The 72,089-nt window shown below is 45.8% G+C and overlaps 1 long non-coding RNA gene across 1 annotated transcript; it reads left to right on the forward strand.

The window, feature by feature from the left end:
- The first annotated feature begins 14,102 nt into the window (after positions 1-14,102).
- On the forward strand, positions 14,103-32,578 carry LOC113623453 (uncharacterized). The gene is made up of 3 exons (XR_003433937.1): positions 14,103-14,333; positions 20,154-20,291; positions 32,292-32,578. It is a non-coding gene; the product is annotated as an uncharacterized LOC113623453 (long non-coding RNA).
- Positions 32,579-72,089: the final 39,511 nt, after the last annotated feature.

Below are 72,089 nucleotides of genomic sequence, written 5' to 3' on the forward strand. Positions count from 1 at the left end.
GTTAACATTTGAGGCAGCTGAGTAAACGGTCTATGCAAATTCTTTATACTACTTTTGCAACTTTTTAAGTCCAGCATTATTCCAATAAGAATTTAAATTTTTTTTAATTTATGAGTATTATCCTATCATGTAACTTCTCTTACCACTCGTCTCATTTAATTAATTTATTCCTCTAGGCCACTGTGGAAGGTAGGTTCTGTTATTTGCCTCATTTCAAACATGAGAAAAGGGAGGCTTCAGCAAGATTCAGTAACTTGCCCAAGTCTCAGCGCTAGTAAATGGCGGAGTTTTGATTTGAGATTTGGTTATAGGTGGTTTCACTGCAGTGCCTGCCTGCTTAAACACTTCATAACAGGTATTGATTGTGTCCAGTAGGGGCTCAGTACTCTGCATATGATGCTTTATTTAATTCTTGCTGTAACCCTTTACAGCAGGCAGTGCCATTCTGGTTTAACGCATGGGAACTTGTCTGCTCAGGAAGGCTAAAGGATGGGCAAATGTCCTACAGCTAAGAGACAGCAGATACGGGATTCGAACTCAGATCCTTCTGAGGCCAAAGTGTGTCTCTCTACTATGCCATGTGCTTCCAGGCTGGGTCCAGGCTGGGAACAGTCAACAGAGTATCCGTATCCTGGCCCACATCAGGCTAGCAGCTGTGCTGCCCTTCTTCCTTGTGGAACAACTATCTATCAGTTACAAGCATGAGCTCCATCTTGCAAATCTGAGGAGCCAAGTGCTAGTTGCACGCTGGCGTGCACTGTCATTGATGGGGAGACACTGTATCATTGTGGCTGGGAAGACTCCTGGGGAAAAGCCTGCAGACACCACCATTCACACGATGATCTGATCTCCGTGAACCGTGCCTGGCTCTTGACCCAGCCTCAGTGAGAGTGGGCCCAGGGTTGGGGATCCTCTTCTCCCAGGGGCATTTTGCTGTGGCCCATGGGATGTGGATTCAGGGCCTCGTTAAGAGAGTCTGCAGGATTTATCCACAGCCTCCAGGCCTGCCCCCCTCTCCGAGGGGCGACTGTGGACAGCATTTGCTCACAATTTTGGCAAGGAAGCCTGATCATGAGTTAGGTATAAAAATATTCAGGGGAAGACAGTGACTCATGATTGGGGAATTCGAGGGGACACACGCGATGTAATGTGGTTTTAGCACGAAATCCAAGGGGCCGCTAGGGTGTGAAAGAACTCGATCAGCAGAGGAAGAGGCCCAAGGGGGGACTATTAATTCCTTCAAACAGGCTGTAGATGTCACTTTGATATTTTCTTAGATTAAAAATATGTATGATGTTCATAGATGTGGGTGTTGGAATATGCAAATAAATCAACTTCCAAAACAGAATCTTAGCCAGTTAGCGCTGGCTGGAGCTCACAGGTCATGGAGTTCAGGGCCTGTATTTTGGCCTGAGGTGGAAGAAGCCCCATCAGTCCCGACTCCCAGCCCAGTGCTTTTCCTCACCAAGTTCGCTCAGCCTGGCCTCCCTGCTGAGGCCTTCCCCAGCTCACCCTCGGCCTGCATTCCCCAAGCTGTTTTGCATTAGAATTCCCCTAGGTCAGTGGCTCTTACACTTTTTAAAAATTGTAACTCACAGTAAGAAATATATTTTACATTGTGACCCAGTACACACACACACACACACACACACACACACTTGCCCTGGGTCAGCAGTAGTTAGGGTCCCAGTAGGAAATAAAATCTCCCTCCAAATGGTTTGAATAAAGAGACAATAAAGAAGGGATATTGCCAGAGGTGTGGGCGGACTGAAAGAAACAAACAATGGCGGCTGAGGCACGCAGACACTCACAATAGCGGGAAGCTGTTACCACCCCCGAGACAGTGGAATCCTGAAGAAGGCTCCTGGCAGGAGCTGTGGTCCTGGGAGATGCAATCTTCATCAGAGGCGCTGCGCTGAAGCTGGGCTCGCGCTGAAGCCCAGCCTCTCTCTGCTCCAGGCTTGTGACCTCAGGCAGAGCTACCCACTGGCCAAACCCAACTGGCAATAAAGCCAAGGAGCTAGATTTGGAGGAGTCAGCTGCAGAGGCCCAGATCAGAGCAGGGAAGGGAGGAAAATGGACAGTGACCGCGACGGGGCCCAAGGGATAGGGTCCAGCTCATGCACACAGACACTACTGGCCCATGCACCCCCTTTGTGAGCAGGAGAAAAAGGGCGCCCCCCTCTGGGGAGACACAGCTCAGTCGGCACACAGCCTGGCACATGGGAGAGCATCTCTGTGCACATGGCAAGCAGGTGCCCTTTCCTCCTGGAGATGAGGCCCCATATGAGAGCGTGGGTGGTGAGTGAAGGTGGGGCTGGTGCATGAAGGCCAGCCTGCCAACTGTTCCCCGCGGCCCTGCACACACATGTGCAAAAGCAAAATAAAATTTCCTGAAACAGTACTTACCATTGCTTGCTTGCATTGCATCCATCTAGCTTAATCCCATCTCATCCCATTCCATTCTTTCATTAAAAAATGCTGGTCTTGACTTGACAAGTGAGTGGTCTTTGCAGTTTAAAAATATGCTCCTGAATGTGGGTTGGGGAGCTTCCAGAGCCCGATAACCAGGTGTAGCATTGTTTTTAGGGCCCAGGATGGACTTCACCTTGGCACTACTCACCCCGTGGGTCTAGACTTCTCAGGGGGTGCCCAGTCTGCCTGCAGGGGTGGGTAGGGCACAGAGCCTGTGCAACATTATTGTGGCTTTGGTGTTAGAAGGATTTGGGCTCAAATCTGGCCTCCATCATGAGTGACATTGGCTAGGTGACCCAACCTCTTTAACCTTCAGTGTCCTCATCTGTAAAATGGGTATGATAATTACCCAACTCTTAGATTTATGTGAGCATTAAATTAAACTAGATGAGGTCAGTAATACACATGGCACATCTACATGCTCAACAAATATTGCAGCAGTTATTATTATTGTGATTATTGCTCCTAGGATCTCTGATTCTTTGCAAGGAGTCATCTCCCACCCCTGGGAATGGCAGGCAGAGACTGTGTTTCTCAGGCAGATGTTGGTAACTCGGGAGTTGCCTGGTCTGGAGGGAGAGCTGGCTACCAGCTTCTGCTTTTCTAAACTGTGAATGAAATAGGCCAAGGATCAGCTTCTATGTGCCCGGGGGGTACTCAGAGGATGGGAGAGGCCCCATATAGTCACTGGACACATACATACAACATCCTCCTGGTTACTGAGAAGCTGGACTGAAAAGTCTGAATATTCAAAACTTTTTTCTGCACTTTGCTTTTATGAGGGAGAGATACACACAGATAAAGCAGCCAAGAGCCAGGGTTTGTGCAAGAGAGCAATTTCCTGGGCAGGTCTTAGAGGATTACAGACTCAGCCCCGCCGTTCAGCCCTTCTGCCCAGATGATCACAGTAAAGCCCGCTGCCCTCTCCCCCCGGGGCTGGGGTGGAGCAGCCTTGTCACTGCACAGCACTGGTGGAGTCGATGGTCACCAGCCACAGCCTAAAGAGAGGACGCTGTGCCACCCTTTCCCTACACTTGGCTTGGCCCAGTTTGGTTTCTCAAGTCTCACCTTGGAACTCCTTTGCCAGAAAGCCTTTCGTGACCATCCTAGTCTAGCCAGGCCCGCCCAGCCTCTGTGCTCCCTCTGTAACCCCACGCTGATCTCCCTCAGAGATAGCCCCTCCCACACTTGATGGGAACTCTCCTTTTGCTCATGGGACTCCGGGATGGACTGTGGGCTCCTTGAGGGCAGGCCCGTCTTGATTCATCTCTGTGACCCCCGTCCTGAGCAGGAAGCTTTGCATATGGCAAGCACTGATTCCAGGCTTGTGGAATGAATGGTGTGCAAAACACTCAGACGGATAATTTTTGAATTTCATGTCATTTTCCCCGTGTGCTGTGTGCTGACTACACCTGGAGGAGGCTACTTAGTTAAATGAAAACCAAATGCAAACCCAGATCAAATCCCTCCCACCTAAACTTGTCGTTTGTGTAAGCGGAGCGTCAGTCAAAATAACTCGGGGGATGAAAAAGAATCAGGGCGCTCCACGTTTCTTCTTTTCATTCTTAGGAACTTAACTTAGGGTCTGTGGCTTCTTCCTCTCACCCTGACCCCCAGGCCTGGGATTCACTCACTCACTCACCATCCCCCCACACACCAAATAAAAAAGATCTCTGTTCTGATCACCAGTGTAATATAAACTTATCATAAAGAATCAGACAATACATAGAAAAAAAAAACCAAGGAAGAAAGTAAAAATTACCTACAAGCCACTCCCGAGAGATAAGCCCTACTATCAGATTTGAGTATGTTCTTCCCGACTTTCCTGAGTGTATGTAAACACACATACACATTTAAAAATAGATGTCATCATCATCTCCACAGCACTTTGTAACACGCTTTTGTCAATTAACATCACACCGTGACAGGTTTCCACATCAATAAATACAGTTCTGAGTCACGTCATTGTTTTTAGAGCTCCTTTAAGTTTTATTCATTACATGGCTTTACCATACAGTCTCTCACGACGGGACGTGTAGGTTGTTTCCAATCCCTTTGCTGCTGGAAACAACACCTGCTTTGGACACAAGCTTGTACCCAAAAATCTGGGTGGAGAATGCTATTTTGTGTCCTATGAAAGGCTTGACAATACAGCTGTTTATTCCCCCACTAAATCGACTAATCAGTGTGGTGACAGCCTTAGAGTGAGAAGAAGCGTTTTCTCTTCTGCCCAGATAAATAGCCAATATCATCAGAAGGAAGACGAAGCCTTTTGCAGGGAGCCTGGGTGTTTTCTTAAGTTGGTGAGGGAAATGCCCGCATCCCTCTCTAGCCCAGCGAGTTCAGGGAGAACAGTTTTCCCTGCGGCCATCGCGCCCGTCTTAGGGGCTGAAACCTTCCCTCTACCAGTACACAGACGCGTGTTTTACTCTCTGGCATGACAACCTACTAGGGAGATACAGACAGAAAGCCCCAGAGAGCTCAATAAGATGACATAAACATGCCTATGTCTAGAAGGTGAGAATTAAGATCAAGCCCCGAAATCTTCTATCAACTTCCTCCCTTTTCATGAAAAAGGGTTTTCTTCCAACAGCCTGGAATCAAATGCGAAAACGTGCACCAGGATACAAAGGCACTTACATTTGTGAGCTCCAAGAAAAATCCTGGTGATGTAACTTGATTGTGTTGACAAATTAGCCTAACGAGAATAGTTTCCCACTATGAATTCATTAAGCAAAAATGTGCAAAGTAGGTATTTGCAGCCTATTAACCCTTAATTGGCTCAACACTGAAAACACTTAATTGTGACGTGTGTCACCAAAATCCCTAGTGTAGTTAATCACTGGTAGACTTACAAAATTATACATTTTAAGTGATGATCTTTAATTAAAAATTATTTGGGATTATCTTTAGCCCCTGGCTTAAAATGAGCAGCTTGGGTATGCTTGAGAAAATGGTGGCAAAGACAGTAGTTTCAGGAGGGTTGCTGTCGGCTTGTAATAAGAATTCTGCGTATGGGGAATATGGAGATAAGACACAGGCAGTTTTCAGATAAGCTTCAAATGTTTCAAAGTCGTATGGTGGAAAGTGCTGGACCAAAAGAGAGGAGAGACCTTGCTCCTGCATGGCTGTGTGACCTTGGATACATCACTTCTCTGCTTTGGGACTCAGGGTCCTGATCAGTATAATGTGGAGACTGGATTGGTCTGGTGCACGCAGGAGAGAGATGAAAATAAGTATTGTAATGTATCCATTGGCTCAAACAAAAGTCAAGACACAACGGATAAGCTTCTCACTCAATGGGTCAATGAGCAAATGTGCTATAGACTCTAAAATGTGCCGTGGAAACTTAAAAAATGGAAACAACAAAAAGTGGGGCTCAATTCAGTTTTCTTTCTGGCTTCTGACCTCAGAACACTCACTGACACAGATATCTAACTGCCTTTCTCCTTCCTTGGTGGTCCCAGTAGGTGGGGAGGAAACTTTCATCCTAACCAACAAGCCCCAGATTGCAGAGAAAATACTTTTCCTAAGTTGGAAAAAAAAAAACAAGAAATTTTGGAGTTGCACTAATCTTCTTTACACCTTCTGTATCCTGCACGCTCCATTTCAGTGTCAAATACAAATTATAGTAGCATCTTTCGGCTCCCTGGTGACCCTTCATCAAGTACACAATTTTAATGATCTCCATCCTAAGGTGGTTGAACAGTGGTCTCCCCCAAGAGACTTGGAAGTCTCCAAGGTGTCTGTTCAAAAAACACAGCTGGTGGCAGGCCTGGAAACCTCAGTGGGGTTGAACATGGAGCAGGTGGGGGAAGGGAGGAGGCTGACACGATGACCATGTCCGTACAGAGTGTTGCTGTCACTTCAGCAACATGGCAGCCTCTGGCCTGACCCACAATGAAAGGAGGGGTGTTGGGAAGAGGGCGAGTATGGACTGGAGTGGGGCTGAAATGTCAGAAATATCAATCAAAGGGAAGTTGGGTACTCTTTTGTCATTGTGACTGGAGACCAGGAGCAAAGAAGGCCAGGTTCTCTGGGTGAGGCTCAGCTTAGCTCTAGTTTGGCCCCACCGTAGGTCAACTGAACTTCACCCATCAGTTATTCGAGGTCACTTGGGTACAAGGCTCCAAGCTGGGAGGCAATGGAGCGTCCATCCATTTCCTCTCCTCCGCCTTCCACCCTTCTCTCCCAGCCAACCGGCTCGATATAAACAGACCATAGCCGCTCACTGATCAGCTCTGGAGTTTTGCTGGCCTGATCTCACCGGGTCTCTAGGCTCATAAACCTCTATTGTTTGGGCTTGGCTATTCCCTGAATCGCCCTCCTTGTCAATGGCGTGGACTCCATGACCCTTGGGCTCATTATGCTCTGACTGGGCTGTTTTTCTGGACCTCCTCCTGGCCAGGGCAAGTACTATGGCTGTGGGTGAGAGGCACCCACCTCTACCACTATGGCGTTTCCCTGAGGCGGTCCCTCTCCCTTCTCAGTGAGGGGTGAGGTGGGACACCATGAAGCATCAGAGTGGGTTGTGGGGCGAGGTGCCTGATGTCAGAGGCTTCAGGCCGGTGGGGGAGGGCTCATGACATCCAGGACCCAGTGTGGCATGGTTCCTCCTCCCTGGGAGGAGCCATGTGGAGAAAAGCCAGAAGGAAGTCTTTTGTAAAAGTCAGTGTAACCTTTACCTCCCCTGCTACCAAAGGAAACTATATAATCAAGTAAAACTGATAAAGGCAGAGCTTCCCTCATTGAAGTGAGGAATGCGAGTCTCCAGAACACACTTAAAAAGTTATAGTCGGGGCTTCCCTGGTGGCGCAGTGGTTGAGAGTCCGCCTGCTGATGCAGGGGACACGGGTTCCTGCCCCGGTCCAGGAAGATCCCACGTGCCGCGGAGCAGCTGGGCCCGTGAGCCATGGCCGCTGAGCCTGCGCGTCCGGAGCCTGTGCTCCGCAACGGGAGAGGCCACAACAGTGAGAGGCCCACGTACCACACACACACACAAAAGTTATAGTCACTCAGTGAATTCATGCTCCTTTAAAAAAAAAATAGAACATGAAACGATTACACTAAAATCTACTGAGGCCCCATGACCAGGCCCACTTCCCTCCCCAGAGGAAAGCACGTTACAAGTTGGTGGGTATTCTTTTCGACCCGTAATCCACGCTCGTACACACGTCTCTGTCTCCACAGCATTGTCTTGAGTGTGTTTTATATCATTGTTCTCCTACTGTTGACCTGTACACACACACGTGGTTCGTTCCTTTTGACTGCTCTATAGTGTTCCGCTGTGTGTATGCTCCCCATTTTATACAGCATCCGCTGTACGCATACTCCCCATTTTACACAGCGTCCGCTGTGTGCATACTCCCCATGTTATACAGCGTCCGCTGTGTGCGTACTCCCCAGTTTATACAGCGTCCACTGTGTGCGTACTCCCCAGTTTATACAGCAGCCCCTATTGATGAGCATTTAGCTTATTCTATTTTTCCTGGTCACACACAAAGCTTGTGCATGTATTTTTAGGCATAGGTAAGAGAGTTTCTCTACTGAGGAGAATTTTCCTGAGAGCTTGGAAATCACTATGCTGGGGACTTGGGTGCGGGCGTGGTGGGAGCGGCAGAGGGGAGGATGGATGTGAAGGCTTCACGGAGGAGCTGGGCTTGCACCAGGCTATGAAAGGGGAACCTGGGCTTCACATAGATGGAGAAAAGGAAAAGGGGGTCTGGAGCTGGGAGAGGCAGGTGATGTGGTCAAGGTGCCGACCCAGAGGAAACAGGAGGCTGGTGACTGGTGCCGGGGGAGGGGGGTTAGGTTGGCACGGAAGGGCATGCTCTCTGGGGGTTTGGCGTGGGACAAGAAGAGCTCACAAAGGTGTTTGTAGGTGATGTTGGACCCAAGGCTGGCTCTTTATTAGGCACCAAGGTTTACCTCTGCCTTCAAATCCTCGGGGAGGCTGTGACCTTTTGCCAGCACTTGTCGTCTTCCCTCTGGCCCAGTAACCCAGGCCTCTCCTTTCTCTTGCCATCATGCAGCCACTCAGCTCTCACCCCTGCACAGCAGAAGGGAAGAGCCGGCAGCCAGGGTCACCGGCCTCCCCAGGGGTTGAGGGTCAGTGGGCAAGGCCCATCCGGGTGCTCGCAGAACCCTTGGGAGGCTTGCAGGAGGACGGTGCAGGCGAGCCCCCTCTGCGTGATCCAGGGAGGGTCCATCTCTTGGGCCCTGGGTGGAGCCTCATTGTTTCACAATGATGGAAATCATGGCCGTTGTCTGCTCACACGTTTGCTGTGCGCCTGGCAGGGAGCCACGGTCCCTAAAACTACTGTGGGAAAGTGGAGGGATGCCCTTCCAGATTGGTCCTGGGAGTAGTCACAGAAGCAGGACTCCGGGAGGGACATGGAAGCCTGAGGAGGGGGCTGCAGTGAACATCCCTTGTCCTGGGTGGGGACGTCACTCCTAAAGCTCACTTTTGCTCGAGTACAGTCATATCAGGAGAAATCCTCTGACTGTGCCTGTTTCCCCATGTGCCTTAGGACTGGCTCCCCAACCTCTTGACATGTCCCACAGTGGGCTTACGAGTTTTTTGTCTTGCCTCTGGGGTAGGAGGTTCTGAAGACCACTGGGGAGCAGAGACAAGGGGTGACAGCTTGCAGGAGGCCTCAACTGTCCTTCCAGCCTCTGTCACTGTTCCTGCCCAGGGCCTCTCTCTCCAGCCCCCTCTGAGATCAGCACATGTTCCAGGCAAGAAGTCTGACACCCCGCGGGCTTCCAGGAGAGGGAGAGGTCTGAGCAGCGGAACTAAGGTTGGAGGGTGGAGGGCAGCGGGGTCACCAAGGAAGCTGGGGCTGCCTCGTGCAGGTCCCGAATGCCAGGCTAAGGGGTTGAAACCATCTCCTGTGGGCAATAGGGAGCCACTGAAGGTTTCTGAGTAAAAGCAGCAAAGTGATCTGCTAAGGAAACGCAAGATGGATTGGCGGGGGCACGGGGAGTCCAGCTGGGAGAGACCAAAGGAAAAAGAGCTGGTCTATGGGATAGCAGAGCAGGAGGCAGAGAAGGAAAAGCTACAGAAGAAAATCTGGAAAACTCAGTACCTGCACTGGAAAGCAGAGAGGCGGTACACACACAGCCCAGCCCCTAGTGGCTGGCTGCATTTTCTTTGGGAAAGCCTTCCTAATTAAGGTGACTTTTGTCAGGTGGATGAGTAATTAAAAGAGCAGAACTTCTAAACTTTGAGGCCCTTAGCAGTCCTGGGTCAAAAATAATGGTCGGGTCCTTGGAGACAACGAATGCCAAGGTAACAGAGAAAGAGGCCTGCTTCACTGGAAGAATGCGTGGCCACAGCCTCCAGTAGCTACACCCACCTCTGCCCCCAGCTAGCGAGGACGAAACCTGTCGGACTTTTGTTTTCTTATCCGGAGGATGGGCACAGTGCTATCCCCAGTCTTCATGTTGTGGAGCCATTAACTGGGCTGATGAGCGCGGTGGGTGTTGACCACAGAGCCTGGCACAGAAGGACCACTTCGTAAATGGTAGTTTTCATTCATAACAGCCCGGCTGAGGCTTTTCTCAAAGCTTCTTCCTTCTCTCAGTGCTTCTCATGAGTCCCGTCTGATTTCAGATGAGTCTCTGCTCTCAGGATACCCCACGTGTCACTTTGTCCTGTCCCGTCAGCCAGTCCTGAATTCCCGTGAGGATCCCACAAGGGCCATTTGAACTGCAGGCACTCACGGTTCCACGGGACTCTCCCCGGTGCCCTTTCTGAGGTCACCGTTCCCACAAGGGCCTTTGGATTCACAGCTTTGCCTGCCTGTGAATTTCTCTCCCTTTCTCCTGGCCGGTGATAGTGAAGGTGGGTATTTCTCCTGAAACTGGATTGAGGGAGTTGTGTACTTTTGTCTGTAATAAAACCCAGCCATTTTGTTGGTCCAACACAGCCAAGTTTTTAAGACGATGGCTTTGCCAAAAGCCATGATATAAAAGGGACTTATTAACACTCCCTCCAGTTAGCAGACAGCTCTGAATGCAGCGCCCTAAAGTGTCCTACGTGCTCTTCTTATCACGTTGTCTGATTCTTCCCGGCATTAACGAGGTGATGCCAATGTTTAGCTGAGAATGGAGGGGTCTAACCTTGGGTGCCTCTGGGATGGAGGGAGCCCCAAATGAGGAGAGGTTTGGGGGCATCTGGGGTCCAAGGAGGCCAAGGGAATACACTGAAGAAGAGTGCCTCCATGGAAGTGGACCACGGCCCAGGGCTGAGACCTACAAGTTCTTGGAATGTGCCTGATGGAGAAAGTGAGGATGGGTCGGTATTAGGGTTTCTTCTTTTTGCCAAGAATGGAAATGGAACAGAGCATCAAAGTCCACTCAAAGCCTGGTGGCAAATTCCTGGCAGAGAACTGATCCATCCCCATGACTTCAGAAGTCCAGGGGACTTTGCTGTGGGGGAGGAGTCTGCCACCTCAGCCTATGCATTAGGATTTGCATGTGTTCCTGGAGTTACGGAATGTGGATGAAGACAGGTGCACCATTTGCGGCCTCGTTGTTTGCCTGTGCGTCAATGGCTGGAGGACTCTGTCTTAGGAATGCAGAAAGGGTTAGGGAGCATGGTGACACATGGGGGAGGCAAGAAGCCTCGCCAGGGAAGTCACAGAATTTACGGAGGGAGGCGACTGTCGAGGATGCTTCATTCTGTTTTTATCAGCTCAGCATTCATTTCAACCTTCACTGGGAAACACAACTCATTTTTTTTCACCCTGGGAGAAAATTGTCCCTTTCTATTCTTAAACCATTAGGTTTGAGTCAGTTCATATTACTCCCTGATCCAGGGTAAGCACGTGAGTCAGACCTGGCCAATCAGAGCGCTCCACTCCCCCTCGGCCATGGTGAATGGTCCAGGGATGGGACAGATGACCCAAGCCCATCTACTGATGCTGAATTCAGAGATTTTTCTTGATACTATTGTGAATGAGGAACTTTTTTTCCTACTAACACTTAAGTCTGGAATTATTAGCAATCAGCTCTCTTTCAGAAGCACGAGTTCCTGTACAATTCTTCTGGAAGAAATTTGTAAGTCCTGCCAGCTCGTGACTGTCCCTTTTTGTTAATTGTTTCTGCCACACTCAAATTGATTGCTGTTCAAAATGCTCTGACCAGTACCCGGGGATGCTGGATGTGTGAAATTGGTAAGCAGGCCATCTTGGAGAGGCAGGCAGCTGTAGGGGACTCAACATCATCCAATCCCCAAACCGGAGCTGTGAGCTCACGACCAACTAAGTCAGGTGCACAAAGCTCTCTGGCACCATCACGTTACCTGCCTATTAGTTTTGGCATCTTTTTTTCTTGTCCAACAATGAATTGATTTTCTCTAAGATAGAAAAAAAAGATAGAAAAAAATTGATTTTCTCTAAGATGTGGTGACATCCTGCCTACCTTTTTCTTGCCTACTCATTGATATTTTGCATGTGAAGACCCAGGCTCTGGGAGTGCCTGAGAGGTGCTGTTACTGCAGTTGGTGGAGTCCTTGCAGAGGGTCTGCAGGGAGCTATCTGAGCTCTTCCCTACAAAGGACCAATTTGTGAAAAGAGCTTAAAGACGCAAGGATGCAGATGCCTCCACAGAGCAGGGCATGATGAATAGAGCAGCCCCGTCAGTTCCAGTCCCTACTGGCTTCCACGCAGGCATGCTAAGGGAAAGCCAGTTACGTGATTCCGCAACGAAAACCATGGCGTTCATTGACTTCCATCGCATAACAGAACTGCAAAGTTTGTGGGGTAGACCTGGCCTCCTCCGTGACTTAAACGTCTGTCTTTCTCTCCCTTGTCTCTGCTCTGCTTTTCCCAGTGTTGTCTTCGTCCTCAGCGTAAGCCCCACATTCACATCTTTCTCGTGGCCATAGCAGTCCCAGGCCGAGTTATGGCCCTCTTTCACCCTCATCTGGCTTAATCTCTGAAACAAATTCTGATTGCCAACTTGGGTCACAGGCCCTCCCCAATCTGGCCCTAGGGATTGAGCATGGAGTATTCTGACTGTCCAGACACCCTGGAGGAAGTAGGTGTGGCCCCCTGAGTGACAGTCCTATCAAAATCAGGTGGGGTCAGTGCTGTTAATTTACAAAAGGAAGGGAAGCAAGGCATACCCCAAAGTAATTGAGATCTTCCGTATTCGTGGTATAAATTTCTTTTCACAGGCCAGCTCCATCAGATTGATGTTAGCCGCCCACAGTTAGTGGAGTAGAAGGCAGGGTCTGCCATGGGCCCATAGTTAGTGGAGTAGAAGGCTACCGTTGATCAGCAGGGTCTGCCATGGGCGTAGGACGTGGATGCTGTGGACACATGCTCTGTTTTTTGCTGCCTCTGAACTTCTAGGGCATGAGAGGCTGGGAAGTTCACATTGATTTACTTTGGAGGGAAGTTCCTAATCCCACATCAGAGTTGCTGATGCAGAAATCCCAAGGCACATCATTAACTTGCTCCCAGCCTCTCTCCCCTATCCCATTTCCCTGCTTCACAGGAGCGTTTCCTCCCTGTTAAGGGCCTCTGCTTGGGCTGGGGGAGGAAGCCGGATACCCTAGCTGAGGACCCTCCTCTTCCCCTAGTGCCAAACAGAGGTCCTCAAATATTCTCATTCTTGGGAGGAGGGGCTGTCCTGGGGCCAGGCTTTTCCATCCTGGATGGAGAGGAAAAAGACAGGAGAAGAGAAGAGATGAAAGAGAAGAGATGAAAGAGAAGAGAATAGAGTTCTGTAGCAAACTGGACGCTTTACTCTGAGCTGATTCTTCTCTCCTAGTCAACAGCATCCTGGCTGGTGAAGGGAAAAGGGCAGTGACCAGGACACCTGGGGTTGAAAGCCATCCCTGACTCAATGAGTGGAGGCCCTCGGCACCTTCTCTGGGCCCAGTGACCCCATTCCTGAAACAAGGGGTCAGTACTTTACAGCCTTCTCCAGCCCAGACTTTCTGGAGTTTGATGACAGCAGTAGCTCTTTTTTCCTTCTCATAATGGTTTCTCACACAGGGCCGGGGAAGTGGTTCCTTCTAGTCACAGACACAGATGCAATCCCATACAGATTTTTTAAAGTTTGTTTATTATTATTCAAAAAACCTTTTTTTTAATATTTTGTCTGCACTACTCGGCTTGCAGGATCTCAGTTCCCTGACCAGAATTGGACCCTGACCATAGCAGTGATAGTGCCGAATCCTAACCACTAGACCACCAGGCAACGCCCCCAATTTTTTTTTTCAATAACAAAGAGAACTTGGACCCACGTGGTCCTGCTATATTTGACCTCCATTTGCTTCACTCTCATAGGGCGATGGTTTAACTGACCCCCAGTCCATTTTCAGTGACCATGAAACATGAGTCCAAATGCCAACTGTGCCTTACTGTATTACTTTTTTTCTCTTTTGCTGGTGACCTTGGGCAAATCACTTTGCTTCTCTGAACATGATATCCTTCCTCCGTAAAGTGGGGATGTCCACTTTTTGGGCTGGTGAGATATTCAAATATTTAATAAGGGTTTTGAACATGATAAAGAATCGTACAGGAGACAGGGATGAGCTGTTATTAAACTCTCACTCAAAACTGGCCTAAGAATGGGCCAGAAATTCCTTCAGGCCTGTTTGTACTGTGCCTTGCACGTAGCAGACACGTGGCAAATATCTGTTGAATGATTGGAATCCCAGGGGCTGTTTGAGCTGCGGTGGATCCCCACATAGCACTCGGGCTGTGCTACTTCACGTCCCCACTGCGGATCTCTGATAGGACAGCTGGGAGGGTGGGTTGTGGGCCTGGAGCAGGGCTGTCTGGTACCTGCTTCGTGCCAAGTCCACTTACTCGCCTGAGATGGGGCATCTGTCAGCCAAGGTAGGAAGATAGATTTCTAACAGCTGGTGGAGGGTGGGGGTGGGAGGGGGCTTGTGTTTTTCTGATCGTGTTGTAGCTGTTTTGGGAATAAATTACTGTGGCTTTATAGCCCTTACAGGAGTTTCTGGAAAATCTAATTGGATGAGTCCCAAAAACTGAATTCTTTTTCGAGTTTCCAACTCCCTCAGATCCTCATTTGGAAGGAAAATGGGGTCAGCCTCTTTGCCTTTGACAGACACCCAATCACCCTCCTAATGGCGTCACCTCTCCTTGATCTTGGAAGTCTCTTTTTTCCCAAAGGACTCCAAGAACATGGCTGAGCCACTCAGACACACAGCCACTCCCCGAGGGTAAAGAGGCAGCTTTGGAAGCCTTGCCACCTCCTTGGTCAAGCGATCAAGCCAATCAGGACAGAGCTGGGGGGTGGGGCGGGGCGCGGGAGAAGCCGCCTTCCCGCCCAGGCTCCTTGCCCTGTCCTCTGTGCCTCTCTCCTAAGAAATGGGCATTGACATCCAGAGAATGCTTTTACACCGATGTAGGTGCACACGGCTTAACAAGCACTGGCGATGCTCTACTGTCAATTAAATTAAACACTCAGCCCCCCCCCACCCCAGCCCACATCTTAGAAAAATGCTCTGTGTAGCCAAACATCTGTAGCCCAGGATATGTGATCTCCCTCTGTTTTGTTTTGCTCCAGACAAAATGGTGGAAAAGCTGAAATTTATGCCTTTGGAATCTGAGGCATTAACTGTTGTAAATCAGCATTTGGTGCCCAAAGGTAGCAATTACTGCTCTCATTAATAGATTTTCCCCAGCCTCCATCATAAAACAACTCTGGAAATGTCTCCAGGAACAGGGTGGGGGAAGCGTGCCTGGGGATCACTAACAGTCAAGCACCCTGGGCACAGAGGGAGGCCGCATTCCTCTCCCCAGGGCCAGCCCAGGGGACGTGAGAGAAAGTGCACACACACAGGGTCCCCCAGACAGGGCGGGGGGGGGGGCTGCTGACATGAGGTGCAGGTCGAGCAGAAGCGCCACATCTGTGCAAGGCCTCCCAGGCAGGGGATCAGAAACACTGGGTCTTGAAGAGGAAAGGACTGAGGAGGCAGGACAGGCGGCCGAGGGAGGGAGGGAGGCGTGCGGGTTGGAGGACAGGGGGAAGGAAGGCTCGCATCTCTATGACTACAGGTGACTTTCTTCTTTTGGGAACGCCAGGGCTGGAGGGCATCTTGCCTTCAGTAACGACCTGGGCACAACGGGGCCCCTTGGCTTGCCCAGGGTCACCTGGCGAGTCAGTGTCTAACTCAGCCATGACCGTGAAGAAAAATGTAGACACCTGCCCAGTGTTGACCGTGGACCCTTTCTGTCTCTCTTTGGTTGGAACATAAACTGGATTTGTACCCAGGAAATAATTTCTTCTGTTCTGTAGATGGAAGCAGGGTGACAACGCTGAGGCCACACATGTGGCCCCTGGAAACGGTAGATGAAGACGCCTCGCTGGGCTGGAGGGATGGGCCGATCCCCCTCCGGGCAACCCTTTGTACCTGGGGATGGGTGTGAACGCGGGCAAAGAGAACAGAGAGTTCTCTCTGCTACTTGCTGATCCCCACCCTAGTTTTGTGTTATTTTTCTTTTCCGGTGGGATTCTGACATCTCTTTTTCTGGGATATTCGTTTGTAGAAAGAATCCATATGGGATTTGGATTCGACGGGGCCTGTGTAAGAATCCTAACTGCAGCCTTAGCTGATGAACAAGCTGTGAGGCCTCGTGAAAGAAAGTCTCAGAACCTCTTCCCTCCTTGTCTGCAACAGGCACCGTAGTTCCTCCATGAGACGGTGCTGTGAGGGTGGGTGCCCAGCTGTGTGCGCAGTGTGTGTGCCAGGCTTAGCAGCTAGCATGGGGTAGGTGTTCACAAAGTACTTCTGAGTGAATGGAAAAGAAAAGGTATCTACTGGTGTAGAACAAGAGCGGGGTATCCTACCCTTCTGGGTCAGTTTAATTCTCCCCCTTGCAATTTACTCAGATGCAAGAAACCAAAGGCTTCCTGGTACTCGGGCAAAGCTTGGCTCAGAGAAGCTGCCATGCTGTTCGGGGCGCACAGCCGAGCGCCCAGCAGGCGGTATGACTCCCGGCCCGGAACCTCGCCTCCAGCTCATAGCAACTCCACCAGGCTGATTGACAGAGAGCATTGCCCCTTGTTTGTTCATTTCTGTTATGGTAAAATATACATAATATAAAATTTACCATTTTCTCCATTTTTAGGTGGGCAGTTCAGTGAGATTAAGTACCTTCACATTGTTGTACAATCACCACCACCGTTCGTCTCCACATCTTTTGCATCAATCCTATCCTCGTGAAATAATAACTCCCCCTCTCCTTTCACCCAGCCTTGGTAACCTCTAATATTTCCTGTTTCTATGAATTTGACTGTTCTAGGTAAACTCATGTATGTGGAATCATAGAATACTTGTCCTTTTGTGTTTGGCTTATTTCACTTAGGATAATGTCTTCAGGGTTCGTCCGTGCTGTGGCATGTGTCAGAATTTCATTTTTTTTTTTTTTTTTTTGCGGTATGCGGGCCTCACTGTTGTGGCCTCTCCTGTTGTGGAGCACAGGCTCCGGACGCGCAGGCTCAGCGGCCATGGCTCACGGGCCCAGCCGCTCCGCGGCACGTGGGATCCTCCCAGACCGGGGCACGAACCCGTGTCCCCTGCATCGGCAGGCATACTCTCAACCACTGCGCCACCAGGGAAGCCCTCATTTGTTTTTAAGGCTGAATAATATTCCATTGTTTGTATGTACCACATTCTGCTTATCCATTTGTCCATCAATGATCATTTGCGTTGTTTCCACATTTTGGCTGTTGTGAATAATACCACCATGAACATGGGTATGCCGTATCTGTTTGAGTTCCTGCTTTCGGTTTTTTGCATACACACCTAGAAGTGGAATTACTGGATTTATGGTAATTCTACATTTCCTTTTTTGAGGGGCCACCATACTAACCCTTTTTAAAACTTTCCCAGTGGAAGGGCAGTGCTGCAGGGGTGGTGTCTGATGAGAATAGACGCTCTGGGCCTTTCCGAAGTTAGGGCTGGCGGCTGGCGGTCCTGGGACAGGGAGGACCCTGGAGCTGGCACAGGGCACCCCTTGGCAATTCAGCACTGCCCTTCACCAGCTGGGACCAGTTTTACACTAAGCCCTGGGAGAAAGGAAGCACTAGCTCTGTTCACCATGGATGGACAGAGATTGTTTTGCTTCTTATGATTAAACACCAGCTAAATCCCCCACCCCATGTATGCACACACCAACTCCAGATTTGGTTCAGAAAGGTGACTTAAGAAGTTTTAAGACGTTGTGATGAAATACATGGGCTTTGGTGCCAGTTCAAATTCTGGTTTACAACAAGGACCTACTATACAGCAGAGGGAACTATAGTCAATATCTTCTAATAACCTATGATGGAAAAGAATCTGAAAAAGAAAATATGTATATCATTATATATATATTATATATATATAACTGAACCTCTTTGCTCTATACCTGAAACAAACACAACATTGTAAATCAACTATACTTCAATTAAAAAAAAGAACAAAACCCCAAATTCTGGTTTAATCACTTGCTAGTTAGGGATCTTGGACAAATCATTGAACCTGAGAGCGTCAGGGTTCACATATAAAACTGGGGTCACAGGTTGTTGTGGCCTTAGAGGGACATTGGATGTGAGAAGCTGTGCACAGTCTTGGGCCAGAGGTAGCTCTGTCCAAGGACTGGGATTTTGTTCTCAGAGGCTGCTGACCACGCCATGACTGGAGGGGTTAGACGATGTCCGCGACTGGCCGCTCGGTTCTGTCTCACTTGCCTGCTCTGGAGGTGGAGGGTGCTTGAGCCCCGGGTGTTCCACATTCATTGCCGGGTCTCCCAGGTCCCGAGGCTGGCGCTGCCTGTGGGGAACGGCCCACGGTGGGGGGATTTATTATCTCTGGTGTCCGGTGCTTCACGGGTCATGTGACATGGCTAATCCTTAATTATACCTAATGTTAAAGGTCAGTCCACCTCTGGGATGTTTCCCAGCTTGAAGGTGCCTATGGAAAATTAGTTCATTCATAAAACACAGTGTCAGGTTACAGACCCAAATGGCTTCCCCCAGCCTCTGGTGGAGATGGGGTTGGTGGAGGCTGCTGAGAAACATCCCCAAGCTTGCCTCCTGACTCATCCGTTACCTCTAACAGGGTGTCAAATGAATGATTCCCTTCCAGAAAGATAGCAATCGTGCCCAGAGGAACGGTGAGTTCAAAGGGCTTCAGAAGCATCGAACAATCACTCAGATGGGCAGAGGTCAGCATGGGGGAAGATGAGGCCCAGGAAATTTCATGGTGGTTGTTCAGCTCCCCTGTTCCTCAGCAATTGTCCTCCCACCCCCATGGGTGCTATACTTTGTATGGTCAACGGAGACATTGCCAAGCTGCTGAGAAGTGCTGGGGCCCCGACTCCACCCTGGGCAGTGCCCCAGTGGGCCCAGAAATCATCACAAGTGCCTGCCCTCCAGGGCAGCTTTGCCGGGTCCAAGTTCTGCTTGCTCTAAAGATGACTTCCCATCAGTCCAAAATTTATTAAGTCATCCAGCAAATATTCATTGGGCACTCACTGTGCCAGGTACTGTTCTAGAACCTGGGAAGGGATTGCAGTGACCAAACAGACAAAACAAGAATGGCTACCCTCCCGGAGTGTCCATTCTAGTGGTGGGGGGAAAGACAGACAATGAACGAAATGTAGTAGTAAAAGGATAGCGTTATCTGATGGTGATAAGTGCTATGGAGAGAAAGAAAGCAGAGGAGGGAGAGAAGAAATACTAGCCTGGGTATGTGCTGCAAGTTTTGATAGGGTAGTCAGAGAAGGCCTTACTGTAAGTTGAGAGTGGAGCAAAAAAAGGAAGGAGGTGAGGCAGTAAGCCATGAAGAGATCTGAAAGGACAGCTGCTCCGGGCAGGGTGAAGAGCAAGCACAAAGGCCCTGAGGCAGTAGGATGCAGGTATGTTTGAAGAGTAGCAAGGAGGCTATGCGGCTGGAGCAGGGAGAGTCAGGGGAAGAGTAACAGAAGACGAGGTCAGGGAAAACAAAGACCATGCCTCGGTTTCTGTGCCTCTAGCCCTGTGCTCAGCGTTTCCTGGCCTTGACCATGGATGTAATATGCCGGCTATAATGTTTTAGAGTAGGGATCAGCAAACTACAACCCTTTGGCCAAATCCATCCAGCTGTTTTTGTAGATCAAGTTTGATGGGAACAAAGCTGTACCCATTCATTCACATATTGTCTATAGCTGTGTTCAAGCTAGCAGGTCAGAACTGAGTCATTGTGACAGTGACTGCATGAACTGAAAGCCTAAGATATTTCCTACCTGGTCCATGTTCTAGGTCACGGGCTTTGGAGTTGGACCACATTCGTTCAGATCTCTGCTCACTTATCGTCCAAGTGGCCCTGGGCAAGTTACTTAACTTCTCGGGGCTTTAACCTCCCATCCGTAAAATGCTGATAATATCTACCTTACAGAGTTTTCTGAGATTAGATAAAACAACTAATATGGAATGCATGCCCCTGATAAATCCAAATACTTTTTAAGGAGTCAGCAGAGGGTGCACAGTCCTGGACTCACAGGGGTAATATCTTAGCAAAAGTTTTCATTGGTCTCAGTTTTCATTAGCCTCAGTTTCTCTGTCTGTTAAGTGGGGATAATTATTTGTGAAACTGAAATGAGATAAGGTGTATGGCTTGGAGCAAGCACATATTAAATGGAAGTTGCTGCTTTTATTTTCAACAGCTTTACCTTCCATCGTCTCCTGTGTGGGGGGCCATCTGCAAATTCTCCAGGATCTGGGAGAAAAATCCAACATCTGTCTGTATATCCATGTGCTGCTGCCCTGCTACCGGCTCCTGGTACATACCTCAGCAGAAGGGAGTGAGTATTAAAAGGCCTCCCTTTCCCACATCTTGACATCCGGCCTAAACCCACTGCTACCTGAAAGAGCGCCAACCTGTTCAGCATGTTTGAATTTGCAGATAACCTCTTATTTATTCTTAGAGTATCCACACAGCTGAAGCTTGTCATGGGTTTTTATCATGTGGCAATAAGTACTGTTGGGGAAGGTCTATCTTCGCAAAGCCCAATTAGCGTATTCATTTATTAGGCTCTTTTATCGTCAGGTAAGAGTAATAGGAGGGTCACTGTAGGATTCTGCCTGCTGAAGCCGGTTTGAGCATTTGCCGATTTGCAGGGGTGGATGGCAAATGGTAAGAATTTGGGATGGGATGGCGGTCTGGACTTGGGAAATGTTGATTTTGTTGGAGGACTTTGTCACGCCGCCTGGCTGTGATGACAATCCACTTGAGTTACATTGCATTAAAAAAAAAAAGTGGCGAGAGTCCAGTGGTTGAAATGCAGACGCCCACAGTGTATTTATATTTGCAGTGCCTGGGCCATGTGTGCAGTGATACAGCGAACAAGAAAGTTGTGGAACTGAAAATAACATATGTCTGTCTCAAGTGCCAGAGGAAATTGTAGCACTGGCGAGAAGGGGAAGGGTCCAGATTTAGAGATGGGGAAAGAAATATGCTCCTTGTTCAACCGTGGTGTTTATACACAAGCCCTCATTTCTCCTCACACATAATGAACAGCTACAAAACTGACAGGAAAACAAATGCAAAACGGGGCAAGTTGATTGCTTCTTTGAGAGCTGGTTGGCGTAACGGAGTCCTGGATTGAAAATAAAGTTCAGGCAGATTGAACTCTGACCCCTCACCCCCTTGTTGCAGTTTTCTGAGTTCCTGGGATTTTGTTCATGAGAACGAAGCTGTGGATGCAGCTGAAACGGGTCGAGGTGGAGATGGTTAGAAAGGGATTCCTCCTTCACCACAAACCTCCTTGACTTAAAAATGATTAAAATAAAAACTCTCCAAAACAATTACTTTCCATCTCTTGAGAGCCAGAGGATTGTCTAGGGTTTTTCTGGACACAGGGACCCCGAAGATCATATTTCTCTTCTGGGTGGGGTGATATTTTTAAGGCTTGGTTACCAGCCTCCAACTCTTAATTCCATGTGTCTATATGTATAAATAGATGTGACTAAATTTAAAAAGAAATAATATTCACATCTTTGGGTTTTTTCCATCCTCACAAAAAAACAAGTAATGGTTTTGACTTCATTTTCCACATTTCTCTGCCGTTTTGACGTTAATCAGACACAGCCCAAGCCGAGGAACACATTTGGTCTTTGCAAACAAAAAATAGAATTGGCCTCTGACTCCTCTGGCTGGTTCTGTAACTCATTGCTCTCAGAGCACCCCTGGCAACCCAGAACCCCAGCTCAGACCTCAGATCCAGCTGCAAACCTCCTACCACGGCCCTTGGCTTGAAACTAGACCCTCAAGATTTTAACATACATGTTGGCCAAGCCACTTACGTCTAACTCCCCCTGCCTCAGTTTTTTCATCTGCAGAATGGATGTGATACTCTGACCACCTGTCAGGACCAGAAGAGGTTGGGAGGAGTTGGAGAAACACCCATGGTGGGTTTCGGAGTAGCTGCTGAAGTGAAATAGAGCCCGATGGCCACTCAGCTATTGTTTTCAGCTTCTTCCTCACCTTACTGGTTAAGTGTGGCCAACACCCAGTTTTCACGTCAGGCATGCTGGCCCCAGGGACCTGAGCCTGGGGGCTAAGCTATCACAGCCTGAACACCTCCTGCAGGCCAGCACCAGGTGCCTGGCCTTCGTTTGCTTGGTCACACCTCATGACAACTGCCAGAGAGGCATTGCTGGTTCCATTTCACAGACTGGGAGACTGATGAGCAACTGCTCCTTTCACACCAATCGAAACGTAATACTCCCAGCGGTTAAAAAAATATGTTACAACCAACCAAAGAAAATGTATGCAGCTGTCTGTGGAGGAGGATGGGGCAGGTGGGCAGAGAGCAGGGCATTTAGACTGGAATCTTGGGAGGAGAGCACCATATCCTTCCACCTCTTGTGTAGTGGATCTAATAGTATCACCCTTACCTCGAAAAAAAAAATCTGTTTCTACCCAGATGTCAGAATATGTCCTCCTTTGGAAATAGAATCTGAAGATGTGTAATTCATTAAGGATCTTGAGAGGAAATCATCCTGGATTTAGAATGAGCCCTAACTAAATCCAATCACTGGTGTCCTTCCAAGGAGAGGACAGGACACAGACACAGAGGGAAGAAAGGCCATGAAGACAGAGGCAGAGACTGGAGCCAGAGGACGCTGGGAGCCACGAGGAGCTCCCAGGCAAGGAAGGATGCTCCCCTAGCGCCTTTGAAGGGAGCATGACCCTGCTGACACCTCAGTTTTGGACTTCTGGCTTCCAGAACGGTGAGAGAATAAATTTCTGTTGTTTGAAGCCACCAAGATTGAGCAATTGGTTAGGGCACTCTTAACAAGCTAACACCTTCTGGCGAGCCGTTTACATTTGGTCACCAGAAATAAAGGCAGGCAGGAGCTAGTACTGAACACACACAAGGAAGGGCTAACTCTGTAAAGGGAAACATTAAATCTCTTTGGTAAAACAAAACAAAAGGCAGAAAGTCCCTTGTTCTTTCCTTGGAGCATGCCTTAGAGACAGAATCCCTGAGTCTGCGAGGAGTCCAGCAGTGTGAGGTGTGGGATCGGGGGAATGATGTAAGATGATATGATTTATGGCTTTGTTGAGCAATGTTTTCAGCTGTGGATCTTGCTTTCAAGCTTAAACTATTGCTGAAATAACAGGCAGGCCAAGGGACTTTTGAACACACACAGAATATCTCTGGTGACAGGAGAGCGAGCGTGGCTGATGTTTCTATGGGGAAGTCGGGAGGTAAGCGGTTTGAAGACTTGATTATGGAAACACTGCACAGGGTGACCAATAATTGAGTGACATTGGGGTATGGGGGATATTGAAGTAGGCTGGTGCAGTCTTATCTCCAAGGGGCTGATATGAGAAGTCCTTTACAACAGGACAGCAGTTGGGGGCGGGGGGGGGGGGCCTCTAACCCCAAACAGGTGAGCGGAAGTGCTGTAATTACCATTATTGTGGTAACTAGAGACCTGGGAAGGGTCAACACAAATGTGAGGCCAAATTTTGAAGAGGACAAATGATATGACAGATGAAGGAGGACCAGCCAAGAGCAAATCACAGCAGCTCAGCTGGGAGATGATGACAGCAGAAACAGGAATCTTGGCAATAGTCGTTGTTAAGTATCCTGCCATCCATGTGTGAGATACGCATGTGCATGTTGTATTTTTAAAAAGAGATTAAAGTATAATAATTAGGAGACTTTATTAATGCCTTTGGAGGAGTTAGAAATGATCATCTGTATCCAAAATGACACACAAATTTCTAACCTGGGGCTGAGGGTATTTCTGGGATGACTTAATCTCAGGAAACTGGCAATCTGTCACTGGGGGAGGGTGAAGACAGGCCTGCTAGGGAGGGGGGAGGGGTTAGTCCGGGAGAGGATGGGAGAGGGTTCTCTGGAGCGAAGGGCTTCATGGCTGGGTGTCCGCCCCACAGAGGAGAGACCACCTGCTCTCATCCATCTCTCTGTTGGAGTCCAGGGAGCTGGTCTTCCCACCAGGCTCTCAATCTGTGCTCAAATCACAGAGGTCAATAATTATTCAAGTTGATGAAAATGAAGACGTGATTTATAATGAGATAACGGCTCCCACATTTTGAAGGAGACAGTATAAGCCAGAGGCTCACAGCCTGCGCTCTGAAGTTTGAAGCTCGAGTTCAAATCCTGCCTCTAGCTGTATGAGGTCCACCTGTGTGAGGTCTCAGAGTAGTGGATGCCTCCGAAGTCATGAGATCAGCACATCGTATGTGAGTCTCACATTGCTGAACGTAAGAGGAGTGGGTTCTAGAACCACTAGTGGTTGTGTTCGCCGACGTCATCCCATTTCATCAGCACTACTGCACGGGGATGGGGTGGGTGTGTGTGTGTGGGGGGAGGTGTTCTTCCCCGAGTCATACACGAGGAAACTGAGGCTCGGAGGACTTGAGGACTCATTTGCCTGAGGTTCCTTGCCTGGCGCCTGGTGAGCTGCATCAGTGTAAGTCACAGTCCCTCTCGTGAGTGAGTGGCCTCACCATCCTAAAGGCACCGTGGAAGGTGGGTAGACCCATGTGGGTCCTCTGCTCCGCCACCTCCACTTTCTCTGTGCCTTGCCTCCTTGTCCCAGCCTTTCATCTTAATTACCATTGAGAATGGACCCTGTGGGAAGCTGCTCTGGGGCCCAGCGGCAGTCTCACCCAACAACGATGCTCCTCCTTAAGAAAAGACCATCTATATTCCACCTTCTGCAATGCCTTCCTGAAGTTCACAGGCATGGCCTGTCCCTGGGGAAATGGACACCACGGGGGTGGGGCAAGGTCAGCCGTTCTCAGGTCTGATGCACACATTCAAATCACCTGGGGCCACTTTCAAAGGGCCCCATGCCTGTACCCCACCTGAGCCCAGCTGCTGCTCTATCTGCCCAGGTGAGTCTGGTGTGCGGCCAGGCTTGAGAACTACCGCCAGGGCACACTTCTCCTTCTGGGTCACGGCCCTGCTGACGTTGTTTTACATTTTTTTTTTCTTTTTTGCGGTACGCGGGCCTCTCACTGCTGTGGCCTCTCCCGTTGCGGAGCACAGGCTCCGAACACGCAGGCTCAGAGGCCATGGCTCACGGGCCCAGCCGCTCCGCGGCATGTGGGATCTTCTCGGACCGGGGCACGAACCCGTGTCCCCTGCATCGGCAGGTGGACTCTCAACCACTGCGCCACCAGGGAAGCCCTGTTTTACATTTTAAAACGTCTCACCTTAGAGTAGATTCCACGTAGCTGGCGGAAGGCTCCAAGTCTCCGTTTGGTGGGTTGTTACCCGGTCACGTGAGGACCACTGGCACCTGCTAGGGCAGGGGTGGGAACTGCCCTATGAGGGTGATGTGCAGACCGTTCCCATCCAACAAGCAGGGGTGGCCTGCTCCCCAGGGACCTGTGAGCCAGTCCCCACTGTCCCTGTGGCTGACACTTGGGGGCAATGTGGTCAGAGCCTTAAGAATCTTCATCCTCTTCTTCCTCAAAGGCAAGTCTTTAAAATGCCTCTCACTTTACATAAATCTTCTAATCATGGAAAGTTTCCTTTATTTACTGTAATAATAGCTGAGTGACACTCAAGTAGCAGTGTGAGTCTTGTGACAGCTCTGAGTTTTTGTAGGTATTATTATTCTCATTTCATGGGTAGGAAACCTAGAAGTTACACTCATTGCATGAATCACACACTAGGAAGAGGCAGAGCTGGGACCTGGCGCTGCATCTCTGCCCTGCACTCTGTCTTCTCCCTGCTTGAGGCAGGCAGCTAGGTTTCCATATCACAGATGATCCTTGACGTTGACACATATTCTGGGTGATCTTGGACAAGTCCTTTTTCTTGGAGCCTCTGTTTTTTTGTTGTAAAATTCTGAGAGGGTCACATTCTTTAAGGATTCCATCAAAGCTGGTATTTTAAAGACAATACAGCTTTTAAGGTCACAGGAGACAAGGAATGTGAAAAATGTTCTTACAAGGAGAGCGCCTCCTTGAGACGTGAGGGTTATAATTATAGTTTTCTATAACACTAGCTCTGGCCATTTTGAAAACATCTGAGCTACAATTGCTTGGGAGCAGGGCCACTTCTACCTTGTGTACCACTATATACACTACATACAGGTAACATATACAGGTGTTCAGTAAAGGATTTTAAGCCAATGTTTTAATTTTGAAGTATAACATAGAGAGATGTGTATAAATCACAAATGTACAGGTAAATGATTTTTTTCAATTGAGCATACCTGTGTAACTACTACCCAAAATAAGATGTGGAATATTCCCAGCACCCATCACAGGCCTCCCTCATGGCGCCTCCTAGTAATTACCCCCTGACTACTAACTGCTATCCTGACTTCCAACCTCATGGATTGGTTTTGCGCATTTTTGAACTGCAATTGAACGGAATCATGTAGGATGGACACATTTCTTTCAATCTTATGTTTGTGACTGCACTCAAGTTATGGTGTGTATAACTTGATGCTGAGATAACGGCTCAACATTATGTTGTCCATCCGCATTACTATCTATATTCCGTTGTATGACTACCACTCAATGTATGTATTCATCTCACTGATGACGTACGTTTAGATTGTTTCCAGTTGGGGGCTCTATGGAATGATGCTGCAGTGAGCAGGCTTGTATTTTGGAGCACGTATGTACTCCTGTTTGTTGACTATAGAACTAAAAGTAGAATTGCTTGGTTATAAGGTTTTGTATATGTTCAACTCTGGAAAGTCCTGCCAACTTTCTCCCCATTGTACTTGTACCAATTAATATTCCCATCAGCAATGTAGGAGAGAGGATTCTAGCAGTTGCTCCACAAACTTGCCAAGACTTGGTATTATCTTATTATTTTTAAAAAAGCTGTTCTGGTGAGTATGTAGTGGTGTATAATTGTGATTTTAGTGTGCATTTCCTTGCTGGTTATTTATTTTGAGCGCTTTTTCTTATTTAAGTCCTTTGGCCTTTTTCCATCCAGTTGCTGACATTTTTCTTACTGAGTGCTAGGAGATCTTATTTATTTATATATTTACTGAAGTATTTACTTATTTATTTGGCTGTGCCGGGTCTTAGTTGCTGCACGATCTTCGTTGTCGTGTGCGGGATCTTCGTTGCAGCATGCGGGATCTTTAGTTGCGGCATGTGGGATCTAGTTCCCTGACCAGGGATCGAACCCAGGCCCCCTGCATTGGGAGCCCAGAGTCTTAACCACTGGACCACCAGGGAAGTCCCACTAGGAGTTCTTTATATATTCTGTCTTTTTTTTTGCAGTACGTGGGCCTCTCACTTCTGTGGCCTCTCCCATTGCGGAGCAGAGGCTCCGCACGTGCAGGCCCAGCGGCCATGGCTCACGGGCCCAGCCGCTCCGCGGCATGTGGGATCTTCCCGGACCGGGGCATGAACCCGTGTCCCCTGCATCGGCAGGCGGACCCCCAACCACTGCGCCACCAGGGAAGCCCTCTCTTTATATATTCTGGATATGAGTCTTATAGGCTTACCTTCTCACTTTCTTCATGAATCAGAAATGAACAGAACAGAAAATTTTTTTGTTGAACAGAAACTTAAAATTTGTTTTGAGTAAGTTAATTACATATTAGTAGATGCTGCTAATGATAAAAGACTGAATCATTATAGGAATTATTTCCTTTGGAATATTAATTCCTACATTATTTTTTTCAACTTTTATTTTTTAATTGTAGAGATATTCTTAATTTTAATGAAGTCCAATTTATCAATCTTTTCCTCTATGAGTTTTGCTTTTTGTATCTTGTTAAGAAAATGTTGTCTATCCTAAGGCTATAAGGATATCCTTTTTTGTTATTTTCTAGAAGCTTCATTGTTGAACTTTCACAAGTTAGGCCTGTAGTCCCATCTGGGATTGACTTTTATGTATGGTGTGAGGTTGGGGCGACCATTGCTTTTTCTCCATTCAGCTGGATCATCTTTCCTCCATGCATTGCAGATGTATGTTTATTGTAAACTGGGTAACCACATGTATGAGGCTCTGTTTCTGAACTCTGTTCTACTGGCTCAGTGAATACTTCAGGGACGAATGGTGGATGTCCTGGGCCTCACATGCTCCTCACGAAGATGGAGGTTCTGAACTCTTGCTTTCTGAGGAGATCCTGTGCTTCCTCTGCTGAATCATTTGGTTTTTCTCTGCCCTTTTCTGACTTCTTCCAATAGACACAATTAATTGGCTGACAAAATTATCAAGATAGCAAAGGCTTCCATAACATTTACCAGGTCCTGTTCTAAATATGCTTGAATTCATTTAATCTTTACACAAACCCTTGATGTAGTCACTATTGTTATCCTCATTTTCCTGATGAGAAAATTAGGGCCCTGAGACCACATGGGTGGCATGTACCAGACATGGAATTTGAACCCAGGGATTCAGCCTTGGAGTCCATGTTCCTAAGCACAGCACTGGGCTTTCTTTCCACCAACAGCAGGAAGTAAAGTGGTGGAGGACAGAATCACCCTGGCCTCGGAATGAAGACATCTGAGCTCTTGTCTTGGCTTCTACGCCTATTGGATGGGAGGTTTTGGACACATTCGTTAATCTACTTGAACCAGTTTCCTCAACTAGAAAGTGAGAGAGTAAAATGATATTTTCAGCTCTGACATTTTACAATATCATCTCTCTGGAAGATTCCTAGAGAGACTGTGGATTTTTTGGAGAGAAGACTATTGTACAATGGAGACTAGGGTGGAGGCACAGATTGGGGAGGAGCCCAGAGAGAGTGGTGAGAGCCGGGTTGGGGGGAATAACGAGTTAGGGAGGTGGGGGGAGTGGGAGAGGGAGAGGAGGGAATGTCTCAGCCCTCCAACCTGTCTCTTCCCATCTGCTTATCCCCTTCATGGACCCTCAGATCCAGCCTATCAGATTACATGATGGTGGGGGTGGTGATGCCTAGGTGCTAAGTTTTCTAATTGACCCGCCTTCTGGGAATTTCTTTGAGAGGCTCCTGTTTGTTCCCAAGGCCATGGTTCCTGTGTGAGCCTCCTGGGGGGCAGTTTCTCTGCCCAGAGCTGGCTAATTGTTCACCCACCGTGTCCACTCACTGGTGAAAATCACACCAGGCTCTTCCATGTAGACACCAGAGGTCCATGGGGGTGTCTCGTGACCTTGGGGGCCCTCATAGCCCGAGGCTGGGGGCCTGGGAACAGTCAGTCTTTTATCATTAACTTCTGGACAGTGACATTGGTGGTGGTAGTGGGGGTGGGGGAGAGGAACGGTTAAAAGATAACTTAGAAATGTCACACAAGGAATATATGCTATTTTTAGACAAATTTAGAAAATTCAGATACACACAAAAAAGAAAACCAAGAAAGTGATCTGTAATCACTTAATCCAGAGGTAACCACTATTAACATTTTGGCAGTGATTTCTTTAGAAGTGTTTTGGATATTTCTGTTTCTCTCTTTCTTTGTAGATCTTTATCTCTGTGTGTATGACATACATATATATCTTTTTATAAAAATGGGTTACAGTCTTCTGGAGCTAGATTTTTAAATTTGGCAATATATCATAAGCATTTCTTCAATCACTCAACATATTTTATCATCTTTAACAGCTGCATGACAAGCCTTAGGTGATAGTTTCCCATCTTTGTTATTATTCGTTGTGAACATAATTTTTTTTTTTTTTTTTGCGGTACGCGGGCCTCTCACTGCTGTGGCCTCTCCCGTTGCGGAGCATAGGCTCCAGACGCACAGGCTCAGCGGCCATGGCTCACGGGCCTAGGCGCTCCGCGGCATGTGGGATCTTCCCGGACCGGGGCACGAACCCGCGTCCCCTGCATCGTCAGGCGGACTCTCAACCACTGCGCCACCAGGGAAGCCCCGTTGTGAACACAATTTTTCATGCAGTTTTGAACATATTTCCTTAGAAAATTTTTGAAAATATTAGAATGAATATGTCCCAGTGATTTTTGAAAGATAATAAAGTTAATACTGTCCTCATCATTATCAATAAACATTTATATAGTACCAATAACAGTAATAATAATTTTTTAATTGAAAGCCTTATAGATTACCAACTCTCTCAGTAGGTCATCTCATTTAATTTTCTGAGAGGTTCTATTAGGTTCATTTATTCCCATTTTACAGCTGTGAAAATTGAGACCTTAGGAGGGGAGATGACTCCCCCAGGTCACCCAATTGAGCAGGGCAGGGACAGGAAGTATGTCTGGGCTCCCTCCTCTCCGCTGGGCTCCCTGCACCCAGCAGGGCATGTGAGGCTGCCCAGAATGAGGCCTCCGCTCGCTCTCCAATGCTCTGGACAGGACGGGAGATTGGTGCCTGCAGATGGGCTGAAGATTGACATCTGTCAAAGGAGGACCCCAGGTAACGCCTGCTGGGGCTTCAGAGCAGCCTTCCTGGAGCTGAGCCTTAAAGCAGGGAGAGAGGGAGCCACAGAGAAGCACAGAGAGCATGCCAGGCAGGTGGGGGGGGGGGGCATGGTGTGAGCAAAGGGGTAAGTCAGGGAAACCCGACACCCTCCCTCCTCTCGCTCATGTCCCTGTGCTGAGATCAGCTTACCAGAGGCCTGTTCTAGCACCTTTGCCAGACACTGACAGCGAATGTGTAGTGTCACAGGCAACGGGATAATAATGGAAATTAAATTTTTTGTTAAGCAGCCTTGTATATGTTTAAATCATTTCATTATACAGATAGAAATGTTTTTCTGATTTCTTCTTTTTTCCTCAAAATGGTAGTAGCCTTTGCCTGATTCTAAGAATGATATCTATTCAATGGTAAAGAGTAAAATTTTACACAATACAGACAAGCGTAAAGATACAAAAAAAGGCAAGAAGCAGACCCACCCCATCCTGAGGTAACTGCTTGGCGTCTGGGCTTCCAGACTCTCTCTGGGCCCACAGATTCATGGGGGATTTTCCTTGACAGTTTTACATAAGTGGGACGGAGCCAAACACACTCTTCTAGTGCATGTTTTCTCACTCAGCAATCTGTCTTGGACACCTTCCCCTGTCATTACGTATGGATTTCCATCATTATTTTTATTTATTTTTGTAGAGTCTGACTTACATTAATTCAAAAAGGTCAAATTGCCGGTGTATAAAATGTTGATTAAGGTGCACAGAAATCGGGGTTTAACTCCTCTCAAAATCACAAGGGCTTTGTCAGCTCTGGTGGCCCATGAACAAGGGATCTTCCTGTTTATATTTTTTTTATGTTTACTTTTTTTTAATTAGGCAAATTTTCAAACTACTTAAAAGAAGAGAGAATAGTGCAAGGAACTTTCCAATACCCATCACCTGGATTCAACAATTATCAAGATTTTGCCGCATTTGCTTTATCAATCCTTTTTTATTTTATTTTTTGCTGAAATATTTTAAGGCAAATCCAGTTACCTTGTTATTTTAGCCCTGCATCCTTTAGTATGCATTGCTCAAAAAAAAAAAAAAAAGATATTTTCTTATGCAGCGACCATGGCTTTCTTTTCCAACCTTCTTCCCTCCATCCTTCTTCCCTTCCTGTCCTACTTTCTAGGTAAGAAGTCTTAAACAGGCAACCTCATCTAGCTAGATTATAATATGATTTCTTTGTATTGCGGTTACTTTTACCTATGGTAACTGACACTAATATTCTATTTAGGATAGTGTAGTATTTTTTTTTAAAGACAATACATTTATTTGAATAAAATGAATGGACAAGTTTAAAGAAAAGCCATGGAAAGGGTGACAAGCAAATACAACAACCCTTCCAGAAGGGTTGAGAATGGAAGATGCTGCTTTAGCTCATCATCTTCTGAAGGGCATTTAGAGTGTTTCCAGTTTTTCCACTACTAAAAACAATGCTGCAATGAATAATCTTATATATGCATACCTCTGGTGCTGTCTGGTTATTTTCTTAGGATGTACGCTCTAGAAGCAGAACTGCTGGTTTTACAGGCTATGAATCTCTTAAAAAGCCATGGTTTCCTAACCAGAGCGTGCTGTACTTAATTTAATATTTTGTTCCTGTTTTCATTTCCTGGTGACTCAGGGTCATATTGACGTATCCGCAACCGTGCCCTGATGGTCTTAGACCTTCTGCACTTCTTCTGCGCGTCTCCAGGCTGTGATGGTGAAGCTTTTGCACCCACATTTCATAGTGTTTCTGTCTCATCCTTTTCAGTAAATTTTCCTTTGTCGTTCTCTGCCCGCCTTTTAATTTGCTTCTTCTCAAGTACTGGGAGCTGGAACAGATAAACAAGTTTGTGCTGATTGCACCTATATCAAGGGTAAAAGGACTCTCAGTAAGGGTCTGATGGGACAAACATGAGGCAAGAGTTTTCTTAGGTCCTGCCCATTCCACTTCCTTTTAGATCTATCCTGCTTCAGATCTCAACGGCGCTTTGAAGGGTGGCCGCTGGCGATGGTAATGGGAGTTACTGCTACTTAACGGCAGATAAAGTGACGAACGGAAGGTATCGTGGATCCCTTGTGCTCCCATAGAGATTTTTCAGGATACAGCATGGATTTGCTACTTACCTCCCTCCATCCTTACAAGCATTTGGACGTAGCTGGAGTCAGCCTTACGACCTCTGTGGAGGAGGGCTCTGGGCTTCACAGAGACCAGATGATTTTCCAACGGCCACGCCGCTGGCTTATGGCAGAGCTATGACTCGAATTTTTTCTGCTTACCACCTGGGCCAGGTGCACCTGGGGGCTTGAATAATGGGTGTTTCTAGGAAGAGTGATGCTAATAGCAAAGAACCAGCACGTCATGCGGCACTTGCCCAGCCAACACGTGGACAAGGTCCAGGGACTGGGACAGACAGATTCACGGCAGTTCGACTTCTAGGGACAAGGCTTTTACGTGTCTCGAGATGTCCTCAGCCAGAAGGACAGCTGGGCAGGAGTGGGGGCCAAGGACGCTACGTCCTCGTTACTGCTCAGCCTCCTGGCTGTGGAAGAAGGAGCAGGGCCCCAGGGGTCCCCGAGGTGGGTTCCAGAGCCTTCCCGGCTGTGTGCCCTGGGCCAGGAAACACCCCACCTCTAAGCCTCTGCTGAAAAGAGGGGCTCAGACCCAGATCAGGGGTCTTCTAACTGCAATCCTGGGGAGGCCACCCCCCTGCACCTCTCCAGGTACCTCAGTCATTGAAGAGGCTCTATTTTTTGTTTTTAATTCTTCAGACTTATTTGGAAGGATTCTGATGCCAACATTTTTCTGAACAGTTGACCAAAATGATCTCGCATGTTTCACTCTCATCTGCTGCTGAGTTTCCACCCCTGGGTCATGGTACTTCCCCACCCCACACTGACATTAACCAGCCCTTGGAAGACTGCCCTGGATGCTACCCCCGCCTCGTCCCCTCTGCTTCATTCTGCCCATCCCGCTTCCTCAGTTTCCCTTTTAGCCCCTGGTACCATCCTGCCCCCGCTCAGTTGCCTGGTCTCCTCACTGGCCTCACCCCTGCACTCAGCCCTCCATGTGGTTGTGTTCACTGCCAGCGGGAGAAAGCCCAAGACATCAGGCGTTCCAGACCCTTCGGTCCTGCCCTCTCCTCTGTGTCTAACCCAGGGGACGGTTTCCCGGTTTCTGAACTCTGCTTTCTCTCATGCATTGGGATGCAAGGTTCCCTGTGCCCGGAGCTCTCTTTCAGGCCCTTGTCATCTTGGAGCCACTGGACTCATCCTGAAGACTCAGCTCAATTGTCATGTCCTCCGTGAAGCCTCCTGCAAGCACCCGCCCCAGCTGATGAGTCACTTCTGTGTCCCTGCAGCTGCTGCTAAGATCTGTCACACCAATCCTCCAGGCCTGGTTCCCTGCTCAACCCCAGGCTTCTCAGGGTCTGGGATTTAAAACTTCACCCCAATCACAGATGTTCGGTGTTTCTAGCAAACCTGAGCTCAGCAAATGCTTGTTGAATGAACAGATGAGTTTCCTCTGCAGCCGGGCCCTGTGCCAGGTATGGGGGGCTTGCACCTCACCATTTGGACCCTGTGAACCTGTAGATCCTACCTTGTCGACCCCTAGAATTCTCTGACCGCAGCTTTATGAGCACAAACTTTTAAAAAATACAGAATTATACAAAATCAGATGTATTTACAACTGACAGATTAGACACACTCCGTCAAGCCAGTTTAGTGGATTGATTACTTTTCTATAGAACATGGTTAAACGGGTCCTGATTTTTGTCCGTTTTTATCAGTATTGATTCTTTTCCAGGTAGATTTTATAATGAATATTTGCTTCACTGACCGATTTTTTTTGTCCCTCATAAAGTTTTACAAATTATAGCAGTTTCTGTTGTAATTTTCTTTTGTGGGTGTTATTTTTACCCAATCCAGGTTTTCTGGAACAAATTTTGTGGTAGACTTGAAAAACTTAATTAGCTTTTTATTTTTTAGAAGCAGTTTTAGGTTCATAGCAAAAACGGAATGGAAAGTACCGAGAGTTCCCATACTCCTGTCCCCATACCTGCACAGCCTCTTCCTCTATGGCTGTCCCCCACCACGGTGGCACATTTGTCACAACTGATGAACCTACATTGACACATCATCACCCTAAGTCCAGAGTTCACATTAGGGCTCACTCTTGGTGGTGTACATTCTGTGGGTTTGGACAAATGTAGAACGACGTGTATCTGCCGTGATAGTACCACGCGGAATAGTTTCATGGCCCTAAAAATCCTCTCGGCTCTATTCATCCCTCCCTAACTCTTGTGATAAAAATATGATCAGAATGATTTCAATCTTTTGTTAATTCCAACTGTAAAATAAATTTTAACATGTTCAATTTGAACTACACTCAGTTATATTTTGTGTAAGTTACTTTTACAGGTAACAATCGATTAAAAATTAATCTGTATTTATTTTTCAGGTTATTTATATGAAAATTGTGAGGAACCTTCTGTTGGATATTCCAGGCTTCTTCTAGGGACAGAGAGTAGCCAGGTGAAAATGGAGAAGTCAGACTGTCCCTTCTCAGACCCTACTGTGGCTCTCTTCACTCTGAACAAAAGCTGGTCTCGGACTTCCCTGGTGGCGCAGTGGTTAAGAATCTGCCTGCCAATGCAGGGGACACGGGTTCGAGCCCTGGTCTGGGAAGATCCCACATGCTGTGTGGAGCAACTAAGCCCATGTGCCACAATTACTGAGCCTGCGCTCTAGAGCCCGCGAACCACAACTACTAAGCCCAGGTGACACAACTACTAAAGCCCGCGCGCCTAGAGCCCGTGCTCTGCGACAAGAGAAGCCACCGCAATGAGAAGCCCGCGTACTGCAACGAAGAGTAGTTGCCGCTCGCCACAGCTAGAGAAAGCCCACATGCAGCAACAAATACCCAATGCAGCCAAAAATAAATAAATAAATAAGTAAACAAAAAACCAAAAAAAAACCCCCAAAATGGCCTGGTCTCTATCCCAGCAACTCAGAGAGCTTCAGTCTCTGGTCAAGGTCACGGAGCTTATGTTGAGGACAGAATCAGGACCCAAACCCAGCCAGCCTGGCTCCAAAGCTGATGCTCTTTCATTGAGCCCCTGCCTTGTCCTGCAACTGTCCCAGGTGATGACAAGGTTTTGTAGAGTCCCTCGGTGGAGGGTGTCCATCAGGTTACAATGAAAGATCCTGGATCAGATCAGACCAACCCTGGGTTGGGAGACTGGGGAGGGTAATGAAAGCCGGTTGGAAGCAGGATATTGCCTTCTAGACCCAGTACTCCAATCAACCTTGGGTATGACCTTATGCAAGCCATTTACCTTCTCTGGCTCCTGGTTTTCTTATTTGTAGGATTCATTCATTCAACAAATATTTGTTGGACACATATGACATGCTAGATGCCAGACAGTGTCATAGGTTCCAAGCATACAGCCACAAATAAAACAAAGTTCCTGACCCCATGGAGTTGACTCTGAACTAGATGGTCTCTAAACCCTCTGAACTCCATGGTGCTCTGCGGGAGTGGGGGGGGGGGGCATTTTGTAGGGATACAGAATCAGTTCAAAGGCAGTTCTTATCCGAGAGTAGTTGATCATCGGGCAGGGGAAGACAGGCTGCCCGCTGCAAAACAATCAGAGACACAAATTCCCTCTAATGACAGCAAGGACCTGCATGATTTGGCTCCTCTCGTCCTCTCTGGCAACCTCGCAGGCCAGTTTTCCTTCAACTCACCAACCGAATAGGCTGGATGCCCCAGAAGCAGGCTCAGAGGTTAGTAATTTGAGTGCAAGCAGTTGACTTGGGAGGTGACCCTAGAAAGCCATGGTCGTAGAGTGGGGCAGTAAGGCAGGGAAGGAAAGGAAAGGAAGCCAAGTGTGTCCCATTACAGCAGGCTATTGCTGAGAGCAATTGGAACCCAGTCCTGACGGAGAATTCGAGGGGTAAACGCTAGGGCATTTACCCATCAGCTCCTACTGAGCATTGGCTGAGGGTTGCTCCTAGGGGCATTAACTTCCTGGCATTTCCGGTCTGTTCAAGGCACCATCCAACAGAGAGCCCTCAGGCAGAGACTCTTGGGGGCTTTCAGTAGGGCACTGTGTGTGCCGATATGGAATATGGGGGGGGGGGCTGCTATAAGGCCTCAGGGCCTTTGCACTTACTGTTCCTTTGATTGGAGCAAACTTTTCCCCAGCTCTTTGAAGAATTGGCACCTTATCCTTCAGCTCTCAGCCCAGCGTCTTTTCCTCTGACAGATCCTCTGTGAATTAGCACCCCGCCATCCCGGGACTCTCCATCATATCTTCTCGTTTGTTTCTTCCATAGCGCATGTCACAATCAGAAATTAGCTTCTGTGTTTGTTTGTGGCACTTCTGTATCTCTAGTGCCTAGAGAAGCATCTGGCTCATAGTTGCACTTCCAGAACGATTTTCTGCACACACATGTGCCATGTCATCCACACCCAGCTAAATACCAACATGCCTTCCACTCCCACTCCCAGACTTGCGACCAGAGAATGGAGTAAAGATTGAGTTTGGGTTACGGGGACACGAAGACACTGCTCAGGTTTTCATGTACATTGGCTAGACGTCTGCTCATCAGAAAAGTCTGAAGCCTGTATTGTGCTTTGGGAGAACGACGGTAGTAACACTCCAGCGGTGTAAGGGAGACAATGACCGATACTGATGAAAACAGTGGAGTCTGCAAGTTCCCCGAATGATTGGATATTTTTGCTTCTGATGTAAAGTACGGATCCCTTCTAACAGCCTACTTGTAGGTATTAAATGGACAAGAGCCCAGTGAATGTCCTTCAAGATAAATTTCATGTCATCTTTTCTTGTTCAAAGAGGTTTATTCCATCCCTTCGAAAATCTGTAGGGTATCCTGCTTCCGTTTTTTAAAAATTATATTTAGTTTGCTTTGAAGATGAGTAAAACTGAGATGCTATTTTGTTCCTTTCCTACTTTGCAGCATCCAGAAATTCCTTTGCTATTAGTACTCTAGAGAAACAGATTTCTTTGATTTTTTTTTTTCAGTTTAGAAGATCAAAAGCTGCCAGAAATTGTTTCAGAAGAAAAATAAATCTCTGTGAAGTTGGATTTGAAATTCTGAGAGGCCAGCGCCTGTGTCCACTGTGTCAGGAGCCATGAGATGAGAGTGGCTCTAACTGTGGCATCTGCCCCCTTGTGCCTCTCCGCCTCTCCTAGGGAAGCCCCGCCTTAGCATCCACCTTCTGCTTTCTCTTGTGAAATCATAGAATATTGGGCTTAAAATTAAATTTATTGTAAATCTGAGCAGGCGGAATCATTTCCCAAAGAGAGTGATTAAAATAAATGACTCTCAGTCTTTGGAAAAACCCAGAGTTTCTTGGAGATGAGGACTCAGATTATGGAAAGTTTTGAATGAAAGATTCAATTTTCTATAAAGGTAGTGCCTGAGGGACTTCCCTGGTGGCGCAGTGGTTAAGACTCCATGCTCCCAATGCAGGGGGGGTCTGGGTTCAATGCCTGGTCAGGGAACTAGATCTCACATGCATGCCACAACTAAGAGTTCACATGTTGCAACTAAGGAGCCTGCCTGCTGCAACTAAGACCCAGCACAACCGAATAAATAAATAAATAAATACTAAAAAAAAGTGCCATTGATTAAAAAAAAAAAAAAGTTGTGCCTGGACCAATTCCTTACATTACTTCTTCTCTCTGCCCCGGGAAGGTTGAGGATTTAGCAACCATCTCTCCACACTTTCCTATGTGCCTTGGGACATTTGTGCTTTGGGCTGCCGAGAAGATTTGGGGATCTCAGAATGCTGGCAGATGGAATATTTGGGAAGAACAGAAAGATCTCAGAAACCCCATTGGTAGAGGTCAGATACTCGGTAGGAGATAGAAATCAAAGAAGGGGAGAAAGGTCCAATATCACCTGTGTTGATGCTCTGGGAGAAAACAATAGAGACTGGATTCAGAGAAGACAGCGACCACAGAATCTTGGTGACCACACACATTAGAGCTGAATCCTGAAGCTGGGTCTTTCCCTGGTTTCCCAACTCAGCTTCATCCTTGGATTACACATAAATATTAAAATGATAAAAGTTAGAACATACACAATAAAATGGATTAATGGTAGAAGAATTAGAAAATAAAGACAAAGGAAAAAAATTAACACCATCCACGATCCCACCCACTCTGCAAAATGAATGGTAACACTTTGGTATTATTTATTTATTTATATTTTTGCAGTACGTGGGCCTCTCACTCTTGTGGCCTCTCCCGTTGCGGAGCACAGGCTCCGGACACGCAGGCTCAGCGGCCATGGCTCACGGGCCAAGCCGCTCCGCGGCATGTGGGATCTTCCCGGACCTGGGCACGAACCCGTGTCCCCTGCATCGGCAGGCGGACTCTCAACCACTGTGCCACCAGGGAAGCCCCGGTTAACTATTTTTGTGGGTCTCTTTTTGGACTTTCTAATGTGTTAAGTTGACATATGTGTCTGTCCTTTTGCCAATACCATGTTGTCCTGATTACTGTAGCTTGATGGTAAGTTAAAATTGGAGTATGAGTCCTCCAACTTTCTTCTTCTTATCAGGATCGTTTTGGATATTCTGGTTATTTTACTTTTCCATATAAATTTTGGAAACTGATGTTGATATCTACAAAAAAGCTTGCTTCCATAATTCCCTGGCCATCCAGTGGTTAGGACTCTGCATTTCCACTGCAGGGGGTATGGATTCAATCCCTGGTTAGGGAACTAAGATCCCACAAACTTCACTGTGTGGCGCGCGGGGGGGAAAGCTTGCTTGGGGTTTTGATTGGGATTGCGTTAAATCTATCGATCAATCTGGAGAGAATCAATATCTTAACAATATTGAGTCTTTCAATGCATGGACATATTATCTTTTTCTATTTATTTAGGTCTTTTTTTTTCATCAGTGTTTTATAGTTGTCAGCATACAGATTCTGCAGATTTTTTGTTTGATTTATAGCTAAGTATATAATCCTTTTGTGCTACTATAAATAGTACTGTTGTTAAAATTTTTCATTTCAATCATTCATTCCTAGTAGATAGAATTACAATTATTTAATTTTTGTGCGTTGATTTTTTAAAACTTCTGCAACTTTTAGTTCAAGGAGTCTTTGATTCAATATTTTGATGTTAAAGATGACGTTAGCTGTAGTTTTTGATAGTTTTTTTTGTAGATGCTCCTCTATTTCGAAGTTTCTGAGATTATTAAAGATCATGATTTGAGGTTGGATTTTTTCAAATGCCTTTTATGCATCTATTAAGGTGATCAAATGGTGCCTCTAGTTTATTTATATGGCCATTGGCATCACTTGGATTTTGAATGTTGAATACGCCTTGCATTCTTGGACTAAGCCTCACTTGGTTGGGATATATCATTCTTTTTATATATTGCCAGAATCTGTTTGCTAATATTTTTTGAGGTATTTTGTGTCTATGCTCATGAAGGATATTGCATGTTGGATAGCTGTTGTTTTCTTTACTTGTAATGTCTTTGTCTGGTTTTCGTATTAGAGTAATATTGGCCTTTTAAATGAGTTTTTAATTTTTTGCTTGGTCAGCTTTGCTAGAGTTTTATCAATTTTATTGATCTTTGCAAAGAATCAGCTTTTGGTTTCTCTGTTATTTTTCTGCTTTCAGTGTCAATAATTTCTGTTGTCATATTTATTATTTCCTTCCTTCTGATTGCTTCAGGTTTAGTTTGTTCTTCTTTTTCTATTTTCTTAAGCTGGAGGCTCAGATTACTGACTTGAGACTTTTCTTCTTTGCAAATACAGGGAATTAATGCTATAATGTGCCCTGTAGGCACTGTTTTAGCTGTATCCCACCAATTTTGTTATGCTGTATTTTTATTTTATTACAGTTCAAAATAATTTTTAATTTTCCTCGAGATTTCTATCCTTTGATTTATGGATTGTCTAGAAGTGTGTTGTTTAATATCCAAATATTTGGATATTTTTAGGATATCTTTCTGTTATTAATTTTGAGTTTAATTCTACTATCTGAGAACATAGTTTGTGAGATATGAATTATTTTAGACCTGCCATGGTTTAATGGTCCAGAATATGATCTATCTTGGTGAATGTGTACTTATGTTATCATGGTCCCTTAAGACACTGTATTTTGATGTTTTGAGCTGGAGTGTTCCATAATTTTCAATTGTTTCAATTCGATTGACAACATTGTTCAGGCCTTATAAATCCTTACTAATTTTCTGCCTCCTTTTCTATTAATTATTGAGAGAGCAGTGTTAATATCTCCAAGTAAAATTGTGGATTATCTATTTCTCGTTTCAGTTTTACCAATTTTTGCTTCGGGTACTTTGGAGTTCTGTTTTTAGGTGCACACATGCTTAGGATTGTTATATCTTCTTGGAGAATTGACTTCTTTATCATTATACAAGATTCATTTTTTTTTAATCTCTGAAAATATTCCTTGTTTTGAAGTCTACTTTGTATGATATTAATATAGGGACTCTGGTTTCTTTTGGTTAGTGTTTGCATGACTTATCTTTTTCCACCTTTGTTTTTTCAACCTGTTTATGTCCTTATATATCCAGCATATAGCTGGATCTTGCTTTAAAAATTTTTAAATCTGAATCTTTTATTCTGTGTATTTAGACAATTCACATTTCATGTAATTATTGATATGTGTGGATTAAAATCTACCATCTTGCTAGCTGCTTCTTTTTGTTCCATCTGTTCTTTTTTCCCTTTTACTGCTTTCTTTTAGGCTCATTGAGTATTTTGAAATCATTTAATTTTTCTTTTCCATTGATTTATAATTTATGACCTCTTTAGGATTGTTTCAGTAGCTGCCCTAGGGTTTAAAATATGTATTTTTAACTAATAAGGGTCTGCCTTCAAATAATATCATACCATTTCATGTATGGTATAAGGACTTCCAACAGTATAGTATTCCTAATCCCTTCCTCCAATTCTTTGTGTTACATTTGCCATACATTTTACATTTACATATGTTATAAACACATAATACATTGCTACTATTTTTGCCTTAGAGAGTCACTTATCTTTTAGAACAATTAAAATTAAGAAAAATGAATTTCATTTTACCTTCTCTTTTCCATTTCTTTATTTAGATACAAAGTTCTGTTTGATATCACAGTCCTTCTGCCTGAAAAACTTCCTTTAACATTTCTTCTAGTATAAGGGTCTTGGCAATGAATTCTCTCAGTTTCTGTTTCCCTGACAATGTCTTTATTTCTCTTTCATTTAAAAAATATTTGTGCTGGGTAAGAAATTCTGGAATGGCAGGGGTTTTGCTTTCTTACAACACTTTAAAGATATCACTCCATTATCATCTGCTTGCATGGTTTCTGATAAGTCTGCTGTCATTATTATTTTTTATCCTCTATAACTAAGAAGTCTTCTTCTCTGGCTGTCTTCAGAATTTTTTTCTTTGACTTTCCCCCTCCCTCTCATGTACCTAGGTAGTTTTTTTTTTTCCCCCTTTGGTTTTGAATATATCTTACTTGGTGTTCTATGACCTTTCTGGATCTGTAGTTTAGTGTCTGTCATTAATTTCAGAAAATTCTTAGCCTCTATTTCTTCATATATTTCTTCTGCCTCTTTCTTTTTCTCTTCTTAGGTGTCTGGCTGTGTCTACCCCAGTTAAGCAAGTGCTCTTGCCTTATCTCTCCTTCTAGGCACCTGTCTTTCTCCAGATTTTCAGTTAGTTGGCTGTCCTATGACCTCAGCTCTCTGATGGGTTCAAGAAATGTAGTAATCTTGAAGCTTCTCTAGATTTTTTTTCCTATAAAAGTAGGAATGATGCTTTTTCCAGTTCTTTCTGTCTCTCAGTGGAAACCAGGAATCTACAACATACTTTTAAAATAATTACATTATATTTTATTTTATAGACGTGTTGTGCCTTGTTAAAACTATTCTCTATTTTTTGGAATTTAGATTACTTAATATTTATTTTTGTTATTATTAGTAATGAAGCAATAAATATATCTGGACATACATCTTTGTGCTCTTATCTGAGTAGGATAAACTAATAGAAACGGGATTTCTAGGTATGTATCTTTTGAAAAATTTTTATTAAGTGTTGCCAAATTGCCTTTCAGAAAAGGCACCCACCCATCAGCAAAGATGAGAGTGTTCATGATTACAGTTTTGGGACTCTGGGGAAGCTGCCTCCATGGCATGAGTGACTTTCCCTCACCACAGACATGTCATTTGCTTGGACATGCCTAATCCTGACCCAGGATTTCCTAGTTTCCATCTCTGGCCAGGTCTCACTGCATGAAGCACTGCCAGAAAGGAAAGTCTGAAGTGGGACTAGATTAAATATTGATAAACCTCAGCCCAGGCTGTGACTACAATGTGCTCTTCTAATGGCTGATTAAGATATTGGAAGGGCGTTTGACATTTCCTGTCTTAGGAGTTCTAAACCAATTCTAAGGCACAGACCCACCACAGTCATGCAAGACTGATAGCTTAAATTGGACATGGTGGAGATTAATTTCTGATCAAGGCAACTTTTAATTATTGTGCTGGGAACTAAATAACTGAAACAATCTTTAAATATTTTTGGTAGTGGGGGATGTTGTGGTTTGGATTTTTAATTCCAAATTAAAATATTTAATGCTTTATAAAGCAGTTGCTGTTTAAACTGCCAATAATATTTAACATGAAGTTACTCACCATTTCTTATCCTCATACTGTATAATTTATAACACTAAGCCCTCTCAATACTCCAAAATGCCAGATAAACTTTTCTCATTTGCTCTTAATTTGGTCACGCAGGATAATACCAACATCTGAAGGCTCTTTAAACTGCTTTTTAAAATGCATTCCTGTGAGATCACCCGTGCCCCCTCTGCTCCTTGTCATCAGCCATAATTATTTCCAATCCAAAGCGGCCCTTAACGCACTTATTAATCTGGCATTCTCCTCAGTACGAAGCACATTCAGCTCGATTAATTTTTAAAAAACCCCCTTTTTTTATAGGGGACTGCAGATGCTTGCTTATTACTGAAAAGCTATTAGAAGCTAACACCTTTCTCTCCCTGGAGACTGGCATCGTCCTAGGCCTCCAAATGCCACCCTGTTTTGCATTATCAGCTGCTAAGATGAAGTATTAGAGTCTTTTTTTTTTCTTTTTGCTTTAGGATTGGTAATACTATTATTAACTAATGGCAGAATCCTGTGTGGACTATGGATGGAGAGAGATGGTTCCTGGGCTAAAACAAACAGATTTTTAGATTTTCTGGCCTTCTCAAGGGTGTGTACTTCCAGCTCTGGAATGCCTGTGCTTCCAGGTGAGAGAGACAGGACTGGACTATTGGGGAGAGAGAAAGGAGAGAGAGAGAGAGAGAGAGAGAGAGGAGGGAATGAGATTATCTTCTCTCTCTTCCCCAGTGACCCCTTCCACTTTGGATGACACTCATAGACAATTCCAGGCACCCAGAAAACATCAAAAAATCGCTGAGGCTGTTGTGTAGTAACAAAAAGGCAGGCTTCCTGTTTTCTCAGAAACTACGACAGGGACACAAGCAAAGTGATGGCTCTTGGCTTCATAAGGCCTGATGATGCGCTGGCGGCTTGGGTGGGGACCAGGAGAGGATGCTAATAGATGATTTGTCAAGGCCTGTTCAGGGACATCAGGTTTAACAGCTTAGGGCTATGCTCCAGGTCACCTGCTGGGAAACACTAGGGACAGTGAAGCCAACCTCTCAGAAATGGCTGTTCCTTAGGAACTGGTCACAGCCTGGGGTCCCCAGTGAGGAGGGAGTTAGGGGAGGACCATGCCAAGAATCAGAGTCTCCAGCTGAGGTTCCTAGGCTCTGGGGTTGAGCTCAAAGAGGCAGATATGGCTGCAAACCAACCAGATAAACAGGATGCTGACAATGCATATCTGGTCTCACGGTCTCTCTCTTTGTCCTCCTCCACACTTGTATTTGGGAAAGCAGAGGGCCAGGAGACAATGCTGGAGATGCTGAAGGAGAGACCATGGGCCATCCTGACTGCAGCTCCTCCCAGGAGTATCTCTGCTAGGGTGAGGACAGCCCTGGCACCCACCCACTGACCCTGGACCTCCGACCACGCATCCCACCTTTGCCTTCCTGAGGCTTGGCCGTTGGTCACATTATCCTCACCTGTAGATAGCTTCCTTAGGGAACGTTCCATTAAAACACTCATAGCCACAGTGCTGGGGGAGACTTTCTTACGTCCAGCTTACAGATGAAGAAACTGAGGCTCTGAAAAGTGAAATCATTTTCTGAGGCCATACTCTGATAGAGACAAGGGTCATCCCAGGCCTTGCTGTTGCCAGGGTCTGTGCTTATTCTACTCCAAGACCGGCCTCCATGGCTTGGATGGATTCACTGGGGTCCTAAATCCTCACCAGCATAAATAGGCAGAAAACACACCGCCGTGGTGAGTCTAAGTTGCCAGAGCTGGTCTCTGTCTGGTCGTCTCTACCACCATAGAGACTGATTTCCTACAGAAACCTTTTCAAGGCACTTTTCTTAAGGGCAGTAAAAAAAAAAAAAAAATCTTAGAAGGAGTTAAGATGTGGAACAGTGGCCCAAGAATAGAAACAACTGATGACTGAACTGTTCTAATATAAGGCTTTCAAACAACACTATTTTTTGTAGCTATAAGGACTGTTTTACAGGCAGCTCTATTTTTCCTGGATGCCCCAAATAAACGCATTTTGTTTTCTCTCAACATGACATTGCTTGTCATTTAAAACCCTCACTCAACTAGTCTCCAAAGATTGTAGATCAACTATGATGATGCTAAAAATAACAGTAATAGCCTCAATACTTTCTATCCGTTGAGTGCCCCTGGACCACTCACATGTACATGTTATTACCATTCTGGGGGCTCTGAGGTTAAGTACATGGTTAAGAGGTTAAGTAACTGTCTCAAATTTGCAGAGGACCAGTTGAAAGGATCCAGGCACTGTAATTCATTTTTGATACACATTGTATTTTTATTTATCTTTTTGAAGAAAGTAATCTGACAATAGCTACTAAGAATAAGTATGCATATACACTTGACCCTTCAATATGCCTTGAGGAAATCTAATCTACAGGCAGTTTGACCTCTGGATCTTCTGCTTCTGGAGCAGACAAATAAGGATGTTTTTCTCTAGCATTATTTGTCATGGCAAAAAGAAAAAAAAAGAAAAAAGAAAAGAAAACAATCTAAAAGAAGTCTATTAAAACAAGATTGAATGAACAAATTAGAGTGTTGATGTGGAGTGGTCTCTGATATATTAAATGTCAAAAGCATACTCCAGAGTAATATTTATAGTATGATCCTATGTTCGTAAAAATAAAATCAAACCAAACCAAGGTCATATATGTATCTGCGATCTAATTTACATTTGTGCGATTATGGACGATATCCTCCTGGCTGTTAATATGGGTTGTCAATGTGGTTGGAGGATTATTAACTTTTCCTTCTGTATCTTTCATGGATTTACTTGTTATATCAAGCATGCATCACATTGTCATAAAAACACCGAATAAAGAAAATAAGAGGAATAAAGTCACCAGGCAAAGTCAAGGCTGAGGATTTGGGTTCCCACTTTATAGTCAGAGGATGTTAAAAATTAGCTGTGCTCTTGTTATGGGAAAGGTTATTCCCACCACTAGTCATTTTGGATATGTAATGAGATTTTTCCATTTTTTAAACTGCTGGCTCCCAATGTTGTGTTCCTATACTTGACTGTAGAAAAGAATTTACATGTTAACACAGCTCAGCAATAATATAATCACTGCAATGGAGAATATCCTTCAGTTATCATAGAGTGCTTGTCTCTCAAATAACAATTTTTCCTCATGAGTTAAACAGCAGATATGGATGGCAGAATAGATAACAGCAAAGTAGAGGTTTGAATGAGTTGTGGCTGAACCAGAATGTTCTATCTTTCTAATAAAAAGTAATGCTGATTTAATGCCTGATAATGCACTCAACTGAATATATTTAAAAGGCTGCTGAATAGATTGATTTTCTAATGGACTTTGCTCAGACTCACACATGTCTTCCCTGTTCCTCAAGGAAGATTCTTGTTTCAAATGATTGAATAACTGAAATGAGTTCTACTCTTAGTCTAAAAGTTGTAACAGAATGATCAACCTCTGTTGAGAAGAGTTCCTGAGCTCTAGGAGCCTTGAGGTGAGATTAGAAGCATGTGTGCAGACTCATTCTTACTCTAGATGTTCCAGTGACTTTTGTTTGATGGTTATCATAAGACCACTTCCTTTTGTGCCTCTCTCTACAGTGATTATTCTCGTAGAAGTCTTCAGATGACAAAGTCAGAACTCTCATCTACTAATTCTATCACCTGTGTCATTTTCTGTTTCTATTGAGTGATTTTTCTCCTCATTATGGAATATATTTTTCTCTTTCTTTGCATGCCTAGTAATTTTTGATTGGATACCAGACATTGTGAATTTTATCATGTTTAGTGCTTGATATTTTTGTATTCTTTTAAATATTCTTGAGCTTGTTCTGGGATACAGATAAATTCTTTAGAAACTATTTAGTACTCTGGGGTTTGTTTTTAAGCTTTGTTGGGTGGGAACAGAGCAGTCTTTAGTCCAGGGCTAATTTTCCTCTAGTACTGAGACAATACCCTGTTGCGTACCTACTTGATGCCTGTGTATTATGAGTGTTCCACTCTGGCTGATGGGAACACAAACTCTTCCCAGGCAAGTGTGATGTCTGGTGATTGTACTGCTTAGTTCTATCCTGTCGTCCACCTCCCCCCACCCCCATTCCCTTCTTGAGTAGCTTTCTCACATGCATGTACAGATCAGTACACCGCTAAAGACTCAAGGGGAGCAGGTCCATGGACAGTTCTCTCTGTAGCTTTCTCCTTTCTGTGCCACTGTCTTCATAGGTACTCCACACTTCAAATTCCAGCCACCTTGGCCTCCCCAAATTCATAACAGTGTCTTTTAAACTCAGTGAGATTGTTGGGCTTGTTTGAGTTTCCCCACCTTGTGCTATGGTCTGGACACTCTCTCCAGCGGCAAGCTGGGGCAATCACAGGGCTCATTTTACTTATTCCTCTTCTTTCAGGGATCACTGGCTGTACTGCTTATTGTCCAAGATCTGAAAAATAATTTTTTTGGTATCTTCTCCATTTCTTGGTTAAGGTGAGAGGGTACATCCGATCCCTGCTACTTTATCACTGTTGGAAGTGGAGGTCTTAGAGTGAAGATTCCCAACCTAAAATTCCAGGTGGGTTCCTCATCCCCAAAGGGCTTCATCATTGTCTTATAAATCTGTGGTGAAGTGGTGTCCCTTAGTGAGGCCCAAAAGCTGGAAAGTCTGATTCAGGTCTGGGAATTTTGAACAGGTTTCGGATCTATGAAGAAACAAGATGTCCAGGGAGGCTTTGCTAGTGACAAGAGGTAAGATCGAACCTGCCATGTGGTACTAACAAGAGCTTCTTTAAGTCACAAATTTGTTGCTTTCCTGCTCAAAATCCTGCAACGGCTGCCTGTTGCTCCTGTGGTGAAAAGAAACATCCTGGTCCTTGCCTGTATCTGCAGACTCATTTCCTGTCCCTGCCTCTGGCTAAGCTGGCTTTCTTTCAGTTCTTGGACCTTGCCAGCCTGCCTTGGGACCCACTCCTGGGCATGTTCCCACCTCTAGTCTCTGTTTATCTCTCAAGTCTCAGCTGTGATTCACTTCCCTAGACTAGCTAAGACCGCTTAGGGGTCTCAGAGCCCTCTGTACTCTCCTTTATAGCACTTACACCATTGTGATGACAGGAGGCCTTGTTATCCATGGGTAATCATACTGGAAAGGCCACTTTAGACCAAGTTCACTTAACAAGGGAGCCAATATTTCATGGGCAATAGAGGGGATTTCTTTCTTTTCTTTTTTTTTTAACATCTTTATTGGAGTATGATTGCTTTACAATCTTGTGTTAGTTTCTGCTGTATAACAAAGTAAATCAGCTATATGTATACGTATATCCCCATATCCCCCCTCTTGTGTCTCCCTCCCACCCTCCTTATCCCACCCTTCTAGGTGGTCACAAAGCACCAAGCTGATCTCCCTGTGCCATACAGCTGCTTCCCACTAGCTATTTTACATTTGGTGTAAATTTGGTGGTGTATATATGTCACTGCTACTCTCTCACTTCATCCCAGCTTACCCTTCCCCCTCCGCATGTCTAGAGGAGATTTCTTTAAAAAGGTTTGATTCAGACTTTAGCTGGAAAACTGAAGCTATACACTATAAAAATAAATTTATTTTAATCCTATTCTTTCCAATTTTAGAGCCGAATTTCCACCACACACTGCAGTTTTAGTATGAACGAAGAATGAATCGTGTTGATAATTTTGAGAAATGCAATTTTTATGACAAAATTGGATGGTGGAAAGATATGGTTTCCCTAGCTTCATGTTTTTTATGGCTTCAGGCTTCCCTGGTGGTGCAGTGGTTGGGAGTCTGCCTGCCCGTGCGGGGGAGATGGGTTGAAGCCCTGGTCCGGGAAGATCCCTCATGCTGCAGAGCAACTAAGCCCGTGCGCCACAACTACTGAAGTAGTTTCCTAAGATGAGTGCATGACCCAGGTCGTTAACAAGTTCCTTGCGTGGTTTTGGGAGATTTAAGCCTGTCTCCTAGGACTCACTTCTCAGGCCCAGGAAGGTGTAATAAGGAACCAACATTTTAGCCCCAGACCATCTCTCAGAGGAAATGCAGTGCTTTTGATGATTTTCTTTGCTCAGGAAAATGTCACTTGAAAGTGCTTACTTTGGGGATATTTTAGCCCCTGGAGATTGCCTGAGATTGGGCTTTCACCCTGAGCCACATCAGTATCCCTGATAGCAGAGAAGGGTACCCCTGAAGACACATGCTGGAAGGACAATTTTTGATGTTTTATTGCAAAATTAGTGTAAAATTTGCATTTGATTTCAGTATCATCCCAAGTGTACTTTTATACAAAACTAGTATCCTCCACAAACCCCCCTCAAACAAACAAACATACAAACAAAAAACCCTCAGAAAACAGTCCTTCAAGTGAAAATCATGCTCCTGGAAGAAGCAACAAGTGGATTCTCTAGGCTGTGTACAGTCAGGCAGTAACCCCAAGGGTTTACATAGTCCAGTTTGTGAAACTCATGTTAATGACTCTTTTCTGGAAAAGTACCCATTTCCCCCCACTCCCCTCCTGCAAATTTATTCCCAGATGTGCCAGCAACCTCAGTATCTGGGGCCTTCTAAGCACTGATTCCGAAATAGAAAAATAATGTCACTCTTGGCTAATATATGCTCTTTATCACTTCCAGCCCCAGTTCCAAGAACACAACTTCATGAAATATCAGTTCTGTTCAGAGAGCATTTGGAGTGTTATTATGATCTAGTTCAATCACTTAAGAAACAGAGAAAACCCATATATATTCCTCCCTTTTCCATTTCTTTTTCTAGGTAACTTTTGAAAAGAAAATCTTTAGGTCAGTTTCTAGATAGATAAAAATATGAATTTAGGGGTTCAGCAAATTCTTAAGACTCATTAAGATTTTTCTTCCTATTGCAACCTGGGGATTTTCTCCTCCACAAGACATAGTCCCAGCTCTGCTTTTGCATTTTCTGAAAGCCTCACATCCGAGCAGAAATCTCCTCCTGGATTTAGATGTTGATAGTAATTTCCTTTCTTTGCATATGCCAGGATCAGTTACCGTTTCTTTCTGGTCAGCTTTTTTCAACTTCATATTTTAGCCTAGAATCCAACAAGATCATAAAATGCTGAAGAAACATTTTATGTTTATGCTCATATGTCAGGTAACCAAATCTCAGAATCCCTTGCCTCGAGGCAAGAAACCTCCAGAGACCCAGTTATGCCTCAACTCAGTTCATAGAATTTTAACTGAACTTATGAGTATTCGTTATTGAGATTTAGAATCATGGAATGTGACAGAACTAGAAGGGGTTTTTAATGCTCATTTAAATTTGATAATTTAATTGACTGTCCTCATTTTATAGAACAAGAAAGTACACACACCAGAAAGGTTCAGTGACTTGCTGAAGGCTGTACAGTGAGTTATAGGTAGGACCCAGGTCTCCTGACTCATTCTGGGATACCACAGTGTATAGTTAACATTTGCTACATATCAAACCACCCCAAACTTAGAGGCTTAAAACAACCACCACTTATTTAGGTAATGATTCTGCAGGTCAGCAATTTAGCCTGGGCTCAGGCGGGTGGTTCTTCTTGTCTGGGTTGGGCACGGCTAGGCTTGCTCGTGTGTCTGCAGCCAGCTTGTACATTGGCTGGGGCTGGCCGATTTATGACGGCCGCATCTGGGATGGCCGGGATGACTGAGGTTTCTTTCCACATGGCAATCATGAGGTTCCAGGAGCAACAAGGGAGAGACCCCTCAATGTGCAGAGTCGCTTTTAAAGACTATGCGTGTGTCGTGATTGCTTCCATTGTTCAAAGCAAGCCACAGGGCCAAGCCCAGATGACAGGGGATGAAAAGAGAATAATTTGTGGTCACTTTGCAATTTGCGACACAGGGTGATTTCCATTTTTGAATGACAGGATATCTTACAGGCCATCTTTTTAAGAGTCTCACTTCTGGTTACCTCGTATGACAATATTGACATGCAGTCTTTGTAAATTAAGTCATGGGATAGTCTCTTAAAATCCAATTTTTTCATTTCATCTGGTGCTGGGAGATTGTAATTTTTTGCATAGAACTTTCCTCCTGGACTATATAAGAAATTTTTAAAAAGCCACTTCTAGTCCCCCAATTTATGGTGGAAACAGTCTTCCATCTTCCAAAATGCTGTTAAAAAGAAACCCAAAGGATCTGTTTATCCACCTCATTATTTCTTGCATAGCTCCAAGGGGCAACAATAGTTTCACTCTTCATATTTTTAGGGCCATTATATGGTTTGTACATGAATCCTGACCTTTTGGGATATCAAACCCCATTGACTCCCATAACACCTGTGGAATACTCAGGCATAAGTTATTAGCCCCATTTTATAGATTGGAAAGCTGAGGCTCAGATAGATTCTTGGTACCCTCCAGGAATTCCCATGGGGCCCCATAGGTGTGAATGGCTGTGTCGGTTTCCTCTCCCTTCAAGTCTATTCTCTAAGTCTTTGGGGGACTTAAGAGAATCACACATACAGCCCTTACATCTGCTCTATGACCTCTCCATCCTCAAGGACCATCAAGATGCTGCTCCTCTGGGCAGAGGGTCCTGCCTTTCCTTCACTGAGCTGATCCAGGCACAAGGTGCAAGTCCTGACCTCCTCCCCGGCTCTTGGCACATCTGGGTGTCTGTATGTCACCCCCACATCATCCTCTTCTCCTCCACCTCCTTCTCCTCTAGGGTTAATCCTTCACCCAAGATCCTGATTCCATCTGCTCAGGGGGATCAGGGGACATTCCCTGGAGCAGATGACATGTAAGCTGACCCCTGAAGGATGAGTAGGGTCAGCCCAGTGAAAGGCATGGGCAGTACTATGAAGCATTTTCTAGGCAAGAGGAATTGGTGGTGACCAACATGAGAACTGCACATGAGAGTTTTTATGATTGGAGGGTAGAGTGTGTGTGTGCAGCGGGGGCAGGGGGAAGGGAAAATATGGATTCGTCCCTCAACTGGGCCCACCACAACCTGAATTCACCTCAAGAGAAAAATCTTTAGCTGGTGGGAATAAGTCTTGAAGGAGTGGCCATATTGATAACCAGAGTCCAAAATTCATGGCCACCTGGTGCTTTCCTCCAGCTGGGGCTGGTGAGCACATATGAAAAGCCTGGAGTGGTGTGATAATGGCCCTTTGCTGGTTTGTTGAAGGCAGGTTGTGAAGATGCCACCTCCACACCAGTCAGCATCTCCTCTATCAAATCTGAGTGCCTGGAGAAGTTGTATTTCCTCTGAGAAACTGCTGCACTTTTGTTGGGTTGGTTTGTTTTAATCTGGTGAATACCATGCATGGTTAGACTGTAACTGAATGTAGGTCCCTTTTTTCTTTGGCTGCTAGGAAGCTCAAGGATGACTGTTTCCTTAACATATTTTAAAAAGTTAAAATAACTTTATTGATTTTTATAAATACAAATAGAATACTAATTTTAAAATTTCAGCAAGACAGTGATGTATGAAAAAGAGTGTTTAAAAATCACTACAAATATTACCATGAGGTGAAAAATATTCCAAGTATCATTCTGTGTTTGTGTGTGTATATTTATCTGTATCTATCAATATCCATGAATGGACTTCCATGCATCTATTTATACTTATCTACCTATGTATCTATCTATCATCTATCTACCTACATGTGTAAAAGTCTATTCATGAGAAAAAGATTGTATGAATTATGCATGTTATTTTTAATATAAAGTCTTAAAGTCAATTTTATTTGAATTTAAAAGAAGGAAAAGAAACTAAAGGGAAGTGTAAGGAATTGTTGAACTTGAAATCAAAGTTCAAGTTCAATTTGAAACAAGAGATATCTTTTTCTAAAAGATCTCTCTAAGGTTAAGAAAGGAGGTTTTGAAAAAAAATTGAGGTTGGAGTAATCATGTTTTTCTAACTGCATGTTTCAACTTTAGACACTATCAGTTACCACCCTGCCATGAAAGATGAGGACGTTCATACCTCCTCTTCCTCCCTTTCCCCCATTACTTAGTTTCTGTAAGCTTTATCATCATTGTCCTTTGCGGACTTATAACATGTTCACAGTTCACGCAGTGGTTTAGTATTAATTCTATGTCTAAGCAGAATCTTCTGTCTAAGATTCTATTGTCGCCATTGGCTATTTTACCACATGTACTCCATTGCTGAAGTCTTGATTCTAATTTATCTCTCGATTGGCTGGATTTCATAGCCAAGCAGTTTTGTCAAGAAGCCACTGTATTCCCTCAGTTTTTAAAATGTGTGTCTTTTAATTCTTTTAATGTCTGAAAATGTCTGTTTTTTGCCTTTATAGCTGACCATCAGCTTGAATGGAAGAAGTACCTTTGGTCTCCCCTTCTTTCCTTTTGAAGTGAGTGTTCTTGTGCTGTTGTGACCTTGAATGTTGCCTTGGAGGCCTGAGAGCAGCCTGATACTCTCCCTCCTCCATGGTCATTTGCTTTTTAAGCCTAGATTCTTGAGGAATTGTTACTTCTTTACTGAAGTTAAATTACTTAATCAGGACACATCATGGTGTTGAAAATTCTGAATTCATTTTTTTCTTTTTTTTTCCTGAAACACTATGTACTGTGGATTCAGTCCTTCCTGCATTTCAGACAGTGCCGTTTTATATCATCCAGTACTTCTTTCATTCAACACTTTTTCCATTCCATTTTTTGATTTCTCTATATCAGGGACACTAATTACCCTTGTGTTGGATTCTCTTAGCACCGATTTCTTTGTCTTTTTCATCTATGTTCTTTGTAATCATCCAGGTTTTCCCTCTTTACCAGTAATTTGATTTTTCATATCTGTGATGTTCTTGCTCATTTTCATTGTTATTTATTTTTAAATATGTTGTTTGGTCCATACTTTATTTCCTTTGGTTTGCAATGACCATTTCCCTCTCATCTTGTTATTTTATCATCCCTTTCATCATTTTATTATGAAAGTTTCAAAGATACAGACAAGTTGAAAGAACTTCGAATGGACACCCATATGCCCACCACCCACATTCTATAATTAAAATTTTACTCTATTTGCTATAGTCATATATCTGTTAATCGGTTCACCCCTTAATCCACCAACTTCTCATATTTTTGCTGTTTCAAAAGCAAGTGTTGACATTGGTATAAGTCTCTCTAAATACTTCAACATGGATATCATCAAGTGGGGTTTAATATTTGTTTACAGTTATTTATTTTTCCCTTTGAGATAAAATTTGCATATAATGAAGTACACAAATCTTAAGCATACCATTGCACCATTTGATGAGTTTTCCCCCAAAATGTATTGTGAAAAGTTCCAAATACACAGCAAAGTTGAACGCCTTTTACAACAAACAATTACATATGTATTACCTAGATTCTTACATTGACATTTAATTATACTTGCTTTATCATACATGTCGGGGTAAACTGTATATACAATGAAATGCACAAATCTTAACTGCACATTTGATGAATTTTTACAGATACATTCGCTGTGTACTCCAAACCACTATCAAGATATAGAATTCCCTCATGCCCCTTCTCAGCCAGTCTCCACCCCTACACTGAGGTAGGCACTGCTGTAATTTTTTTCTCCCACAGGTTAGTTTTGCTTGCTCTAGTTCATGTAACTGGAATCACATAGTATGTACTCTTTTGTGTAAGGTTTCTTTCTCTGAGCATACTGTCCTGAGATTCATCTTTAGTGTTGTTTGTCCCTTTTTTATTACTTAGTAGTTTTCCATTCTATAAATGTACTATTATTTATTCATCCATTCTCTTGTTGATGGACAGCTGGCATGTTTCAGGTTTTGGCTAGGAAATAAATAAATAAATAATAATAATAAATAAATAAAGCTGCTAGGAACACTCTTTTTGTAAACATATGCTTTTATTTCTCTTGGATAAATATCTAGGATTGGAATATGGGGTCATAGGGAAGGTGTACATTTAGTTTTATAAGACATTGCCAGAAACTTCCCCAAACTGTTGTATTGCCTTTCACTACCACCAGCAGTATTTGAAAGTTGTAATCACTCCATATCCGTGGCATCATTTGGTGGTGTTAGTTTTTAAAATTTTTGCCCTTCTGGTAGTGTTCATTTTGAGCTTTTTTTTTTTTTTTTTTTTTTTTTTGCGGTACACGGGCCTCTCACTGTTGTGGCCTCTCCCGTTGCGGAGCCCAGGCTCCAGACGTGCAGGCATAGCGGCCATGGCTCACGGGCCCAGCCACTCCGCGGCATGTAGGATCCTCCCGGACCCGTGTCCCCTGCAGCGGCAGGCGGACTCTCAACCACTGCGCCACCAGGGAAGCCCTTGAGCTTCTTTTAAAAAAATCGGATTCACGTTCTTATTGCCTTTTTCTTTAGCTAAGGGACTTGTAAAGGATTTTCTTCTGTGGTTTCATTAATGTTTCTTTCATGATACCTTAATGTCTGTCTTTTTTTTTTTTAATTAATTAATTTTTTTTGGCTGTGTTGGATCTTCGTTTCTGTACGAGGGCTTTCTCTAGTTGCGGCAAGCGGGGGCCGCTCTTCATCGCGGTGCGCGGGCCTCTCACTATCGCGGCCTCTCGTTGCGGAGCACGGGCTCCAGAGGCGCAGGCTCAGTAGATGTGGCTCAAGGGCTTAGTTGCTCCGCGGCATGTGGGATCTTCCCAGACCCGGGCTCGAACCCGTGTCCCCTGCATTGGCAGGCAGATTCTCAACCACTGCGCCACCAGGGAAGCCCCCATGTCTGTCTTTTGGTGGCTGTGTTTCTTTTCCCCTTTGGGAAGAATGACCATAAACTGGATGTTCCTGGTTGCTATACCATTCCTTTCTATTTGGCTTATGTTGAATAGTTCTCTTTAGACATTTGTTTTGCTCTCATGGAGTGTGGTTGGCTTCTTGACTTTCTTTCCATTGTACTTGAGGATGGCTTGATTTTTCCCCTTAGGCTACATTATTTTTTTAAGTCAGGTTTATTGAGGTATGATATGCATCCAATAAAACTCATCCTTTGCCAAGCATACAGTTCTATGAATATTGGCAAATATATGCAGTTGTATAAGTGCCGTCACAATCATGAGATATGCTGTTTCCATCACCTCACCAAGTCCCCTTGTTCCTTTGTAGTCAGTTCTCTCCCCCGCCTCCCCTCTGTCCCCTGGCCCCAACCCCTGGCAACCACTGATGCGTTTCCTGTCCTTATAATTTTGCCTTTCCTAGAATGTCATATAAATAGAATCACACAGTACGTAACCTTTTGGGTATGGCCTCTTTCACTTAGCATAATGTTTTTAAGATTCATCCGTGTTTTTGCACGAATCAATAGTCTTTACTTTCTATTGCTTTATTCCTATTTTTTATTTATTTATTACTCAACTTTTTATTGAGTATTTTTCCACTCTACGATGTACCACACCTTGTTTATCCACTCACTAGTTAATGAATATTTGAGTTATTTCCAATTCTAGGTGATTGTAAATAAAACTTCTATAAATCTGCACAATTTCTTTTCACTGGGTATTCATATCCTTTGCTACATTTTAAGGAATGGTGTTTCATATCTTTGTCACACGTTTTTATCCTGATGAACTCCAGTAAAGAGGCGTCTGAGTTAGACTCCCGACTCCCACTTCTAAAAATTCGCAAAATACCCTCTCTTGGGCTCACCACGCCCAATCGGGGGCATGTACTCTATTCCCACTCTTGGTTTTGGATTATTTCCTACAATCGCCTGTCAGAGAGAGTCAGGACCCTGATTACAGCCCCATTTCTCCTGTTTTTTTTTTTTCTTTTCCCCCCAACAGCATCTTCTACTCTCTCCCAGTCAATGGAGGGAAAGCTGTGGATCCCCGTTTGGCTGGCTTCACTCCAGATCTGACAGTACAAGGGGGGGCTGCTGGCATACTGTTGCCCTCCTGTATGACTCAGGGTTCTCCAGGGAAAGAGAACCAGTAGGAGACATGTATGTTCATATTTATATTTGTGTTTATTATAAGCTATTGACTCATGTGATGATGGAGGCTGAACAGTCCCATGACCTGCTGTCTGCAAGCTGAGACCAAGGAAGTAGATGGTGTGGTTCGAAGGCCTGAGAGCCAGAGAGCTGAGGCTGAAGATGCCAGTTCAAGTCTGAAGGCCTGAGCACCAGGAGTGTTACTGAGCACAGAAGATAGGTGTCCCGGCTCAACCAGCACACGGAGGGTGAATCCAACCTTCCTCCCCCCTTTTCTGTATTTGGACCCTCAGTGGATGGGGTGATGTCCGGCCACATTGGGGAGGGCAATGCACTTGACTCAGTCTATTTATTCAATTGCTAACCTCTTCCAGAAACACCCTCACAGACACACCCAGATGCAACGTTGACCCGGATAGCTGGGCATCCTGTGATCCAGTCAGGTTGACGCATACAATTAACATTCACACCCGCAAAGGCTTTTGGTTGCGGGGAGAGTGGCGCTGGACACCTTGCTGCACTGAATCGTTTTGCCCTGCTCCTTAACTTTTTGTTTCTTTCCTTGGCTGACGCTTTTGAAGTTTAAGGCTTTGGGCTGAGCCTCTTTCCTTGAATACTGTTTCTTTCTTTCCCTTTTTTTAAAAAAAAAATCAATTTCTTCAGCTATTAAGGGAGGGTGGTTCCACACGCTTCCATGAGACATCCTAACTCAAAAATCTCTGCTTGCCGTTACGAGTTGTGCAGACATTTTCAACTTGTGCTTTCATGTCCTAACGTTTCCTCTGGCCTTTTCCTACTATCCTATTCTGATTTTCCTTCCTTCAGATTTCTTCTATTTTTAAATTTTATTGTGTTATATGTTTATTTATAAGCTGTCTCAAATACTTTTTGGAATGAAGTGGGATATAAATAAATCTAAAAGATTAAGAAAATACAAGGATCAGTCAAGGATTGCCTAAGACCTGAGGATCCAGCAGCTGTTGGTAAGTCAGTGTTTTGGATCTAGTGGTGACTTCTCTGAAGGAAGCAGTTTCATGTTATGGCAGCTGAGACTGCGTTGATAGGAGTCACAAACTCAAATGCCTCTGGGGCCAGGCAGGTCCTACCAATTAGTGAAACAGGGTGGTGTAAGGCAACAGGGAGCAGTGGGGACTGTAGCAAACCATAGAGCACCTGTCCTATCTAATGATGGCTGCCATAGGCAGGCATGTGGGCTAATCTTGCCAGAGCTTTTAGAGGGAGCAGATATAAGACAACCAGCCAGGCACTAGTTTTGAACACCCACTACTACCTTTTGTCATGAAAGCCTACCTTCAAATGGAATCTTCGATGGAAATCCAGTAAGTACAAGAGTAAAGGTCAGCTGGCTTAGTGGATTTGAATGGGGCCGCCTGAAGCAGAGAACTCCAGAGGCCCCCTCCTTAAAGGTCACGTGACTCTGAGGAACAGTTTGGAAACCTTCAGACTAGATCACAGGCAAGGTCTTCCTGCTCTGATCTCCTCTTGTGTCTCTGTGTCTCTGTGCCTCTGGGAATTGTCACTAGCTTCCCAGCCCTGGACATGGTGGCTTTGCACATTATAGATTGCCCCTGAATTAACTTTTGGGCATGTGTGTGCTTTGCAAATTTGGAAATTATTTTCAAAGAATGTGGTTTTGTCTCATGGACAAAACACTGAGTGTGTGTGTGTGTGTGTGTGTGTGTGTGTCCATGTGTGTGAATATGTGTGTCTGTGTGCATGTGAGTCTGAGGATGAGAGCACATCTGCTTCTCTTCTTATGGTCCCGTGAAGACCAAGTTGATCTTGTAGGGAATGTCTTGAGTTAGTGATATGCTAGACAGAGGTCAACAAACTACCACCTATGGGCCAAATTCAGCCTGTAGCCGTAGTACAGTGTGTGAGCTGAGAATGGTTTTTACATTTTTAAAGGTTGTTAAAACAAAACATGCTACAGCGACTGCATGTGTCCAACAAAGTCTAAAGTATTTACTCTCTGGCTTGTTACTGAAAAACTTTGCCAAGCCCTGTTCTGAAATATCTTGCATATTCTCATTTAGTCTGAACCAACCAGTCATAAGTCTTTAAATAAGCATCCGCTCTAGGAGCGGTATCACAGGCTGCTTTTCTCTGCTCTGAGCAGGCTGCTGCCACGCGTTTGCTCACCGCTTCTCCTCCTGACCGGAGCGCTGCTCCCCAGACAGGGGAAGGCAGCCCGGGACTTGACCAGACTGGAGAACAGGGGCTGCAGCCCTGCAAAGCCTGTGGCCAGGCTGAGCGGTTCACATGTCCCTCTCCAGCCCTGGTCGCCTAAGAGCTGTATTCCCCACGGGGCTGAACTGCTGCCACACCCATGTTTGGGGATCTGCTGGCTTCCGGCAGCCCAAGTGGCAGCCAAATGATCCCTTTGCCTGAGCAGTTCTCCAGGGCAGTGAAGACTTGGCTTACCATTTTTTTTTTTTTTTTTGCGGTACACAGGCCTCTCACTGTTGTGGCCTCTCCCGTTGCGGAGCACAGGCTCCGGACGCGCAGGCTCAGCGGCCATGGCTCACGGGCCCAGCCGCTCCGCGGCATGTGGGATCCTCCCGGACCGGGGCACGAACCCGTGTCCCCTGCCTCGGCAGGCGGACTCTCAACCACTGCGTCACCAGGGATTGGCTTAACTTTTGCATTCAGGTGGTCTAGTCTTCTCTGAGTCTTCTCTTTGGGCCACGTAAGAGGGCTCTGCTCTTGCAGAGGCCCTACGGCTGTTGCTTCCACTTCTAAAGCTCTGGGAGGGGCTCTTGGAAGCCATTCCCGCCCGCCCGCCCGTGGGCCCCTATGTGTGCCTCGCAGATGCTGGCTCCAGCTGTTACTCATGGTGTCTGAGGGCACAGCTCCCTCCCTAAGTCCAGAGGAAGACATTCATATTATAGTCAGTGGGCAAAATTCTGCTCTGGTCAGCTGTTCTTGGGGGCCCCTGTGGACCCACCATTGGGCTGAAAAGGGGTACAGTGCACTGAGACTCAGCACATCCCCATTCAAATATGGCTTCAGCCCCAACTCCCACCGTGATCTTGGCAAGTTACAGTCCTCCTATGGGACTCAGTTTCCCCATTTGGAAAAGGCAAAGGATGGGCTAGATCTCTGCTTTTCAAACTGGGATCCCCCAACCAGTGGACAAAGCTTCTAAGAGATTTTTTAAAATATTCTTTTATTTTACTGATAATTAAAAAAAATTGTTGTAAATATTTTCTGGCTCATCTGCCTTGTCACCTTATACCTGGACATGGCCGTAAAATTTTAGTGCCTAACTTTTAATTGTGTTCAAGAGGACATCGGGTCAATCAGAACGACGTACTTTAATTCTCATGGGCTAATGAGAGAAAGAGCAGATGTGACTGAGTATTTGTATCCACCGAAGGCCCATGATGTCATGGCTTTCTGTGTCAATGAAGGTTTTTGCAACAGTTAGAAGAGAAAAACTGAGCGGGAGGATGGAGTCATCACATAACACTTTTTAAGATCAGTCTTACCAAATGCAAACAAATCTATACACTATGTGCCCATCCGTGCTGTGAGCAGCAATGCCTCTTCAGCAAAAACATCGTTGGCTGCATTATTTTAATGCTCTTCATTTTAATTTTAATGTTTCTGTCATTTTGTTGGCATTTAATCCAAGAATGCTTTTTGGTTTTCTAGTTGTGTACGCGCTGAAAGCCTAAGACATTTATACCTAACTATCTCTGTGTGTGTATATTTAATACTACTATAATAAAAATAATTTAAGTCAAAGTTGCGGCCCTGTGGACATTTTTTTCCCTTTCAAAATGACATGCACTTTACCCAAGAATCAATGGGTTAACAGAGGGGCTGTGGACAGTGTCTGCAAAAGGTCAGAGGGTAAATATTTAGAATTTGTGAGTCATGGTATCTCTGATGCAACTTCTCAGCTCTGAAGTTGCTGGGCACAAGCTGTCATAGGTAATACGTAAACACATGAGCATGGCTGTCTTCCAATAAAACTTTATTTACAAAAGCAGGCAGTGGGATGGATTTATGCCTCAGGCCGTAGTTTGTCGACCCCTGGTCTACAAGATGGCCGAGGTGTCTTCCTTCTCAGATACTTACTTGGCAAAGTAGTCTTACTGAGGAGATGGGTTTTCTCTGGTTTCTCAAAAGACCCTCCTCTTTTCTGCTGTATAAATTCCCCGGGGCGCTCAAAGGAGAGGTGCTGACAGCCCAGGTGAGGAAGTAAGGTTCTCCCTCAACGCTGGAAGTTTCCTTGATTTGGCTTTGGTTTCCGGCTTAGTCCCAGACCCGGAGTCAGGTGAGATTCCCTGTGTCTCTCCAGGTGACCGCCTGGGCACCTTCGTGGGGGGAGTGGTCCCCACTCCCTGGCACACACGCCTTGCCAACATTTGGAGGCTGTTATGGAAATGATCCTGTAGCCCAGCCTTATGAAGCTGGGCCCTTTCATCTTTCTTTATAAATCACCCTCTCCCTCCACTTAATCCTGCCTGACCCGCTCCTCTGAACTCCCTCCAGTCGGGCTCTGGTGACTGGTTCTGAGCACTGCTGGCTGCAGGCAGCCAGGTGCAGCCTCGCTGAGGCTTCGGGGAAAGGGAGGAGTCTATTTCATCTGCCGGGGATGGGGCTCTAGCTGCAAATCCTCACACCTTTTCTCTGCTCTTGCTGAATGGAGCCCAAGCAGGTTATTTATTCAACATTCACTCAACTTTCATTTACTGAGCTCCCCATTAAGTGCCAGGCAGTGTGCCAGGCACCAAGGGCACAGCAGTAAAGATGATGGCGGTGCCACACCGTCTCGAGACTAACAAGGAATGGTTGGGCAAACGCACAAATGCTTACATATCTTCAAGGTGCTATGGAAGAAACCAACAGGGTTGAATTGGACAATGGGGCAGTAGAGAGTACAGGGACATCTGTCCAGATAGAGTGGTTGAGAAGGTCCTCCAAGGAGGTGACATCTATACCTAGGCCTAAAAGATGCCAACCAGGAGACCAGTGGAGGGAGGAACATCCCATACAGAGGAATAGCATGTGCAAAAGTCCTGTGGTGGGAAAGGGCTTTGGAGCTTTACTGTGTGAGGAGCAGAGAGAAGAGTATCTGCTCAGAGATTCCTGCCTAGTGGTTCTCAGGGCTGTTAGGGAAGATGGGCTTAGTAGAGCCCTAGTCAGTGCAGGAAGCACATACACATGCAGAGGTGAATACATGTGAATACTATTCACATAAAAGCCTAATAATCACACAATGAGCTTAATAATCATTATCATAATAGTTTCTGCTTAATGGCAAGGACCATATGCTCGACACTTCATTAAATTTATTACATTTAATATTCGGGGCAATCCTTTGAAAGCATTATGCCCTCTCTTGCATTTTAAAGATGAAGAAACTTAGGTTCAGAGAGGTTAAGTAATTTGCCCAATGTCACACAGCTAATAAGTCATAAAACTGGGATTCTAATCCAGAGCAGCTGGATTCAAAGTCCCTGTTTTATTATCACTTTGAGTCAAAATTATTCTATTACATTTGGAAATAAATTAAGTCTCAGCTTGTTCATTCACACCCTATGCAAGATGCAGGCAATACAGAGGTAAAAAGACACAATAGTGCTCTTGAGAGGTCATTGTTAATGGAGGAAACATGAAGAGGTAACTACAATGCAATGTAGTGTGTGCTATGCCGGGGTCAGTGCAGGGGCTGTGGATGGAGTGGGAATGGGAGGTAAAGGAAGGCTCCCTAGAGCTGAGTCTTGAATGGGAAAGGTGGGATTTGGAAAGGTGCTTGAGGCAGAGGGAACAGCAAGCACAAAGCCTCAGAGGCATAAGAGCATCTGCTGTGTTCAGCTGTGGTCTTTATGTCATTTGGCCTGGCTGGAGCCCCGGGTGTGGAGAGGTGATGAGGACATACTTGGAGTGTTGGTCGGGTGCACCAGGTTGTGAAGGGCTGTGTTCTGAGGCCAACTTTATCCTGCGGTGATTCTGAAGAAAACCACTGAGAGTATTAAGTAGGTAAGGCTGGGGCCAGACTGCCTGGGACCCCAGCCCTGCTGTTCACTCCTGTGTGGTCTCAACATGTGGTTTAACCACAGTGTGCCTCAGTCTTCTCATCTGGAAAATTGGGATAGCAATAGCGCTTCCTTGACAGAGCTGCTGGGAGGCCTAAATGAGTTAATTCAGGCAAAAGACTTGGGACAGGGCTGGGTACAAAGTCAGCACTGAAAAGCATTAGCTGTTGTCATCACCATCATTGCCACCATCATCATTTGACGGATCATGAATGCACCTACCACGCAGCTCTGTGGATTCTTCCTTGGAGGAGGTCTCGCCAGAGACTGGAACACCAGTTAGGGACATTGATACCAGTGCAGGGGGGCTGTGAAAGGAGCGGGACTGGGGCACTGGGCATGGCAAGGGATGAACTATCTGGAAGATGTGCAGGAGGTGGAGGTGACAAAACCTGAGAAGCAGCTGGGAGCCTGGCGAAGGGTTGGCGAGGGGAGACTGGGGCTAGGCCAAGGGTTTGGGGCTTGGAGGTCTGTGGAGAAGGTCCTGCCGGGCCCCAGACTGGGGCTGTATGGGGCGGGGGGCTGAGGAAGGTGGTGAGTTCAGTTCTGAGTAGGTAACTTGGGAGGGGTCCCAGGGACATCCATGGGCACATGTCCTTGGATGTGTCTCCAAGGAAGTGAGGCGACCACACCAGATCTCTTGGCTGGTATGTGATAGCCCAGGAGTCCAGTCCAGTCTTCCTGCTGCCCCGGGATGCCTGGGATGGGCTCCCAGATTCCCCACCCCCTGTTTTTCCTGGTACCACCTTCCTGTGGGCCGGTGATGTCTGCCAAGAGGCCCGGGCCCAGCCTCCGGCTGTTACTGGACACCTCAAGCAGAACTTGGTCCTTGCCTCCACAGAGAGGGCCACATTGCTGGGAGAATGAAGAGGACGCTGCCTTGCCCTCCCTCTGGCTGTGTTCTCAGGGTGGGAAGGCAGACATCTCAGACTCTCACATGGCCCCGAGTGCCCCCATGCCGGCTCCTAGCCCTGCCTCTAGTCACAGCTGGGGTCCTGGCCTCTGAGAAAGGGGAGCACCCCCAGCAGAAAGGAAGGCAATTCCACAGCACCTGGAAGGGCCCCTTCCAGCTGATGGGCTGGAAGGGCCATTCCACAGGGAGGTAGAGAAGGGGATCTGTAAGGCCAGTGAGTGAAAATGGGGACCAGGGCAGGGATGGGAGGGGAGTAGGGTCCCAGGGACTTGGGAATGTGAATCTTCTGCTTCGTCAGGCTCTGAGGGTTATTTTTAAAAGGCTGGATCTTGGAGGCTCAAGGACCCACGGATGTCTCCGTGTCCCAAGTCCTCTGCCTCTCTCTTGATGGACTCCAAATGCATCTGGGACAGTCCAAGAGAGTGACTGGGGGCTGAGAACAGTCAGAGCTGAAGGGGGTGGCGGGGAGAGCGGCCACTTATTACTCACACCTTCTATGTGCTCAGCGCTTTACATACACCATCTCATTTGCTGGAAGGGAGCTGCTCTTACGGCTCTTTTACAGATGAGGAAAGAGTCTCAGGAGTTTAAGTAACTGGCCTAAAGTCACACAGCTGATTAGAGGTAGAAGGTGGCCTGTCTGACTTCAAAGTCTGTTCTTTTTCCACTTCACTCTTTTAGTTTTCCCACTTCATCTGCTGCTTTCCCCAGGGGCTAATCTCTCCACCAGACTCCTGTGATTCCCGGGCCTGACACAGAGTAGATGCTTATTTGTACACACAACACTGTACTTCCTGTTTCCTGTACACAACTGTGTTTCTGATAGTGGCTGAAAACTGGTCCTTTAACACAGCTTTGCCAGGTGCCTGGCTTAGCGGGAGAAACTCGAGTATGGGGATTACAACTAGTATTATTTTAAATTTGAACCCCCAAATGGCTGAGTCAATGGGGCTGGACACCATCAATGTCTCCCTCTCCTGGGCTTAAAAATGGGGAAGAGATGCTATTGTCTGTGGAGATTTGAATCCACTAGGAACTTGCCAGAAAATGTCCTGCCACGGAGCAGCCCAGAGAGGCTGTTGTGTCCTGGTGGCCTTGGTTGGGAGGAGCGAGTCCTCCCTGCTCGGCCTCCCGCTGCTGGTTCCCCAGCTCAGTCCAAGTGCAAGGAACCGGGGCCCCAGGAGGGCCAGGAGCTGAGCTGCAAATGTCCGGCCCGGCCTAGCCTCTCTCAGCACATGTGATGCATTAGGCCCCAACGGCTCCCTAGGGATTCCGTTCCCATCAACTCCTCCGCAGCAGTTCGGAGGTGGTGGGAAGATCAAAAATGAGCACATTTGTGGATCATGTGCTGAAGGCTTGTTGGATTTGGGCCGTCTCGGCTGGGGTGTGGGGCAGGAGGTGACACTTGAGGCCCGAGTGAGGAGAGGGGTGAGCCCAGGCAGAGCGGGGCTGGCAGAGGCTCACCCAGGGGCAGTGACCGAGCTGCAGTCAGTAGTCTGGCAGCCGAGCGTCCACTCTCCCAGACCCGAGCAAGGCCTGGGTGCGGCTGCCCGGGCCCTTCTTCCGGGCCAGGTCCTGGCTCCCAGCGTGTCAGGCGGTGGGTCTGCTCCTGGGGAGGAGGGAGCCTGGCGGGCTGCAGCCGCCGGAGCAAGCACACCGGGGACCGTGAAACAAGCTGCAGAATCTCTGGGGCGCGGTGGGACACAAATGACGTTCCCCACCCTAGATTCCATCCTGCCGTCCCTGGGGCTGGAGACCACGGGACCTCAAGAGACATCACAGCCCAGAGCTTTAGCTCATGCCTGACCCCAGCCTGAGGCTGAGCAGAGTTTTTCTGTGGGTGATTAGTTCTTTTAGTCACTTATTCATTGATTTAAAAAATTATTTAAAATTATTATAATAATTATTAAAATTATTCATTGATTTAAAAATTATTTAAAATTATTAAAATTATTAAAAATTTAAAAAATTATTAAAAGACTAAGTGCTAAGTGTGAGGAACGAGCCAAAGAAGTTTCCATTCCAGCCCCTGAGAAAAGATTGATGCCTGTGTAGGTATGAAATAACGAGCTAGTTATAGCATCCCTTTGTGTTAGGCAATTTTTGGTCATCCCCCAGTTCAAGAACTCCACCCCCATAGCAGTCAATATCCCTTGCGAGATGCAGTCAAGTTCGCTGGACCCCTTCTGGTCCTTAGTGAGCCTGGAAGTGTGGTGCTAAAGGCATTCTGAGATGTGAATCCCTCCAGTTGTCCTCTGGGTTTCCATCCCAGCGCAGCAAGGCAGCCCCAGAATCTCCAGCTCCGGGACATGACCAGGAGCCCCGAACACTGGCTGAGCTGAGATGTGGGTGCTGGGCCGCAGGCTAGGTGCACACCTGCAAAGCTGTACTTTTCCCACTCCAGCCCTAGGTCATGTGGAAAAATGAATACAGGTGAGCTTCCCAGATCACTTGCTAACAGCTCCGGACAACTGCCATAAAGGCCCCAGATGCGTGGCTCACTCTGAAGGCGTTGGCCTAGGTTTCTGTTGCATCTTTGCCCCTAGGCCCATGCGTGCATGCCAGCTCTAGTATACTTCTTTCTCTTAAGGGCCACATCCTCTTCTGGACCAGGAAGATTTCACCCTTGAAGGGAGCTCTGGCCAGACAGGTGCCCCAGGAGAGCCTGGCTTGGTGGGGTCCTTCGTGGGCCTTGGTCTCCTGGCTTCTGGGCTTGAGGAGGCTGTGTCTGTACAGCTTTGATGGGAGCCCGTCCCATGATGGCCATGGCCTTGGGATCTGTCCAAGTAGCCCCTTTCCTCTACTCGAACAAGGGAGGCAGGAACAGGAGGACCAGGCTGAGCCCTAGAGTCGAGACACGTCCACTTTGCTGGCAGGTCACCAGCCCCTTAAGCTGGGATGATGATCCGCGGGAAGACCCAGGGGGACGTGTTTACAGAAAGAAGGTTGAGCTCATCTCCATGGACAGGGCGAGCTTCATGAAACCCACCTATGAGGACCGCCCTTGGAGGAGCAGCTGAGGTCCTCTCTCAGCAAACCAGCCCCATTCGGACACCAGGATGGCTCACTCAGAAGGGCTGTCCTGGCTGTGACTATCTGCTCGCACCTTTTCCCAAAGCAAATGCCAGGATTGTTGGAACGCTCATTTACATTTCAGTTGGAAGCGTCAGGCTGGGTGTTAATGAACAGAGCAGTTCTATCCCTGAATCCAGAGTTTTCAGGGCAGCACTCAGCCAAAATTCTCCAGCCACCACCTCAGTGGACCTACCTCCCCTCCCAAATCAGAGCCCAGAACCATCTGAACCAAAATATAGCCTCCATTGATGGAGCCCCACTGTGTGTCAGCTTCAGACCACGCTCTTTGCCCATGATTTGGCCCATTCTCAGCAAAATCTGAAAAGTAGGTATCATTATCTCCGTTTTACACAAGAGGAAACCAAGGCCCAGAGAGCTTATGTGACTTAACCAAGGCCACACAGCTAGGAAATGGCAGTGCTGGGTTGCAAACCTAAGTCAGCCTGCCTCCAGTGTTCGTATTCTCTTCATTTCAGGAAGCTGACTCCTATCTACCCAGGTGAAGGGAACTCAGGTGTGATACTTACCTGCATCACAGGACACAGGATCTTAGTGTGGGCTCTTGAAAACGAAATGCAAGAGAGAGTAAGTGAGGGTGAGAGAGAGAGAGAGAGAGAGACTCTGTATGTAATGGTGTGTGTGTGTGTGTGTGTGTGTGTGTGTGTGTGTGTGTGTGTGTGATTAGGAGGAGTTTACACAGCTTTCATCAACTTCTTAATGTCCCCCAAATCACAGAGCTCAACAGTGGGGTTTTTCTGTCCACTACAAGGTACTGTGTAACATTCTCAAGGTGTCCACAGCTTAAGTGAGCTCCTGTGTCAGAACACAGGCAGAAGCCAACGTTATTCTGTGGAAGCACGGAGACCTCTGATATGCCCCTTCTAGATGGAAAATGGCACACTGCTAGTCTTCCAGTCTGGTACTTAGGGCGTGAACAGTTTGGAATCTTGTAGAACAGATACTGCCTGTGGCTTTATCTCAAAAACCGGAACCCTGAGGCTCAGAGGAGAGTAGGAAAATCCTGTTTGTTTCTCTGTATTCCTGGTGACCTGCAGCGACCTAGCAGCGCGCTGGCTCTCAAGAACGGTAGCATGCTTCTCCCTCCCATCCTTGAAAGCCAGTTCCTCCTCAGGTTCGTAACAATTTGTGTTTTATCACATTTCCACATGCAAAATGTGTTTCGGCATTTTTCATTAGATTTTTAAGGTTCAGATTGACGAGGGCGAGGTGAGAGGCAGACGCAGGGGTCTAAGAGACAAAAAGTTTAGTAATGAGTTAGAAATTTACAAAACACAAAAGCAAATATGGCTTCAATACATGATGTGACCCTTTAGAAGCCTGGAAATTACTCTTCGAAAATCATTCTGGCCTGACTTCAGAGTCTAATGGATGCTGGGATACCACAGAGTGACTTTGAGAAGTGGGTTGGTATTGCAGGAATTTTTTAATTTCCTGTAACTCACAACAATTTTCTCCCAGTAGGGCTTTAGAATCACTCCTGCGATGGTGCATTGACTGCATTTGCTGAACGATCTGCTGCGGGAACCAGCTCACGCAGAAAAAGAAAACCCAAGGAAGGAAGGACACAAATGGGATTACCTTCCCCCAAATCATTAAAAGTTTAGAAAAGACTTCCAGGTAAACTAAGGATCTGCCACTGAAGTTTATGTGTTTTAAAAAGTGAAGTAAAAATGGCGTCACTTACACTTCTGAACTGAAAAGAATTTGGGAAAAGCAGATTATTATTAATTATTTTTAATAGCTTCTTAATTAGCCCTTCAAACAAGTTTTTCAAAATCCCCAAAGGTGTCTAATATGCATGACTGTTTTTACTTTTCTATGCATTTCATTAGCAGCACTTTTTTTTAAGACCTAATAGCAAGACCGTATTACGCTTTCAGAAGATGGACCAAAAAAAAAAAAGAACTCAAATTATTGCTCCAAAAAGTCTTGTTTCTTGTTCCATTTCAGTGATGTCTTGCCTGTATCTTAGGGCACTTATTAGAGCTTACCTGTCTTTCAGAAATCACTAAACAAATCCATGAGAGTGAAAACCTCTCTGGAAGATGGGCTGCTGGACGTGATCTGCTGGGGCAGGGATTTATTAGGCAGATGACCCCTTCTTTTTCCCAACAGCAAATCCATTACAATAATGGGCTCCAGAGCCATCAGCAGGTCAGGAGGAGCCCGATGTGTGGACACGGAGCAATCCGCACACGTTGCTTTATACAATGTGTGAAGCCAGGCAGAAAAGCGGCACATTTGATTGAGAACAGAGAACAGCCGAGAAACCAGCCTTCCCTTTCCTCCAGCTTCCGGGGGTGGGATTCAGGGCTGGGGATCCAGAGAGATGACACTTGGCAGCCGAGGGTATGGGGCTAAACAGAGGGTCTGGGACCCGGAAAGAGAGGAGGGGGAGCTAATTAATGCTTTGCCCTGCTTGCCCCTCATTCCCCCTTTCCCCACCCCTGCTGCAGCCAGGACAACACCAGAAGAATAAATAGCAACATTATCTAGTGCTTACCATGGGCTAGGCCTTGTCCTAAGTGCTTTACTTGACTTTTCTCTTTATCCTGGCAGCAAAATAAGACATTTTATTACCCCATTTAACAGGTAACGCTAATTTCATTGCTAACTTTTACTGAAGGATGCTGTGGCAGGATCTGTACTATACATGTAATTAACTCAATGAATCATCACAACACCCAGAGGGATTGGTGCTATTTTTGTGCCCATTTTACAAATGAGGAAAGGAAGACACAGAGAAGTTAAGTAATTTGCCTTGGTCACACAGCTGGTGAACGGCAGAGATGAGATTTGCAGCCAGGTGGTAGGACACCATCTATTGTCATCCTTCACGGCCCATCCTAGTTGCCTCTTTCCTCCCAGGAAGTCTTCCCATGGATCTGCATGTCTCTTCTTCTTTGGCCATATTTTATAGTGTGTGCTGTCCTCTGAGAGTATAAGCCCCAGGAGAGCAGTACCACGTCCTTTTTCTTCTGTATTCTCAGCATCACCTCGCCCATTGCCTGACAGGTAGCAGATGCTCAAGACATATTTGTTGAATGAAGCATGTAATCACTTAGTTTTGAGCTTGAGCACTGGTTAGAATTTAGCACATAGGACATTGCTAGGAGATAAGGGACTACGATGGTTGATTTTTTTTTTTTTTTTTTGTGGTACGCGGGCCTCTCACTATTGTGGCCTCTCCTGCCCCGGAGCACAGGCTCCGGACACGCAGGCTCAGCGCCCATGGCTCACGGGCCCAGCCGCTCCGCGACATGTGGGATCCTCCCGGACTGGGGCACGAACCCGTATCCCCTGCATTGGCAGGCGGACTCCCAACCACTGCGCCACCAGGGAAGCCCAATGGTTGATTTTTTGCGTGTCAATTTGACTGGGCTAAGGGATGTCCGGAGAGCTGGTAAAACGTTATTACTGGGTGTGTCTATGAGGGTGTTTCCAGAAGAGGCTAGTGTTTGAATGGGTCGGCTGAGTAAAGAAGATCACCCTCACCAACGCGGGCGGCATTATCCAATCCCTTGACCGTCTGAATAGAACAAAAAAGTGGAGGAAGGGTGAATTTGCCCTCTTCCTTGAGCAGGGAATCTGTCTTCTTTTAACCTTGGACATTGGCACTCCTAATTCTTGGGCCTTTGGAATTGGGACTTATACCATCAGCTCCCCTGGTTCTCAGGCCTTTGGGTTTGGACTGGATCTAACTACTGCTTTTCTGGACCACCAGCTTACACAGGGTAGATCAGATAATTTCTTGGCGTCCATAATCATGTGAGCCGGGTCCTCTAATAACTCTCCTAAATATATATCTATATCTACCTATCCATGATCTATCTTCTATCTATCTATGATCTATCTATCTATCATCAATCATTTTTCTATCTATCTAGCTAGCTAGCTAGCTAGCTATATCCTGTTGGCTCTGTTTCTCTGGAAAGCCCTGAAAAATACAGGGCCCAATACTGCTTATTAGATTTCAAGGTTATTTGCCTTTTTTTCTTACCTACTAATGGAAAATTCTCTTCCGGAGTCACACTCATTAGCACTCAGAGGATGTCGTGGCAAAATCTTTCCAAAATAGCCCCAAGTATATTTGAGGGAGGAAAAGAAGCTAAGCCATGGACAAAAGCTCAGCACACAGGAAGAGCTTGAAATGCGGGGCTGGCAGCCTCTTGCCTCTGCGCTGGGGCAAGGACAGGAAGTTGCCAGGCCCCAGAGGGCCTGCATAGATTTGGGGTTTCATGGGAGAGCAGCAAGGAGAACCAAAAAGACTTGTGCCAAATCCATGTGGAAATTATGTGCCCACGGTTCATCTTCTCAACATACCTAGTTTCCGGCAACACGGAACTAATCAATGGTAGTAAAAGGCATGTAATTGGCACCTCTTTTATTATCAGACACGTACATCGAGAGAATCTTTCTCCAGTTGGAACAGAAGCTTGATCAAAGCAGTGCGGGGCTCTGCTTTAGGACAAGTCTTCTGTTTTCCTCTGGGCTGTCTCTTTGTTCACGTTATTCCACGACATGTGCCTTTTGTTCACTCGCCCACTTTAATTCTTCCAGCAACCTTTGAGGGAGAGGTTAGTCCTGTTTCACAGATGAAAAAAATGAGACATAGAAAACTTTATTCAAGAGAACTGAAGTCACACAGTCAGCTGGGATTTGAATCCGGGACTTCCTGATGCAAGAACCCAGGGACCCGATGCTGTGGCTCTTGCTTTCAGCCTGCCCGTCCTGTCCTTTCTTCAGGAACAGGAAGGGATGCCGGAAACCTCTGGGTGGATCTGAAAGATGACACAAGGTCCCCAGATAGCCTGCTCACCTGTGCACCTATCATGCGCCTGGCATTTTACTACTAAGGAGATGCCTTTGGGTTAAAATACTGTCCACAGAAGTTTCTTGCGAAAAGATCCAACAGAACAGCTCTGGATTCTTCTAGAAGATGATAGTTAGAAGGCTGAAAAAGGGGGTAATAAAATCTACCTCATAGGATTAGCACAACAATGAAAGGAAATACTGAATGTAAAACTCTGGCACGGGAGCAAAATCATCATCATCATCACCCGCAGCTCTACAAAGCTGTGGAGATTAAA

This window comes from Aethalodelphis obliquidens, unplaced genomic scaffold, assembly GCF_003676395.1.
Source record: "Aethalodelphis obliquidens isolate GAN/ISIS:26980383/991018 unplaced genomic scaffold, ASM367639v1 scaffold11, whole genome shotgun sequence".
Lineage (NCBI taxonomy): Eukaryota > Metazoa > Chordata > Mammalia > Artiodactyla > Delphinidae > Aethalodelphis > Aethalodelphis obliquidens.